This window comes from Panicum virgatum, chromosome 1K (assembly GCF_016808335.1).
Source record: "Panicum virgatum strain AP13 chromosome 1K, P.virgatum_v5, whole genome shotgun sequence".
Classification (NCBI taxonomy): Eukaryota; Viridiplantae; Streptophyta; class Magnoliopsida; order Poales; family Poaceae; genus Panicum; species Panicum virgatum.
Genome location: NC_053136.1, coordinates 44,257,845 through 44,328,189, shown reverse-complemented (window position 1 = coordinate 44,328,189; position 70,345 = coordinate 44,257,845). Strand labels below are relative to the sequence as shown.

Sequence of the window (70,345 nt, the reverse complement as noted above, 5' to 3'; positions counted from 1 at the left end):
GCCCCGACGACGCCGACGACATGGTCGTCTTCGGCGCGCTCCGGGACGCCTTCTCCCGGGGCTGGCTCCCGGACGGCTCCTTCGCCGCCGTCAAGCCCGAGCCGCCGGCGTCCCCAGACTGCCCCTACGAGTTCGGCTCCTGCCTCGGCGCGGGCGGCCTCCTCCCCGCGTCGCCCGAGGAGGAGGAGGAGGACCCCGAGACGCGGACGGCCGAGGCGGCGTCGGCCGCGACGACGCCCGGGGCCGGCGAGGAGGCCGCGGCGGTGGGCAGGGGGAAGCACTACCGCGGGGTGAGGCAGCGGCCGTGGGGCAAATTCGCCGCGGAGATCCGGGACCCGGCCAGGAACGGCGCGCGCGTGTGGCTCGGCACCTACGACAGCGCCGAGGACGCCGCCGTGGCGTACGACCGCGCCGCCTACCGCATGCGCGGGTCCCGCGCGCTCCTCAACTTCCCGCTCCGCATCGGCTCCGAGATCGCCGCCGCGACGGCGGCCGCCGCCACCGCCCCCGCCCCCGCCCCCACCGTGGGAGAGAAGCGGCCGTCCCCCGAGCCGTCCGCGAGCTCCGACTCTTCCTCCCCCTCATCGTCGTCCTCCTCGTCCGGGACTCCCAAGCGGAGGAAGAGAGGCGAGGCCGCGGCCGCGACCATGGCCATGGCCCTGGTGCCGCCCTCGCCGGCGCAGCCTCCCGTCCAGCTGACCCTCCCGGCCCACCCGTGGTTCGCTGCCGGCCCGGTCCAGCAGCTAGTGAGCTAAGTGGCGATGCACTGATGTTAGTATCAGTCGATCTTCCTCGCGAGAAAATTGGCTGCTTGATGAATCGAGCCGAGTGCAAGAACAGAGCAACATTTGACTGCTCATCCAGCACACACACACTGCTCCAAGAAATGACTGGCATGGAACCTGTCCCCCGATGGGTTTGCCCAAGTGAAACCAAGAAAAATGAAGAAAAAAAAGATGCTGCCTCGTGAGAAATTAGTGTTTCTTCTAAGAAGCTTGTAAGGTAGAATCAGGAGTGTCGTGTTGCTGCGTCATCGCATTGGAATTGGGATTGGTTGAAATCGGAAGCTTCTCCGTGAGATGCTGCTGGCCGTGGCCGTGGTGCAAATTTGCATCATCAGCACTTCTTCAACGGATACTAGTATTCTTTGTTCTTTAGTTTGGAGTATTATTCAAAGTGATTCCTATCAAAATTGTCAGATGCTACTTCACTGTCTGATTGGAACATGAGAGCGTGCGCACTGTTGTTGCATAGGAGTATAGTATACTAATGTTCAACACTACCATTTTTTGTTGGACGTTTTACCAGTACATTTTTTATTTCATTTCATCTGGCCAACTACCATGATACTAATTTGTCGTAGTCAGATACCCTTAGCAAAGGATAAGCCAGCTGCACTACCATTGTGAATGCACATTTGGCTCGCATCGAATTCACATGGGAGGAAGAATGCGCAGCCAATCTGAGGATCTGGTCAACTGAAAGAGACCTGAATTTCAAAACCAACCAGACGAGCTGCAGTAGGCGGGTCTGAATTCAGAGGCGCCGAGCTAGCACCAAAAAGCTAGCACGTGCGCGACCAGCACGCACTGCCTAGAATAAACAACAACTCGAGGCAGAAAAGAGACCGGATATACTTTAAAATCTTCATGGACTGTTAATTTACAGTGATGCGTCCATCCACTGAGCTCCGAGCGAGAAAGTAGATTTGAATAGCTGAAACTTGAAACGAAAAAAAGTTGGTTTGAATAATGATGACTCCGTGGTGGTTATCCACGAAAGAGAGATGTCATGGTTTCACACTTCCACTCGAGATCACCAGGCATTAGCTGGTGTTTTGTGCTTGACAGCTGGCTTTCAACTCCTTGGACGCGAAAAGTTTGAAACGTCTCTAGGTAGAAATCAGGGTGGGTGCGAGAGACAAGTAGACGAAGTGAAGACAGCCGAGGTTTCCATTTGCCGACTAGCGCGTTATTTTATCAGAATTGGTCACTTACCATTGAAAAACTAATTAAAGCGTTTTTTTATGTGTCTCCCGACTACCATGCCCCAAAAAAGAAAAGAAAAAGGAAATTACTAGCATGCAAATATTCGTACCTCAGGTTGTCTCCAACAACGGAGACCCAAACCAGCTACCCATTCCAAAGTTTGGGTCATGCACAGTAAAAAAGTCAGGTACTCAAATATTTTCTTCTCCAACAAGCGACGCAAAAAACAGAGGACCCATCATCCCGTCCCCTTCCTCCCGTCGCTCTCTTTCTTCCACCTCGCGCATGGCAATGTCGCCCAGCCGAGCGCCGCCAAATCTCGCAGCTGGAACCGCTGCCCCGGCCGCCGCGGGCTCGCCTCGCTGCGCCGGCCGTGCTCCGCCTCGCCGGGCCGGTCACGCGCCACCGCGGACCCGCGGGTCGTCGCGTGGGCAAGCGCCGCCGGCAGCTGCCGCGGGCCGAGGAGGTCCCCGCCGAGCTCCGACCGCCGACGTCCCCGCCGAGCGCCGAGCCGCCGAGCTCCTTCACGGGCTCGCCTCGCCCCGCCGCGGAGCCTGAAAGCGCCGGTCGCGCGCTGTCGCGGGCCCACCACTGGACAAATGCGTCGCGGTGGAGAGGGACGCAATTTTGCGTCGCCCATCGGCTGCGACGCAAAATGCGTCCGGTGTTTGCGTCGTCGGTTGGAGGAGATACCCAAATGCACTGTGCCAAATTTATTGAGTTTGGGTTCGTATTTGGGTATGCTGTTGGAGTCAGCCTCACGAGAACGATGTATTTTTTGTGTAAATAATGATGGTACCTAAGATGCACCGTACCGTTGATTCAAAATTTTGCACTTTATTAGCTGCGAAGGACCGTCAAAGAACTTAAAAAATTATTCAAAACTGAATGGAATAGTCGAAACACATGCCCTCGCCCCTCTTCCGAAGCAAGGAGATGGATGGCACATGTTCAACCTCAACCCTCCAACAGGTAAACCGCATTCATTTCTTCCAGAAAAAAAGAAAAGGGTCCGCATCGCCCCGGTCTCACTGCTGGCTCAGCGCGATGGCGACGGGAGTGGCCTGTGGGCATGTCGTTCCGACAAGTCGGCCAGCCCACACGATGTATCCGCATCGCCCCGGTCTCACTGCTGGCTCAGCGCGATGGCGACGGGAGTGGCCTGTGGGCATGTCGTTCCGACAAGTCGGCCAGCCCACACGATGTCGTGTGGGCGGATAGTGCTAATACAGTGACATGCCGGGTGCTGCTTGCTTTTTTTTTTTTTGAGAAACCGAGATTGCATTTCACATATAAAAGATATGGTTTACATTGTAACTTTTGCAAAGGCACCCTTGGAAAACAAAAAAAATTACAATACAACTCAAACAAGAGTCTCCCGGTCGTCTTCATCGCCGGCTGCCGGAGTGGCCTCCCGACGAGCCTCTGCCGCACCAAAGGTTGGAAGAGGAGCACGTCCAGGATGCAGCTTGAAGCCGAAGCCCTTCCCGACGAAGAGACAAAGCTTTTGTTTGCCTCACCAAGTAGCATGTCGAACACATCGACATGCCGTAGAAACATTGAACGCGCGAGCAGCAGAAGGTGACCACCGGCCACCTCGTCGGCGGGGAACTTGGGTTCTGATGCCACAAGCACCGCCGGCCTCCCCAAAGCACCGAACATCTGAGCAACGGAAAGGGGACACCGCACAAGCAGTTGCAAAGAAACCACTCCCCCGAGGGTGCTGCTTGCTTACTGGGCGTATCCTCCGTGGGCCTGAATGGCCGATGCAAAGCCCAACAGGTACGAACTGGAGAAGCGCGCCTTTTTTATTTTTGCATTTTTCAAAAAAAAATTTACAGAAATATATTTTTGGATTTAGGTTTTACAGATCTATAACCCTACCGCCCGGCAGGGGGGCGGCAAGGGGCCTACCGCCCGGCAGGTGGGCGGTAGGGACCTATATGTAAATAAAAATAAAATTTTTTTGCGCAGGGGTCCTTAGAGGGAGCCTGCCGCCCCCTGCCGGGCGGCAGGCCCCTGCCGCCAACGGGCGGCAGGGGGCTGCCGCCCGGCAGGGGGGCGGCAGGCTCCCTCCTCAAATATAAAACTCCAACCCTTCCCTCTGCGCCCTCATTTTCTGCCCACGAGATCCAGAGAGGGGAGAGGGAGAGAGGAGGGGTGACGGAGGTAAAAAAACCGGCGAAGCCCTGCAGGATTTTTGATCCGAACCGCAGGTAACCAATATTTCTCAACTTTGTCATTCCAGATTTTTTATATATTTAATTTTATGATTAGTATTTTTTATTATTGTAAGCACTTAGGGTTCGGATTAGTGGTTATAATTGAAGGCATAGTATATTTGTAGATATTAGATTAATTAAAATAAAGTCTTTGCACTTCCAGATATGTCGAGCAAAGTGGCATTTCAAGTTTATTACGGTGACTTCTATAGAATTACTCATGATTCCTATGGAGTAAATCTATCAGCATTGGAAAAAAGACAGTGCAGTCTAGACAAACCCCTAGAGAGGAGTTTTGAGTCCATACGGAAATGTCTTCACAAGATGTTCAATATGAATTCAAAGACCCATTTGCTTACGGTTCATACCTTGACTTCCTGGGAAGCTAATGGGGATTTCTGAGAGTTGACGCATATAAATAGTATGGAAGAATGGCAACATTACATGCACGCAGCTCTTGAAAGTGGGTGGCCTCTCGCAATGGTAATTCAGAATCACCAGAAGACCGGTGATTTAGGTGAAGGGTCAACACACACAACATCTGACTGCAATGAAGAGATGGAAGAGGATAAAGAAGAAGAGAACGTGCAAGCTCCAGAACCAGAACCAGAACCACAAGGTTTAGCAGATGAAGGCGAGCGGATACCTGGAATTGTGGAGGATATGGAGAAAGAAGACCAGGATGCACAAATAATAGAGCAATGTGGGGACTCATCGGACGATGAGGACGATGAGCGCTTCCCAGTGCTAGGTGAATGGCGTAAAGAGGGTTTTAGTAATCCAGTGGTACAAGATATTAGATGTCCGGAGTTTGAATACAGAGTGAATGAGGTCATACAAGGGGCAAAGTATCGTACCATTGAGGATGTGAAGGATGCTGTGAAGCTCTGGGCTGTATCTCTGAGGAAGGAATTCAGAGTACTGAAGTCTAGCAACAAAGAATACGAGGTGAGGTGTGCAGATAGAGACTGTACATGGCGAGTGCATGCATACAAGGGAAAGTTCAAGACACACTGGGAATGTTCAATTGTTGCACCACATACTTGTAGAATGACAGGTGTAGTGGGACATCATCGTAATTTCACATCAACTTTCGTGGCTAAGAAGATGTATGGGGTGATTCTTGACAAAATAGATTATGAGCCTGCATTGATAATTAGGGACATCGAACAGAATTTCCAGTATGTGATCAGCTATGCAAAGGCTTGGCGGGCTAAACAAAAAGTATTTGAGATGAGGTTTGGCACTTATGAAGCATCATATGACAACCTACCTCGTATGCTTGAAGCAATTGTGCAAAGAAATCCTGGAAGTGCTTTTGATACATACAGTGTACCGTGCTTGTCAGGGGGGCCAAGCATTCTGCTGCGAGCTTTCTTCTGCATTGGAGCATGTGTGAGGGCATTCATTTACTGTCTTCCTGTTCTGTGTATTGACGGCACTTTTCTGACAGGGAAATATAAGGGAACAATATTGACGGCAATCGGAATTGATTGCAACAAGCAGATAGTTCCCATCGCCTTTGCCTTTGTTGAGAATGAGAACACAGAAAGCTGGTACTGGTTTCTTGAACGTCTGAAGATTCACGTTGTTGCTGGAAGGCCTAATGTTTGTCTTATCAGTGATAGACATGCAGGTCTACTTGCAGCTATAAGGCAGCTCCAAGAAGGTAGTCAATTTTCACCTCTTATATGGCCAGATGTTGTCAATAGGTGGTGTGTGAGGCATATGGCTGCTAACTTTTATGAGCGGTTCAAGAATAAGGATCTGATGAATTTGTTCAAGCGATTGTGCACTCAGAATCAGCAGAGGAAGTTTGATGCTTTGTGGGTTATAATTGATGACATGAGTGCTGAATTGCTTAAGAGCCAGGCCTCATCATCCAGCAGGAGACGTTCTACAGATTCATTAGTTGGACATGCTAAGCCATTTTCACAGTGGATTGATGGTGCACCTAAAGAGAAGTGGTCACTTCTGTATGACACAGATGGGAGACGTTATGGGATCGAGACGACCAACCATGCTGAATGTTACAATATGGTAATGCGTCGTGCTCGTGGATTTCCTCTTGTTGGCATTGTTGAGTTCATCATGTATGGATGCATAAGGTATTTTCGGGAGCGATACACATCAGCCGCTCCCTTACTTAATGATCCAGGAGTGCATTTTTGCAGAAGGGTCAATGAGTACATGGAGAAAAAAGTTGAAAAGGCTCGATTTCACTCAGTCATATCGATGGGCACAAAGGAGCAAAGATTTGAGGTATCATGCAGGGACAGGACCGGACAGGGTGTCCGCAGACAAAGGGTAATTCAAGAAGTTTTGTTAACCATTGACGGGAGGGTGTTCTGCCGATGTCAGAAGCCAAAGGTGCATCACTTACCATGTGTAGGGTCGAGATGGCGGACTAGAGGGGGGGTGAATAGTCCTTTCTAAAACTAATTACGCCGGCTAACCGAAACTTAAGCGGAATTGAAACTATTTGCTTAGCCAAGACTTCACCCCTCTAACTATGACTCTAAGGCACCTCCAAAAAGGGATCCTATACAAAGCAAATGGAGTGCCAAGCTAGTAAGAGCTCTCCTAACAATTCTAATGCCAAGTCACACAAGCCTAAGCACTAGTACTTCACAAACCGGGGGAGCTCCTAAACAATTCTAACGAGCAAAAGCACAAAGCCAAACCTAAGCTCACTAGATGCTCAAGGACAAGGATACACAATCCAAATCCAAGTGCTCAACTTGCTTAGCTACACAATCTAAGCAAGAGCAACTAATTAAGCTACACAAGCTAACTAGTTACACTATGATCTCTATTTCTAGCTACACAAGCAAGAAGTTGATTAGCAAGCTACACAAGCTAACTAATCACTAGAGAGCAACTACACAAGCACAAGATATAGAAGAATGTAAATACAATGCTTGTGATTTGGAGAATACAAACCACCGAGAAGAGTAGACAAAGTTGACACGGTGATTTTTATCCCGAGGTTCACTTGGTTGCCACCAAGCTAATCCCCGTTGAGACAAGCTCCAAGGTTGCCGCCGATCCTCTTGCTAGTGGTGACTCTCAAGTCACACTCTCCCACGTGGAGTGCTCACACCGAGCTCTAGCACATGATCCGGCCGGACCACTTGTTGCTCTTCACGTCTCGCTCAACTAGAGTTGCTCTTCGCGGCTCCCGCGGGGTGAGCACAATACCCCTCACAATCTCTTCTCCGGAGCACCGCACAATCTTCTTGCGGGCTTCAACGGAGCCTCTTGCCACCAAGCCGTCTAGGAGGTGGCAACCTCCAAGAGTAACAAGCACACCGGCTTGCAACACGATCACCTAGTGCCACTCGATGCAATCTCTCAAAGCAATCGCACTAGAATCGCTCTCTCACTCGATCGGATGATTACTATCAAGTTAGAGTGAGTAGAGGGCTCTCAAGCACTCTCACACATGGACACTAATTCCCCAAGGTGCTCAGCCATCTCAAATGGCCGGCCACACCCTCTATTTATAGAGGGAGGCCCAAAACTAGCCGTTACACTCAAATCCCACGAAAACAGAGTTTTCGCGGACTGTCCGCCTCACAAAAACCGGACCGTCCGCCATTCAAAACCAACGGCTAGAACTGCAATTATTATGTGTCAGAGTCGACCGTTAGAGCCCTTCGCGGACTGTCCGCGCCCCTGGGGCGGACTGTCCGCGGTTCAAAACTTCGAGCCAACCGATTTGCAAACGTCTCTGACTAAATCTGGAAGTTACCGGCGGACTGTCCGCTCCCTAGGGGCGGACTGTCCGCGGTTCAAAAAGTTAGCACACACAGAACCCGCAGTGTTTCTGTCCCAGAAATTTCAGTAGGAGGCGGACCGTCCGCCCCCAAGGACCGGACGGTCCGCAGGTCATTTTGGGCACCCAAGACAGAACAACCAAGTTTCTGCGCCCGTTTCAGCTTTTAAAGGCGGACCGTCCGCCCCCATGGACCGGACGGTCCGCAGGTCATTTTGGACCACCCACAGAGCCAAAAACGGTTCTGTTTGAGCTCAACCGAGATAACGGCGGACCGTCCGCCACTCAAGGGCGGACCGTCCGCAGGTCTAGCGGACCGTCCGCAGGTCTATTTCCAGCAGAAATGTACCTCGGTAAAACGGCCATAACTCTTAGCTCCGATGTCCAAATTAGGTGATCTTGGACTCTATGGAAAGCTAATTCAGAGGGCTACACAACCCAACTGAATACTTGATCCAAAACACAATGGGTCAAAGCAGTATTCCACTCCAAGAGCCACCTAATTTCCGGAGAACACCGAAAAACCTTTCTTACTTCCCAATGTTGATCAACAACAACTCCAACTCTTTCTCCTTTGCAAATGTGCCAACACAACCACGTGAACAACACCATGTGCATGTGTGTTAGCATTTCACAATCATTTTCAAAGGATTTTCACTTGATCTCACCACGCCACTCGATCCTAGCTACATTGCAATGTTAGATCGCTCAAGTGGCACTAGATGACCGATATGCAAACAAGTTTGCCCCTCTTGATAGAACGGCCATCTATCCTAAATCCGGTCATGCACTTCTCTACACAACCTTTGACCGGTGAAATGAAATGCCCTACAAGTCATACCTTTGCCTTGCGCATTCCATTTCATCTTTCCAAATATTGATGCCACACAAGCACCAAACTCCATCAAGCCTTTTGATCATCTTCATGAGTCAACACTTGGCTTGATCTTTCTTAAATGATATGATCCACTCCATATCATCACATGACCTCTTTGGTCCATCGATCTTGACCTTGCTCGCTCTTCACCGTTGCCTCGGTCCATCGGCGCCAAATCTTGCCCAAGCTTCACCGCCTCGCGGTCCCTCGCTTCAAAGCCTTGACTTGCCCTTCTCCATTGCAACCGGTCCATCAAGCCAAGCATTGTCTTGATCTTCTCCACTTTGGTCACATGACTCCATGTCATGTCTCATATGCAATGAGCTCCTCGATCACACTATATGAGCATAGCATCAATCCCTTAGCCATTTCTCCACCATGGCACATGTTGCTCATACTAGTGTCTTTGTGTGGACTAATTTCCTGTGTATCTCAACATAAACACTTATTAGTCCACATAAGTTGTCGCTCAATTACCAAAACCAACCAAGGGCCTTTCAATCTCCCCCTTTTTGGTAATTGATGACAACTCTACAAAGATATGGAAATTAAGGATATTCCAAGCTAGCACTTCACATACGTGTAAATAGCTAACTTGGTTTGGATTTTATGTTTCTTATCCACCATTGAGACCACTTGTAAAAGATTGGATAAGCACCATAAAAATCCAACTTGGTAGTGATAACTCCCCCTACATGTGTGCTCAAGAGATTTGGTTTTAAACTCACACATGCATAAATATGAAATTTGTGGGATTGTTATCACTACTAAGTGATGCTAAGGTATATAGGATAAACCTTTGAAGCATGATACCAACTTGAGTTGCATCCTTGAAGTTCATTCCTTAGCATCAATGAGTAACTAGACATTCATCAAAAACTCAAGATACCTCATGAGATCAACAATATTAGCAAGGCTCTTGATTCACTTGTAAAAAAAAATTCTAGCTACAATCTATGCATGCTACTTATCAAATCAGCAACCAAGTTCTATGACTAGCATACATCACACACAAGCAATGCATATATAAATTTTAAAACTTATGCAAATGTAAGCAAGCACATGAATATGTACATATCAAATGCAAGCAACCAAGTTCATGAGCTTGCTCCCCCTACTTGTGTGCTCCTCTTGTCCAAGAATATTGATCCTCTTGATCCATGTCCATGATCGCACTCTCATCTCATCTCCCCTTTGTCATCCAAGGATAATTCATATCTTTGTTCATTTCTCTCCCCCTTTGTCATCAATGACCATAAAAAGGCTGAAACCACATGAAATTGGCCATGTGAAGATCAATGGCTACCACTTGAGGTTGTACCTCTTGTACTTATAGGGTTACCACTTGAACACTCCTTGTAGGCAATCATATGAAGCATTTGTGGTTTGATACAAAGAGTTGGACTTGGGTAGATGGTTGAGTCTTGAATCTTCATTTTTGATGGACACTTTCAATTTGATTGGAATTGACACCACTTGTAACAACAACATGTGGAAGCATGAAGATCACCTTGAAATGCCACATGTAGGATACTAGTAGGATCCTTGACCTTGATACTTTGTAGTGGGGCTCCTCCCCCTATGTCAAAGAGTTTTGTCAATCTACTTGAATCTTGAGCTCTTCTTGATGAGGATAGCTTTCTTGATTTGAATTGATCACTTAAAGTTGAGGATCACTTGTGGAACCACCATTGTTGTACTATATCTACTTGAATGAGTACCACTTGTATGACCATGTATATCACTTGTAGAGATACAATGATATACCTTTTGTTGAATCTAGTATCATTTGTAAAAACATGATGGATCACCTTGTTGAATTTGACATTGATAACCAATTCTTGAACTAGATTGTTTCCATGAGCTTCTTTCTTTTTGACTTGATCTAGACTACTTGCCCAAATAATTCAACTCGGTTTGAACCAATGACAAGCTTCTTCACACCTCATTCAAAGGGTTATCTTGACAATGTTGAGTTAAACACTTGAAAACTCATTTTCTAGATCAACTACTTGGGTTTACTAGCTCATGAACATGTCATATGTTACCACTAGATCATATCAACCATAGAAGCAATAGTGGCATCATAAAACATTTAAAAATATTTTATTTTTCATGAATGATCACTATATGTGACTATATGCACTAATCATGTCCTTAGCATATAATGAATGCATATGTCAAGCAATTTCACCTTGCTATGTTGGAGTAGAGGATAGTCATTAGATTCCGATTTAGTTCTCCAACTAGCATCATGAAGTCCAATTGTAATAGCTTGGTGAAGACAATGAATACCATCCTTCACCCATATGAAATGAATATCACTTAAATTTTCATGAATCTCTCTACTTTGGGTGTTTCTTGTTTTTTTTTTGATCAACTCATTTGATATTTTCAACTAAGAATCTCCAATGACTCTAGATCACCACTTCCATATTGGCCTTCCAAGCACCTTGCTTGTCAATCCCATTGTTGGGCGGCTTGGTCCCTCTCTAGGGAGAAGTGATCTCTCCAAGAACCATTCTTGACACTCATTTGAGATGAATTTAGTTGATTGATCAGACAATGGACTTGTTATGATGAGTAATTTTGGAGTCTGCTCTAAGTCCTTTTCTTTCTACTTGAGGTTAGTCTTGATTCTCAACTTGAGTACTAAAAGTGTGCCAAAAATACTTCACAATCAAATGGCCTTGTACCCAATACTCGTCATGCTTCTAGATTATTTCAAAACCAAACCTAGGTTCCTCAACCACTTGTAAAGATGATCAACTTGAGGACCTTTCAATTTAAGTGACTCAAGATTAATCCAATATTTGTCACTTTTCTGGGCAGATTCAACTTGTCTCAGGCGGACCGTCCGCGGTATACTTGGCGGACCGTCCGCGCTTGCATAGTGTACATATCATCGGTGTAACCGAAGCTTACCGGTGCATCTGGCGGACCGTCCGCGATCCATGGGCGGACTGTCCGCGATTTAATTTTCTGCTGATCAGAGCCTCTGGTAAACAAGTCTCATTAACGGCGGACCGTCCGCCTCTTACCCGCGGACTGTCCGCACTACCAAATTTCAGACAGCCCAGAATTTTTCCAAATTTCACAATTTCAACTTTGAATTGGGATCATTGCTCAAATAAAATTCCAAAAATCTCAAAACTAGCATGAACACCATCCAAAGACTCATATGAGTGAGTAAGAATGAGAAATCAAAAATAAATCAAGTAAAATCAAGGAAACTCATAAATAGCCCATAAAAGCCTCAAAAATTCAGAATTTTGTACCAAGGAGTGCACAAAAGAACCAAATGTCATAAAAACTAGTTTTCAAGCCACATTTGAGAAGTAAATGACTTTTAACTCATTTTTCAATTTGCAAAAAGATTGTTCATCCAAAAGCAAGGTTTAACACAAATAAGTTAGCAAGCCAACAAATATTTCCAATGAATTTCTCACAACTAGAAAAAGAAACTTGTATGTTGTAGCACTTGGACTTCATTGTTTTGATTTGGCATTGGGTTGTATATATGCAAAGAAAATTTGAATTCCTTGATTCAATCATAAGATCAAGAATATGAATTTTATTTGAATCAAGCCTCCAATGCCTTTGGTACCTACACACATTCATCCACGTTTTGATGGTACCCAAACTAGGTTGGGTCCTCTCAAGTTAGGAGCAACATACTTTGGCAATGCCTTAGTATGAATAGCGGGATGTTTTGCAATAGTAACAAATGAGGTAGCATTACCATCCTTTCTAAGCATAATATTTGCATCAATTGAAATAAGCTTAGAATTATTACCTAAGGGACATGAATAAGCCATGTGTCCCCTTTCCCGGCATAAGTAGCATCTTCTCTTTTGTTGAGTCTTTTCTTCCTTACTCATTTGATGCTTCTCATTGTTTGCTTGAGCCTTCTTCTCAAACTTGTTTGGGCAACCCGAAGCTAGGTGGCCTAATATTGCACAACTATAGCACTTGATGTGAGCATATGGATTCTTATCTTGAATCTTGTTCTTGCTTAACATCTTGGCATCTTGAATATGAGTTGGATGCCTTGCTCTTGCCTTGCCACCCCTTCTTGTTCTCTTTTTCATCATCTTCAAGTCATCAACTTGATCATCATGGTTGATCTTGACTTGAGGTTGGGGTGCCTTCTCTTGCTCAACTTGTGGCTTTGGTTGAGGTTCTTGTTGCTTCACCAAATGCTTGGTTGGGCACATTGAGGTGAGGTGACCCCAAGTGCGGCACTTGAAGCATTTGACATGTTTAAGCTTCTTTTCTTCCTTCTTCAACTTGAGCTTTTCTTTGTTGGGGCAACCATTTGCAAAGTGTCCCATCTCATGGCATTGAAAGCACATGAAATGAGATAGCTTCATTTCTTCTTGCTTCTTCATCTTCCTATTATATTTATCCTTGCCCCATTTCTTGTCTTTGGCTTTGCTCTTGTTGGAACCAATGCCACTCATGTCACCGAAGCTTCTTTGATTTTTGATTATGCTTTCAAGGGTGACTTTTGATTTTGTCCATCTCTCTATTTTGTTGCTCAAATACTTCACTTGACTTTGGAGCTCTTTATTTTCTTCTACAAGGTTAGTCTCATATTGCATAGTAGAAGAAGAACAAGCATCTATATGTGAAGTACATGGCATAGACAATAAATCATCACATGAGGTGGATACATGTTTTTTGCCTACATCACAAGGGTTAGCAACATTTTGCAATTGATCCTTTGACCCATGTGATGAGCTCTCACTAGTTTTAATTTCTTTATTAGAAAGCTTGCTAGTGAGTAAAGCATGATCTAGTACCAAATTTTCATGAGCAACACTAAGCTCCTCATGAGTCAATTTTAGCTCCTCATGTGAACAACTTATGACATAAAGTAGATGCTTTTGTTGTTCACATGTGTCTTTGAGAAAAGAGTTTTCTTTTTCAAATTTGATTGTTTTGGCTAACACTTCCTCAAATAATTTAGTCATGCTAGCATATCTATTCAAGAGCTCATCATATGAATTAGGATCAATCATATTGCAATTTGATACCTTTGTGTCACCTTGTGACATGAAGCAATGTGATGATGGAGATGAGCTTGAAGTATAAATATCATCCATGCATGAACCACCTTTATTAACAAGTGTGCTTGGAATAGGATCATCATTTGCAACACTTGAATTATCACCATCAATTATATCAAGTGAGCTTGTTGTAGTTAGATCATTATCATCATCATCATCTGTAAGCATCTAGGCACTCAAGGTATGTTTCGGTGATTAATGACAACCATTATTGTGACTAATGAGTTTGTGCAGCTTAATAGATCATTATCGCTCATTTGGTCATATGTCAAAAGAGGCCCCTCAATTTCGGTCATTCAAAAAGGCGATCTCGGTTTTTAACTTATATTTGTCAAGGCTAAGGATCTTTCTAGTCCTAAGTGTCACAAGATTGAGAAGGACACTTAGGTTAGTATAGGTTTTATAGTTTTATAGTGATCGCACTATTAAGAGGGGTTCATGAGTTAGTAGCTTGATCAAACTTGAGTTGGCCCTAGACATATCACACACTCACTCAAAAACAGCAAAAGATGGTCAATAGAAGTCAACACAACTCTTGGAAGAAGAAACAATCAAAGTCACATTCGAATCCAAGTCAAAACAGCTGAAAACAAAGAAAATCAGTAGCACCGGTTGAACCGGTGCACAAGCATCGGAGCATCCGATGCATGGCGGAAGGACCGATGCCCTGTCGGTCCATCTTCTCTGGATAAAGGCAGATATCAAGTAAAGCACCGGTTGAACCGATGGTCAAGAAGATAAGCACCGGTGCAATGAAAGTCCTTTGTTCCAGAGAGCATGTTTTGATGGATTCCAACCTCTTTTCAGCACCGGTTGAACCGACGCTCCGAAATCAAAGCACCGGTGCAATGAAAGTCCTTTGTTCCAGAGAGCATGTTTGATGGACTCCAACTTCTCTTCAGCACCGGTTGAACCGATGGTTCAGAAACAAAGCACCGGTGCATTGGATGTACTTTGTTCCAGAACGCTTGTTTGAGTTGATTAGCGAACCTCTTCAGCACCGGTTGAACCGATGCCCCTACGGAGCATGCACCGGTGCAATGACGCAAGCGTGGATACTGTGTCAGAACTCCAACGGCTACTTCTTTGACACAGAGAGACCGGTTGAACCGATGCCCATATTTTCTATACCGTCGGTTCTTCCGGTGGTCACGGTTTTTCTGCAGAAAACCTCCAACGGCTATGTGACCTCCTCCACTCTATATAAGGGTACCCCCTGGTTCATTTCAGTTGCCTTTGACACCTTGAAAACCTGAGGCCACCCTTGAGAAGAAGAAATAGAGCTTTGAGCAAAAGAGAGAAGATCTAGTGCTTAGTTTGTGCTTCAACCTTGAAGAACTCATCCATTGCAAGTGTAGCAAGTGTGCTTGAGCTAGGGCCAACTGAGTGTAGGTCAAGTGAAGGCTTAGGAACTTGTTACTCTTGGTGTTTGGCAGCACCTAGACGATCTTGGTGATCGAAGTATTTCTCGCGGAGCTTGCCAAGGATTGTGGGAGCCCGGAGAAGAAGATTGTACGTGGCTTGAGCTCCACCACGCCGGGATGGTGAACGGAGACTCTTAGTGAGCGCCCAAGTCTCGGTGACATGGGAGGTGACAAGACTCTTAGTGAGTGTCACAACGTGGATTAGGGGTGTGTGCCAACACATCGACACCACGGGAAAAATCCGGTTGTCTCTTGCACTCTATTTCATTTCAAGCACTTACTTTCATGCTTTCTTTCATGTGCTTGACCCTAGAGATCATAGCTTAGCTCTACCTTGCTTAGTTTCATTTCTTTGTTAGCTTGTGTAGTTTGCTTTGTTTAGCCGGTTGGTGAATTGAGCCTTACTAGCCTTGCATAGGTTAAGGTTGTTTTATTTCTTTAGAATTTTGAAAAAGGCCCAATTCACCCCCCCCCTCTTGGTCCATCGATCCTTACAATTGGTATCAGAGCCTCGTTGCTCATTTGGATCATTAGGCTTCACCGCCTAGAGCTATGGCCAAGATGGGAGGTTCGCCGCCTCACTTCGAGGGCAAGAACTTTGCCTATTGGAAAGTTCGTATGGCCGCATACCTTGATGCGATTGCCCCCGAAGTGTGGTTGGCAACAAAGACCGGGTTCACCGGAACTCCCACCACGGAGCAATTAAAATGGAATGCAAAGGCTAGAAATGCAATTTTCGAAGCCATTAGTGAGGAAGTCTTTGCTAGAGTAAATGGCATGGACTTAGCAAGTGATATATGGAAAGAGCTAATTGAAATTCATGAAGGCTCCACAAAAGTCCGAGAACAAAAATATCACTTGTTTAGAGCAAAATATGATTCTTTTAAAATGCTTGCTCATGAAAATTGCAATGATATGTATTCCCGCTTGAATGTCATTGTCAAGGACATTAATGCTCTTGAAGTTTCTAAAATTGACAGTGGCTCCATCAACCGCAAGATTCTCATGCTCCTTCCGAAGCCCAAGTACAACATTATCAATGCTATGCTTCAAAAGGAGAATCTTGATACAATGGAAGTGGGAGAGCTTGTGGGCGAAATTCGCGCTCATGAAATGAGTATCCTTGGTGTAACACCCGGTTTATAAAAGAACATAAACCGAGCAATCATATACGTGCCAGGATCAAGTCGCACGTATATACAACAGAATGAACAGTATATCATAGCACATATCACGTAAAAAGACATAATAAAGCGAATACGAATGTTATTTATTACAATAATGACAAAATGTCTGATACAGCGGAGGCGAAGTACAAAATACGATAAAGCTCTCCGAGGCTGAAGCAGGGTGCCACAGGGACGTCGACTGGGAGACGAAGCACCTAGAAGTCCTCGTAGTCCTGGTAGCGCTGGACGAACTCCCTCGAGTCGGCAGGAACTGAGCAGCAGTAGCGTAGCCAAGAGGAAAAAGTAGAGAAGAGGCAAGGGTGAGTACACAACTTGTACTCAACAAGTATAACACAAACTATGAGGCTCTAGGCTGGCTGACTCAACTGCATTAGCTTTTAAGTGTTGGCAAAATTTTATTAAAGCTATTTACTACGAGTGGATGAGTTACCATTAACCCAGTTACATAGTAATTAATCAGAATTAATTAAGAAACTACTGAGAACCAAACTGAAACCAAGCCACCAAGGTAAACCCCGAGAAGCACCTCCCTCGTCGGAAGGAGATAACTTCACTAATCAAAAGGAGGATCTGGGCCGCTCATAACCGTGAGCACGGCTAGTATACCAGTTTTACACTCTGCAGAGGTTGCACATCTTTACCCACAAGTCGTGAGCTACGCCAGTTGTTCATCACACTTCCTTAGGTGAGATGGCCAGCGACTCACTACGAGGCCTTTAAAAAGAATCTCGTTGGTAAGGCGTAACCGCGAGAGTTAGGTCGGCGACGATGGGGCCCACCTCCAGGGGTACAAGCACGTAGCACAGACCAAGCCGGAGGAGCAGGGACCATTGAAGCTTACTACTCTTGCCCCGCAGGTAAGTTACTCCAAACCAAAAAGATCTAATTATTACGCCAAGTCTATCCCATTCTAGCCTTGTGGTAGCGCTGTTGTCCCAGGTTGTCGCTCTATGAACCGGTCCTTATGGAGAGTGGCCAACCAGGCAGTAAGCACCGTGCTGGCCCCCTAAACCATGTTTCTAAAAAAAACATCTTTTAACGAGAAGTGAGCCACTCAAGCCACACAGAGTGCCACTCTCAGAATTAAGTTCAAGTAAACCATTAATCAATTTAATTAAAAAGGACCAGAGTGTGTTATAGCGCAGCAACCTAGCACAACTAACCAAAGATGCAACCCAAAGGTATATTTAAAGGATATAAACTGGCTAGGAAATCCTTAAAGGCATACAGTATTAAAATGCAGTATGAAATTGTAATTAAAGGTGATAGGTTGTTCATGTTATACTTGCCTTCCTCGTACTGCTCCTGCTACTCGAACTGCTCAGAAGATGGCTCCTGGTACTGGTACTGGGGCTCCTCAGATGGATCGACGTCTACTCACGAACACATGGCCAAAACAATGCACAATAATAAGCATACAAGCAAACACTAACAAAAACTAAGAAACAGTACATCAATACATAAAAACAGCACACTAAACTACTCTAATACTGTTCTACGCGTTACAACGATCGCGTGGACATAAAGAACGCTAAAAACGGAGCTAAAACGCATTTTCTAGGCTAAAAACAAGTTCTAGGGGCTTATTTGTAAGAAAAACTAAGTTCCAGGGGGGTTTTCTGCAAAAACCGAGGACCAAAACATAATTAAACTAAAGATCTAGGGTCCAACGTGCAAAAACTACAACTCTGGACCGCGGGTTCGATTTCTAAGAAGGCCAGGGGTTAAAACGCCAAAAACTGGGCTCACATGCAAATACTTTTGCAAGCGTTTGGACGGCGGGTTGATTTCAAAAGAAAGCAGGGACTCTTTAGCAAAACGTCCAGGCCGAACCGGTATCTACGCGCGTGGGCCGTTGGATCTTGATCTAGTGGCTCGGAGCGTAAGGAATCGGGATCTAATCTGATCCGTTGGCCACGGATCGGGTGGTTCTGGAAGAAGGGGCGCGCAGGCGGCGGCGCGAGTCGCCGGACTTGAGGTTTCCGCGGTGGCGCTCGTCGATTCCTCGCCGGACATGGCCTAACTAGCGTTCCCGGGGTTGATTCAAGTAGCAGTTTGGCCCAGAAGCATGAGTGTGACATGCGTAAACCACTGGGCGTGTCTATGCGGGTCTAAGGCGGCTCTAGCAGGGTGCGCAATGGCGGAGCGGCCATCGCGCTCCGGCGAGCAGGCGCAGAGGTGCTCGGTTGTCGAGGAGCAAGAGAAAAAGGGGCTGGGAGGTTCCTTACTACTCCATGAAGTCCATGCGGTGCTCGAAAACGGCGCAGAGAGCTCGCAGCAGCGGACCCTCCGCGGCGTGGCGGCTCGGCGATGCTCCGGTGAGCAATTCCCGTGCGGAGCTTGGAGTAGGGGCGGAGAGAGCGGCCGGCGTCGACCTCCTCCACCTTGCAATGCTCCTGCGGCGCTCGGTGGCCGGAGAGGGGCGCTGAGGAGGTGGGTCTACGGTGGCGCAGCGGCGGTTCCCGAGCGTAAGGTTCTACGGCGGCGGGGTGTTCTGCAGCTAGGGTTTGGGTGAGTTGCAGGGGCGAGGATGGGAGGGAGCGCAGGGGATTGCGGCGGTTTAAAGGAGGCAGACCGAAGATCTCGGCGTGGGAGCAAGGGAGGGCAGCGGGGATTTCGGCGAGAGGATCTCGGCGCGGATGCGGTGGAGAAGACGGGGCCGACAAGCGGGCCCCGCTGGTCAGCGGCAGAGGGGGCGGTTCACGGGGGAACGGGTGACGCGGGGCTAGCAGCTGCAGCAGCTGACGGGTGGGCCGCGCATGTCAGCGAACGGGGGGAGAACGGGTGACGCGCGCTGAGCTGCGGGACGGGCGCGGGAGCCGGGCCAAACGGCGTGGGCCGCGCGGTGCGGGAGAGGCAGGCAGGGCAGGCCGCGGCGTTGGGCTGAGCGGGAGAGAGGCGGGGCACGCGGGGAGGGGGCGTGCGGGAGGGGCTGTTGGGCCGCGGGGAAACGAACTGGGCCGGACCGGGATGGGCTGGAGCGGGGCGTGACACTGGGTCGTGCGCGAGCGGGACGAGCGTGCTGGCTGACGAGGCGGGACGTGCTGCCTGCGGAGGGAGACGCTGGCAGGTGGGGCCGGCGGGCCGGGGTGTCGACGCGAGGCGCAGCGCACGGGGTGAGCGGAGAGAGTGGGGACGGGCCGAGGCGACATGCAGTGCTGGCTGGGCCAACACGGAGGGAAAGGACAGAGCGGATCGGGCTGGGAAGCTGGGCCGCGGGGAAGGAAAGGCGGGCCGCCAGGTTTGGGGATGGGGAGAAGGGAAGTGGGCCATGGGCCGGTTTGAGTGCTGGGTTTTCTTTCCTTTTCTATTCTCTTTCCTTTTTGCTAAAACAAACTAACTCAAACAAAACAAAACTATTTGAATTCAAACAAAATTTGAATTCAATAACCTTATGCACACAAGCAATTAAAATAAATGCTCCAGCATGAATGCAGCAACAAAGTTTAACCTATGTTAAAATTTTAATTACTTGAGGAACAAAAATTAGATTAAATGCAAATCTAAACACAATAAACCTTAGAAATTTAAATAAAGCCAATTAAATTTATTAATAAACATTGAAATTTAACTTAGGGTGTTACAAATCCTACCCCCTTACAGGAATCTCGTCCCGAGATTCTGGGCTGGCTAGCAAAGAGGTCCGGATATGTCTTCATCAACTCCTCTTCCTTCTTGTAGCAAGTCCCCCGGAGAGACATCCGGGAATTCAGACACCACGCGAATACCATCCGTGGGTCTAGCCTCCATCTGATGAAGAAAACCAGAAGGCTCTGTAGCACTGACTATCACCTCTTGGCCATCAGATGCTGACAAGTGAACTGTCCGCTGAGCACAATCAATACGGACTCCCCATCTGGTAAGGATCTCCATGCCCAAAATCACATCTATCTCTGAGGAATCAATGATGATCAAACCAGTGCGGAATTCTGCTCCCCTTATGACAATACTAACTCTGGAGCATATAGAGCATGTGTGTATCTGGCCCCTAGGTGAGGTAACTACCATAGCTGACCTCAGACACGAAACTGGAATACGATGCTGCTCGGCAAATGACTTGGAAATGAAAGAATGAGTAGCACCGGTATCGAAAAGCACCGTAGCTGGATAGGAGTTGACCATGAATGTACCAATAACCACATTAGGAGCCTCAGCAGCTGATTTGGCCGTCACGTGGTTCACCTTCCCCTGTCGTGGTGCCCTGGGTTGGGCTGGGCGCCCCTGCTGTCCTGCCTGCCGTGGAGCCTGAGGTGCTGGACAACTTTTAGCATAATGACCTTTTTGCCCGCATTTGTAGCACATGCGGTGGCGGTGAATGGCGCGACTTCGTTGACCTCCCTGTGAACTTATCTTCACATCTTGCATTATTTCTGCTGCTTGCTCTTTGGACTCCTTGCGACCGCGTGGCTGGATCACATTCATAGTGATAGTCAACCCATCAACATAATCATGGAGAGCTTGATTCTCGACCTGTGTATCTCTAGAGCACTTAGGATCCTTTCTCTTTGGCATGGTCTGTAGCTCTCCGACCGATGGACCGTCAAGGAAAAGGGAATCCTCCGCTAGCTGCCCTTGATGAGACCTCTTTCTCTTTGTACCGGAGAACAACCTCTGGTTCCTTTTAGTTGTGGCTTCATCTTCAGTCGCACGAACTTGACGACAAGGAACACCATAGAATTGGCAACACTGGCAAGTTTTCTCACCATCACCCATTGCACCGTCTCCAAGGTCCTTTTGTTCTGCCGACATCTGTGCTGGGGCAAAAGGAAACACAGATGGGTAAGGTCAAGGAAGAGAGAAAAACTCCATTATTTAAGGTTCTATCCTATTTAGATAACACTGCTCAGGCATTACTGCTGATAACTCCAGATAAATGTCACATAAATCTGGGAAAAAGGAACTAGAGCATAACTCTTCTGTTTCATCTGAGAGATTTTCAACTTCTCTTGTACTAAATATAGGCCGGGGTGTCACATCCCTACCCCCTTACAGAAACCGACGTCCTCGTCGGTGACGTCCTTGTCGGTGATCTCTGGATATCACATCCTCTTCGCACTATCCTTCTTCTCAACAAGTAAGACAGAAGAAACCCAAGGCAGGATAAGGTAGAGAGGATAGAGTGGATGGTTTTACCCCCAACGATCTAACTCATTTTATTAATTAGTTAACTTTAACATAAATGTGATTTTCTTTAAACAAATTTAAACTACTATACTATGCAATCATTCAAAACTCCAAATCAAACATGTACCCTAATAACAAGCAGACAATTTTCACGACTTAGCCGAGTTTAGCAATAGACTCGACTAACACAACGCGTCGCAGAACGTGCTATCGTTTTATTATAAAGGGTCACCTAGCTAACTCATGGTGGTCAGATGACTGATTCAGGCCAAATCTACGTAGCTATTCTTCAGAGAGAGAAATCAAGGCAAGAAGGGTAAAAGTCAAAGAAGTCAAGGGGTATAATAGTAAAATAGTTTCAGCAGGCAAGGATTGGTGAGAAGAAGTCCTAAAACTCGACCAGTTCTATCTAGGCTTCGTCCTACAGTCGATATGGCTCTGATACCACTCTGTAACACCCGGTTTATAAAAGAACATAAACCGAGCAATCATATACGTGCCAGGATCAAGTCGCACGTATATACAACAGAATGAACAGTATATCATAGCACATATCACGTAAAAAGACATAATAAAGCGAATACGAATGTTATTTATTACAATAATGACAAAATGTCTGATACAGCGGAGGCGAAGTACAAAATACGATAAAGCTCTCCGAGGCTGAAGCAGGGCGCCACAGGGACGTCGACTGGGAGACGAAGCACCTAGAAGTCCTCGTAGTCCTGGTAGCGCTGGACGAACTCCCTCGAGTCGGCAGGAACTGAGCAGCAGTAGCGTAGCCAAGAGGAAAAAGTAGAGAAGAGGCAAGGGTGAGTACACAACTTGTACTCAACAAGTATAACACAAACTATGAGGCTCTAGGCTGGCTGACTCAACTGCATTAGCTTTTAAGTGTTGGCAAAATTTTATTAAAGCTATTTACTACGAGTGGATGAGTTACCATTAACCCAGTTACATAGTAATTAATCAGAATTAATTAAGAAACTACTGAGAACCAAACTGAAACCAAGCCACCAAGGTAAACCCCGAGAAGCACCTCCCTCGTCGGAAGGAGATAACTTCACTAATCAAAAGGAGGATCTGGGCCGCTCATAACCGTGAGCACGGCTAGTATACCAGTTTTACACTCTGCAGAGGTTGCACATCTTTACCCACAAGTCGTGAGCTACGCCAGTTGTTCATCACACTTCCTTAGGTGAGATGGCCAGCGACTCACTACGAGGCCTTTAAAAAGAATCTCGTTGGTAAGGCGTAACCGCGAGAGTTAGGTCGGCGACGATGGGGCCCACCTCCAGGGGTACAAGCACGTAGCACAGACCAAGCCGGAGGAGCAGGGACCATTGAAGCTTACTACTCTTGCCCCGCAGGTAAGTTACTCCAAACCAAAAAGATCTAATTATTACGCCAAGTCTATCCCATTCTAGCCTTGTGGTAGCGCTGTTGTCCCAGGTTGTCGCTCTATGAACCGGTCCTTATGGAGAGTGGCCAACCAGGCAGTAAGCACCGTGCTGGCCCCCTAAACCATGTTTCTAAAAAAAACATCTTTTAACGAGAAGTGAGCCACTCAAGCCACACAGAGTGCCACTCTCAGAATTAAGTTCAAGTAAACCATTAATCAATTTAATTAAAAAGGACCAGAGTGTGTTATAGCGCAGCAACCTAGCACAACTAACCAAAGATGCAACCCAAAGGTATATTTAAAGGATATAAACTGGCTAGGAAATCCTTAAAGGCATACAGTATTAAAATGCAGTATGAAATTGTAATTAAAGGTGATAGGTTGTTCATGTTATACTTGCCTTCCTCGTACTGCTCCTGCTACTCGAACTGCTCAGAAGATGGCTCCTGGTACTGGTACTGGGGCTCCTCAGATGGATCGACGTCTACTCACGAACACATGGCCAAAACAATGCACAATAATAAGCATACAAGCAAACACTAACAAAAACTAAGAAACAGTACATCAATACATAAAAACAGCACACTAAACTACTCTAATACTGTTCTACGCGTTACAACGATCGCGTGGACATAAAGAACGCTAAAAACGGAGCTAAAACGCATTTTCTAGGCTAAAAACAAGTTCTAGGGGCTTATTTGTAAGAAAAACTAAGTTCCAGGGGGGTTTTCTGCAAAAACCGAGGACCAAAACATAATTAAACTAAAGATCTAGGGTCCAACGTGCAAAAACTACAACTCTGGACCGCGGGTTCGATTTCTAAGAAGGCCAGGGGTTAAAACGCCAAAAACTGGGCTCACATGCAAATACTTTTGCAAGCGTTTGGACGGCGGGTTGATTTCAAAAGAAAGCAGGGACTCTTTAGCAAAACGTCCAGGCCGAACCGGTATCTACGCGCGTGGGCCGTTGGATCTTGATCTAGTGGCTCGGAGCGTAAGGAATCGGGATCTAATCTGATCCGTTGGCCACGGATCGGGTGGTTCTGGAAGAAGGGGCGCGCAGGCGGCGGCGCGAGTCGCCGGACTTGAGGTTTCCGCGGCGGCGCTCGTCGATTCCTCGCCGGACATGGCCTAACTAGCGTTCCCGGGGTTGATTCAAGTAGCAGTTTGGCCCAGAAGCATGAGTGTGACATGCGTAAACCACTGGGCGTGTCTATGCGGGTCTAAGGCGGCTCTAGCAGGGTGCGCAATGGCGGAGCGGCCATCGCGCTCCGGCGAGCAGGCGCAGAGGTGCTCGGTTGTCGAGGAGCAAGAGAAAAAGGGGCTGGGAGGTTCCTTACTACTCCATGAAGTCCATGCGGTGCTCGAAAACGGCGCAGAGAGCTCGCAGCAGCGGACCCTCCGCGGCGTGGCGGCTCGGCGATGCTCCGGTGAGCAATTCCCGTGCGGAGCTTGGAGTAGGGGCGGAGAGAGCGGCCGGCGTCGACCTCCTCCACCTTGCAATGCTCCTGCGGCGCTCGGTGGCCGGAGAGGGGCGCTGAGGAGGTGGGTCTACGGTGGCGCAGCGGCGGTTCCCGAGCGTAAGGTTCTACGGCGGCGGGGTGTTCTGCAGCTAGGGTTTGGGTGAGTTGCAGGGGCGAGGATGGGAGGGAGCGCAGGGGATTGCGGCGGTTTAAAGGAGGCAGACCGAAGATCTCGGCGTGGGAGCAAGGGAGGGCAGCGGGGATTTCGGCGAGAGGATCTCGGCGCGGATGCGGTGGAGAAGACGGGGCCGACAAGCGGGCCCCGCTGGTCAGCGGCAGAGGGGGCGGTTCACGGGGGAACGGGTGACGCGGGGCTAGCAGCTGCAGCAGCTGACGGGTGGGCCGCGCATGTCAGCGAACGGGGGGAGAACGGGTGACGCGCGCTGAGCTGCGGGACGGGCGCGGGAGCCGGGCCAAACGGCGTGGGCCGCGCGGTGCGGGAGAGGCAGGCAGGGCAGGCCGCGGCGTTGGGCTGAGCGGGAGAGAGGCGGGGCACGCGGGGAGGGGGCGTGCGGGAGGGGCTGTTGGGCCGCGGGGAAACGAACTGGGCCGGACCGGGATGGGCTGGAGCGGGGCGTGACACTGGGTCGTGCGCGAGCGGGACGAGCGTGCTGGCTGACGAGGCGGGACGTGCTGCCTGCGGAGGGAGACGCTGGCAGGTGGGGCCGGCGGGCCGGGGTGTCGACGCGAGGCGCAGCGCACGGGGTGAGCGGAGAGAGTGGGGACGGGCCGAGGCGACATGCAGTGCTGGCTGGGCCAACACGGAGGGAAAGGACAGAGCGGATCGGGCTGGGAAGCTGGGCCGCGGGGAAGGAAAGGTGGGCCGCCAGGTTTGGGGATGGGGAGAAGGGAAGTGGGCCATGGGCCGGTTTGAGTGCTGGGTTTTCTTTCCTTTTCTATTCTCTTTCCTTTTTGCTAAAACAAACTAACTCAAACAAAACAAAACTATTTGAATTCAAACAAAATTTGAATTCAATAACCTTATGCACACAAGCAATTAAAATAAATGCTCCAGCATGAATGCAGCAACAAAGTTTAACCTATGTTAAAATTTTAATTACTTGAGGAACAAAAATTAGATTAAATGCAAATCTAAACACAATAAACCTTAGAAATTTAAATAAAGCCAATTAAATTTATTAATAAACATTGAAATTTAACTTAGGGTGTTACACTTGGTATGACCGAAGAGCCAACAACAAGCAAGTCAATTGCTCTCAAAACCAAGGCTAACAAATCCCGCAAGATCAAGATTGTCAAGCAAGAATCTAGCTCAAGCAATGAAGAAGAAGATCATCATGAAAGCTCATCCGATGATGAAGAAGATGGGGAACTTGCTCTCATGATGAGAAAGTTCACACGCTTGAGCGACAAGATAAAAAAGAAGGGTTACAACTTTGACCCCAAAAGAAGGATGTTCCGGTATAGGGAAGATGTCAAGTACAAAACATGCTACAATTGTGGGGAAAAAGGACACATCTCTCCCGATTGCCCCAAACCGGACAAGAGAAAGAAGGATAACAAAGGCAAACATCGCCATGATTCAAGCGATGATGAAGAAGATGAGAAGAAAAACAAGAACAAGAAGCTTGAGAAGAAGAAGAGCCATGACAAGAAGACCAAGCTCTTCCCAAAGAAGAAAGGGCACACCAAGAGAAGCTTCTTGGTGGAAAAACAAGAATGGGTGACCGATGTCTCATCAAGCGAAGATTCAAGTGATGAAGAAGACATAGTCACCATCGCCCTCACAAATGAAGAACCATCACTACCTCCACCTCCAATGTGCCTCATGGCAAAAGGTAACACCAAGGTATGTGAGGTAGATAGTGAAGATGAAAGTGATGAAGAGCTTGATCCTTATAAATTCACTAATCTCATTAATGAGTACACATCCGTCATCAAGAGGGAAAAGGGCAAAGTCAAGATTCTTGAGAGCACTCATGCCAAGTTAGAGCTTGCCCACTCCGACTTGCTTGGCAAGTACAATGACTTGCTCAAAAAGCACAATGAGTCACTTGTACTTGCTAAGCAAGTTGAAGAGAGCCACAAAAAGCTTAAACAAGAGCAAAGGGAGTTGGCTCACAAATATCAAGAACTTGAATTTGCCTATGAAGCAATTGACCCAAGTCTTGAGAACTTTGCTCATGAAACTATTGAGAAGGTCAATGCTTCTACTTCATGTGATGACCTACTTATTAATGCAAATGCCACTAATGCTTTGCCCAAGCTTGTACCTTCTAGGAAAAAGGAATTGATGGATCAAGTGGCAAGCCTCAAGAGTAGTGTGGAGAAGCTCTCAAGAGGAGAATACATCCACAAGGAAATTCTCTTCAACAATGCACGTGACTATGGCAAGAGAGGTCTTGGTTCATTTCCGGAGCCAAATCAAGGCACTACTCCTTCTCCGGAGATCAAGATTAGCTTCATCAAGGAAGTTGGATCATATTGCCAACATTGCCAAGTCACCGGGCACCACACTAGGGAGTGCACTTTACCATCACGTCCTCTTCCTAATTTACCCAAGAATTACTCTTCAATGTTTCAAAATAATCATTTTCTCTTGAGTAAAGTGAAGGGCAAGGTGAAGGCCAAGTTTATTGGCAAACTCACTAAGGAGTCAAAGAAAAAGCTCCCCAAGCAACTTTGGGTCCCAAAAGCTCTTATCACACATGTGCAAGGCCCAAAGCTTGTTTGGGTTCCCAAAACTCAAAAGTGAATTCTCATGTGTGTAGGTGAACTACAAAGCCGGTGGAAAACATTGGGTACTTGATAGCGGTTGCTCTCAACACATGACCGGCAATGATAGCATGTTCACCTCTCTTGAAGACCCCGGCGATCATGAACATGTCACCTATGGTGATAACTCAAGGGGGAAAGTCTTAGGTTTGGGTAGAATAGCTATCTCTAAAGATTTATCTATTTCAAATGTTTTGTTTGTAGAATCACTTAGTTTTAATCTTATTTCTATTGCTCAATTGTGTGATCTTGGACTAACGTGTACCTTTGACAAGAATGGTGTTGTAGTAACTCTTGAAGAAGACAAGTCAATGGTATTCACGGGGTTTAGGCATGGCAACATCTATTTAGTGGACTTCTCTTCAAAGCAAACAAGTACCATGACATGCCTCTTCACCAAGTCTTCTCTTGGGTGGCTTTGGCATAGAAGAATTGCTCATATTGGCATGAGCAACCTCAAGAAAGCCCACAAGAGAGGGATGATCACCGGCTTGAAGGATGTCACGTTTGACAAGAACAAGCTATGTAAAGCATGTCAAGCCGGGAAGCAAGTTGCAACACATCATCCCATCAAGACGATGTTGTCTACCTCCAAGCCGCTCGAGCTACTTCACATGGATCTCTTTGGTCCAACTACATACAAGAGCATTGGTGGTAACCTCTATTGCCTAGTAATTGTTGATGATTTTTCACGTTACACTTGGGTTATGTTTCTAGGCGATAAGGGTGAAACTCCGGAAATCTTCAAGACCTTTGCAAGAAGAGCTCAAAGGGAGTACAACTCCCCAATTGTGAAGATCCGGAGTGACAACGGCACCGAGTTCAAGAACATGAAGATTGAAGAATGGTGCGATGAAGAGGGCATCAAGCATGAGTTTTCCGCCACCTACACGCCTCAACAAAATGGAGTGGTGGAAAGAAAGAACAAGACTCTCATCACCCTAGCTAGAGCAATGTTGGATGATTATGGCACGTCCGAGAAGTTTTGGGCGGAAGCAATCAACACGGCGTGTCATGCATCCAACCGAGTATATCCTCACCGACTCCTCAAGAAAACTCCATATGAGCTCATCACCGGGAAGAAACCAAATATATCATACTTTCGAGTCTTTGGTTGCAAATGCTTCATCTATAAGAGGAAAAGACTCGGTAAGTTTGAAAGTAGATGTGATGAAGGTTTCTTTCTTGGTTATGCATCAAACTCCAAAGCATATAGAGTATTCAATCAAACCTCCGGGTTAGTTGAAGAAACATGTGATGTAGAGTTTGATGAATCTAATGGCTCCCAAGAGGAGGTTGTTGGCTATGAGAATGTAGGTGATGAGGAGATTGATGAAGCTTTGAAGAATATGTCCATTGGGGATATCAAGCCGGAAGAGGTGCATGAAGACAATAATCAAGGGGGAGGACCTTCCTCATCTACACCAAGCACCTCCACGGCGCCCCAAGTGGATGAAGATCAAGAAAAAGATGATACACAACCTCAAAAAGATGTGCCAACGCCAACACCCCAAGTTCAAGAACAAGAAGAGCAAAGTGTTCCACCACAAGCACAAGTCACTCATGATCCACCCCAACAAGCATCAACGCAAGTACCGCTAGTGAAGCATGGTCGGATCTCCAAGGATCATCCAATTGGTCAAATCATTGGTAGTCCTTCCAAGGGAGTAAGAACTCGCTCTAAACATGCTTCATTTTGCGAACATCACTCGTTTGTTTCTTGTATTGAACCCACTAGCATAGAGGAAGCACTTGAGGACTCGGATTGGGTGATGGCCATGCAAGAAGAGTTGAACAACTTCACCCGTAATGAAGTTTGGGTCCTCGAAGCTCCTCCGAAAGACAAGAACATCATCGGCACCAAGTGGGTCTTTCGAAACAAGCAAGATGAACATGGGGTGGTGATACGCAACAAAGCAAGACTTGTGGCAAAAGGGTTCTCTCAAGTCGAAGGTTTGGATTTTGGTGAAACTTTTGCTCCGGTCGCAAGACTTGAAGCTATCCGTATCCTTCTTGCTTACTCTTCACATCATAACATTAAGTTGTATCAAATGGATGTGAAAAGTGCATTCTTAAATGGCGTTATTAACGAACTTGTTTATGTTGAGCAACCTCCCGGGTTTGAAGATCCGAGGAATCCTAACCATGTTTATAGGTTGCACAAGGCACTCTATGGGCTCAAACAAGCTCCAAGGGCTTGGTATGAGAGGCTTCGTGACTTCCTAATCATGCAAGGCTTCAAGATCGGGAGGGTGGACACCACGTTGTTCACAAAAGACGTCAACGGGGATCTTTTCATTTGTCAAATTTATGTTGACGATATTATCTTTGGCTCAACTAATGATTTACTAAGCCATGAGTTTGCTACCATGATGTCTAGGGAATTCGAGATGTCCATGATTGGCGAATTGACCTTCTTCCTTGGTTTTCAAGTCAAACAAATGAAGGAAGGGACATTCATCCATCAAGAAAAATATACTAAAGATATCTTGAAGAAGTTCAAGATGGATGAGTGCAAGCCAATCAAGACACCCATGGCAACCAATGGGCATCTCGACTTGGATGTGGACGGTAAACCGGTTGATCAATCCCTCTATCGTTCAATGATAGGGTCTTTGCTTTACCTTACCGCATCTAGGCCCGATATAATGTTTAGTGTGTGCTTGTGTGCCCGCTTTCAAGCTAACCCAAAGGAGTCACACCTTTCGGCTGTGAATAGGATCCTTCGGTATCTCAAGCACACCCCTAGCATAGGCTTGTGGTACCCCAAAGGCGCTAGTTTAGATCTCTTGGGATACTCGGATTCGGATTTTGCCGGAAGCCGTGTGGATCGCAAGAATACCTCCGGGGGTTGCCACTTGCTTGGGCGTTCTCTAGTTTCTTGGTCGAGTAAGAAGCAAAATTCCGTGGCTTTGTCCACCGCGGAAGCGGAATATATAGCGGCCGGTGCATGTTATGCCCAAATCCTATATATGAAGCAAACCCTTTTGGACTTTGGTGTGAAACTAGATAGGATCCCGCTCCTTTGTGATAATGAAAGTGCCGTAAAAATTGCCAAAAATCCGGTTCAACACTCTCGCACAAAGCACATTGATATTCGCCATCACTTCTTGCGTGATCACGAAGCCAAAGGAGATATATCTCTTCAAGGTGTGAGATCCGAGGAGCAATTGGCGGATATTTTCACAAAACCTCTAGACGAGAGTACTTTTGTTAGGCTAAGGAGTGAGCTTAACGTTCTAGATGCTTCTAACGTCATATAATTGCCTTGTCATATAGATGCATTTCATATGTACATGTGCTAGGGGCTTGTCTAACCTTGTCAAGATAGTGATGAACATGGGTCTTGCATGAGCCGGTGGTCTAGGTTTTGCTCATGGCATGAAGAATGGTTCATCATGAAGAAGCTTGACGAGGGTTCAAACTTGACAAGATAGATTTAAATTTTGCAATGCATGTGCTTGTCATATAGAATGCATCCATGTTTAATTTCACGCTTTGCATTGGCATTGCATCACGTTAGTAGCATCACAAGGGAGAAAATCACACTTCGAGAAAGATATTCATGCTAAATATGATATATCATCTCCACAAGAGTGATAAGATCAATGTTGTGCTTTCATGCCTATTGGGTCACGTCCTATCGAACTTAAAGTTTAAATCTCTAAGTTCATAGGCAAAGTGGCTCATACATTTGGTTTTTGTGTTTAAACCTCGCTTGGTTCTTAATTTGCCTAAGTTAATATAAAAGCTTGCGAGCATTTAGTTTGAGTATTTGAGGGGTGAGGTTGTCTCTCGAAAATGATCCAAAACTGAGTGTTTATGGCTTTGGCTTTGAGTTTTTGGATCAGAAGTAGAGTTTGTAGTTCAGCAGAAAATTTCTTTAACCACCGGTTAAACCGACGCCGTGTTTTTCATCTCATCGGTACAACCGGTGCTTAAGTCCTCGTGGCTAGGTTTCTGCAACGCCTCTGGAACAACCTCCGGTAGTTACTCCGATGGATCACCGGTGCTTCCGATGTATGGCGGATGAACCGACGCTTCATCATCGGTTCAACCGGTGCTACTGCGTGGAGTAAATGGGCCTTGCATAGCCTCTGGACCTTACTCCTGCAGATACACCGACGCCCATCGGATGTTCCGGTGCCTCAGTGGCGGATCTTTCGGTGCCCTTCTAACCACGTTTCAATCTCGTTCAGATCTGGTCAAACTTACACCGGTGATTACACCGACGGTCTTTTCTCTGCACCATCGGACCTTCCGGTGCTTAGGGTTGGCGGGCCCGCTCGTTATGTTTTCACTTAATCTTTCCGCGGGCCCATGCGTCAGTCTCAGTCCTGTTTCTCTTCCTCCTCGCAAAACCGCCGCCTGCACCCACGCCCGTACACCGTGCCGCCGCCGCTCACGCGCCGCCTGCTCGCCACTCCACGCTGCCGCCGCGCCCGAAGCTCTCCACTGCGCCGCCGCCCGCGCGCGACCCCACCTCTTCCGCGCTGCTGCTCCGCAGTCACTCGTGCGCCCGCGCCGTGCCTGCACCACCTGTGCGCCGCTAACCACCAGGCCGCCGCCATCCAAGTTCTGCGCCGCCGCCTGCAGCGCCAGCACGCACACTCCAACACACGTGCAGCCTCCCCTGCTCCGATTAAGCCTCCCACGCTCAAGCATTCAAGATTGATTTGATCCATCCACCCTTTGCTTAGGCGCTCTCAAGGTGCTCGAGGAATTTCCTCTTAGGTTCTTTCTTCGTTTTCTTCCCTGATTTGCAAGGGTATGACCTTTACATCTTGTAGCAAAGTGAAATTCCTTTGTATATCATCCTTTGCACATGTGTTTACATATATCATTCCCTTGATCACACACATAAGAATCCTGTCACCTATCTTTGCACATGCTCACATAGTTAAATCTTTTAGCATGTCATCGATATCAAGGCTGTTATCCACTAGATTTCACGTCATAGGCTCAAATCAAATCTTTGTTTTGACTCTATGTCAGATGGCCGGTGACAAGAAGGGCAAGAGCAAGATGGTTGTGCAGAAAAAGAAGAAGCGTACCCGTGAGGACCGCGAGCGAGAGCAGGCCGAGGCAGTGGCAGATGCAGCTGACAGGCAGGGCTCACTCAGGATCAGAGAGCCTCAGGCTCAGGGGGAGCCACAGCAGCAGTTACGTCGCTCAGGACGTACTCAGACAGCTCAGGCCACACCTGAGTCCCGCTCACGTCCACGGACTCGAGGTGGTGGCACTCAGAGGGGAGCAGGTCATGCACCGCAGCAGCACACCGACAGTCAGACTCAGACAGGTGGTCAGGACAGTGGTGAGGAGCTGCCCGAGGTTGAATTGTTCGATCTCAGGGGTATTCCAGGACCTAGGGTCAAGAGATTGCGTTATGTGACCCCAGAGCAGTGGTTTCCCGAGCAGAGGGATGTCGGAGTTGATCGTCGTTTTTACACTCTGCTTCAGGAGTCTTTTTACCACACCTACTGCCAGTTGGACATCAAGATTAGTGAGCACAAGATGCTCCACTGGGTAGCTATGCGTGTAGCAGCAGGTGGGACTCCAGTGCTTCCTCTCTTTGAGAGATATGTTGGATTGCCTGCTCTACTCAGTGAGAGGTCCAGGTATATTCGAGAGTGGGTTCGAGTCTTCTACGCCACTCTGTTTATTGAGGAGGACCGGCAGTTTATAGACTTCATGTTCCAGGAAAGGCACTATCGCTTGACCCGAGCACGACTGGCTACCTATCTTGGAGTTCAGATTGCCGAGGAGCCACACTTCATACACTATCAGGCTTATGGCAGCACGGTACCTCCTCGACGTCCTCACGAGTCTCACGTTCCATCTGATGAGGAGATCAGTGTTCTATTTCAGCAGCCTTTCCTGCCTGGCACACCGAGGACTCCGGACAGGCTGACTCCCATGGCACACACTATCCATCTAGCCTTGAGGAAGAGCTTGTTGTTTCGGATTGGATACAACGAGGGGATCACAGCTCTGCAGCAGTGGCTTCTACTTTATATCATGACAGGTCGTGACTTTGACCCAGTCGACTTCTTCATCTGCGAGCTAGAGGATGTGATTCTGGATGGCATGACAGTTCACCGTCGGCATCCGTTTGCTCATTGGATCTGTTGGATTCTGGCTCAGCTAAGTCAGAATGAGCATATGGATGAGCTGGAGCACTCGAGGACACAGTTCAGTTTTTACTCACCAGCTACTCCTCGAGACGGTCGTCGTGGCTCGAGAGGCCAGCGCCGAGCACAGCGGGTTCTGGATGAGCGTTTCTTGGCTGAGGGCAGAGTTGCAGATGATCCGACAGCAGCCGAGGACGCTTCACTAGCAGCTGCAGAGGCCCAGCTCCCACACTACCTGATCACTGACTCAGAGGACTCGGAGGATGACGAGGACTTCATTCCCACTGTTACCGTCCCTCGAGGAGCTCATGATGATGAGGCAGGATCTTCTGGTGCAGCACGAGCCCCCGCTCCTCCAGTCTCCACCGCTCAGGTCACTCAGCCAGATGCACTCGCTGCTATTCTTACTCGGCTCTCAGATCAGCAGGACAGATTTGCAGCAGCTCAGCTGAGCATGCAGGCCGAGCAGGCTCGCCAGCAGGAGGCCCAGACTCTGGTGCTTGAGGGGATTCGGCAGCAGCAGGAGGCCATGAGGTTACAGCTTCAGCAGCAGTCCCAGATCCAGCAGCAGATGTTTACCTTCTTCTCGGGTTGCTTCGGTCAGCTGTACCGACACACTGGACTGCCTGAGCCTCAGCTCCCTACACCCCAGCAGCTCCAGTTCGACCCCACTGCTCCTCCTCCACCAGCTGGCGGTTTCATGCAGACACCCTTGTCATCTTTCCCGGTGTCACCACTTCTACCGACCGGGTTGTTTGCCAGTCCTGTTCCTACTGCTGCCCCGGCTCCTGCTCCACAGCCTAGTGTCTGGACAGCCGAGCAGCGTGCAGAGTTTCTTAGACAGCAGCAGATCCTACACCAGCTCCAGCACCCCTCGGCTCAGTCACTCACGTTCGACTCTCCCTCTCAGCCCGAGGTGCTCCGTCCGTCCGTCGTGCGCCCCACTCAGCCAGACCTGACTCCCGTCACGTCTGCTCCTCCGACGGACTCCACGATCGTCGCCGCGCCAGCTCCTACCGCTACTCCAGCTACTTCTGCTGCTCCGACGACTCCGGTCGAGCAGAAGTCTTCTTCGGTCGACGACGACTGGACAGACGACGACGCCGACGACTCCGCTGCTCAGTTCTCCACCGTACCCAGCCGGAAGACCCCGCCTTCTCCTGCTCAGGATTAGATCGCCTTCCTTTTTGGTGCTTTGTTGCCAAAGGGGGAGAGGTGTTAGGGGGAGGGTAGAGAGTTAGGGGGAGGGTAGAGCTAGAGAGAGCTCGTAGTTATCAGGACTTTGATTCTTTGTATCACTTTTGGTGTTAGTTCATGGATATGTACATTTGTCGCTTGAGTATGCTGTGCTTTGAGACATATCTATGAATTTCGTTTGAGCCGTTGAGCTCTTTGGTCCTTCTTTTCGAGTTCGCTTGTGTTTATCTTGCTTTATTTTTCTCGCTCTCTCGTTATTTATGGTTGTGTTGTCATCAATCACCAAAAAGGGGGAGATTGTAAGCATCTAGGCACTCAAGGTATGTTTCGGTGATTAATGACAACCATTATTGTGACTAATGAGTTTGTGCAGCTTAATAGATCATTATCGCTCATTTGGTCATATGTCAAAAGAGGCCCCTCAATTTCGGTCATTCAAAAAGGCGATCTCGGTTTTTAACTTATATTTGTCAAGGCTAAGGATCTTTCTAGTCCTAAGTGTCACAAGATTGAGAAGGACACTTAGGTTAGTATAGGTTTTATAGTTTTGTAGTGATCGCACTATTAAGAGGGGTTCATGAGTTAGTAGCTTGATCAAACTTGAGTTGGCCCTAGACATATCACACACTCACTCAAAAACAGCAAAAGATGGTCAATAGAAGTCAACACAACTCTTGGAAGAAGAAACAATCAAAGTCACATTCGAATCCAAGTCAAAACAGCTGAAAACAAAGAAAATCAGTAGCACCGGTTGAACCGGTGCACAAGCATCGGAGCATCCGATGCATGGCGGAAGGACCGATGCCCTGTCGGTCCATCTTCTCTGGATAAAGGCAGATATCAAGTAAAGCACCGGTTGAACCGATGGTCAAGAAGATAAGCACCGGTGCAATGAAAGTCCTTTGTTCCAGAGAGCATGTTTTGATGGATTCCAACCTCTTTTCAGCACCGGTTGAACCGACGCTCCGAAATCAAAGCACCGGTGCAATGAAAGTCCTTTGTTCCAGAGAGCATGTTTGATGGACTCCAACTTCTCTTCAGCACCGGTTGAACCGATGGTTCAGAAACAAAGCACCGGTGCATTGGATGTACTTTGTTCCAGAACGCTTGTTTGAGTTGATTAGCGAACCTCTTCAGCACCGGTTGAACCGATGCCCCTACGGAGCATGCACCGGTGCAATGACGCAAGCGTGGATACTGTGTCAGAACTCCAACGGCTACTTCTTTGACACAGAGAGACCGGTTGAACCGATGCCCATATTTTCTATACCGTCGGTTCTTCCGGTGGTCACGGTTTTTCTGCAGAAAACCTCCAACGGCTATGTGACCTCCTCCACTCTATATAAGGGTACCCCCTGGTTCATTTCAGTTGCCTTTGACACCTTGAAAACCTGAGGCCACCCTTGAGAAGAAGAAATAGAGCTTTGAGCAAAAGAGAGAAGATCTAGTGCTTAGTTTGTGCTTCAACCTTGAAGAACTCATCCATTGCAAGTGTAGCAAGTGTGCTTGAGCTAGGGCCAACTGAGTGTAGGTCAAGTGAAGGCTTAGGAACTTGTTACTCTTGGTGTTTGGCAGCACCTAGACGATCTTGGTGATCGAAGTATTTCTCGCGGAGCTTGCCAAGGATTGTGGGAGCCCGGAGAAGAAGATTGTACGTGGCTTGAGCTCCACCACGCCGGGATGGTGAACGGAGACTCTTAGTGAGCGCCCAAGTCTCGGTGACATGGGAGGTGACAAGACTCTTAGTGAGTGTCACAACGTGGATTAGGGGTGTGTGCCAACACATCGACACCACGGGAAAAATCCGGTTGTCTCTTGCACTCTCTTTCATTTCAAGCACTTACTTTCATGCTTTCTTTCATGTGCTTGACCCTAGAGATCATAGCTTAGCTCTACCTTGCTTAGTTTCATATCTTTGTTAGCTTGTGTAGTTTGCTTTGTTTAGCCGGTTGGTGAATTGAGCCTTACTAGCCTTGCATAGGTTAAGGTTGTTTTATTGCTTTAGAATTTTGAAAAAGGCCCAATTCACCCCCCCTCTTGGTCCATCGATCCTTACATCATCATCACTTGACCATGAGGTGGAGCAATCTTCCACAAGTACCATGTCGTGAATATGCTCACCATCCTTATGCACTTCCTCCTTGGCCTTAAAATCATCATCATCATTGGAGGCCGCCCCATATTTCTTATTGAGATAACTCCAAATCTCGTGGGCGGTTTTCATATCCATGATCTCACCAAGTATACAATTATGCAAAGATCTAAATAAAATGTTAGTAGCTTGGATATCTAGATCTAGGCATTTCTCTTGTGTTGGAGTTAGATTTCCTTCATCTAACACATGAGAAAATCCTACATCCACCATCCACCACATTTGAGGGCAAATAAATTCAAAATTGCATATCATCCAAGTTTTCCACCGTGTAAAGCGTGTGCCATCAAAAATGTGTGGACACTCAACATCTAACCCATAAGTCGCCATCCTCTCGGGTCGGTAAGGACCACAAATGAGAGACCTCGGCTCTGATACCACTTGTAGGGTCGAGATGGCGGACTAGAGGGAGGGTGAATAGTCCTTTCTAAAACTAATTACGCCGGCTAACCGAAACTTAAGCGGAATTGAAACTATTTGCTTAGCCAAGACTTCACCCCTCTAACTATGACTCTAAGTCACCTCCAAAAAGGGATCCTACACAAAGCAAATGGAGTGCCAAGCTAGTAAGAGCTCTCCTAACAATTCTAATGCCAAGTCACACAAGCCTAAGCACTAGTACTTCACAAACCGGGGGAGCTCCTAAACAATTCTAACGAGCAAAAGCACAAAGCCAAACCTAAGCTCACTAGATGCTCAAGGACAAGGATACACAATCCAAATCCAAGTGCTCAACTTGCTTAGCTACACAATCTAAGCAAGAGCAACTAATTAAGCTACACAAGCTAACTAGTTACACTATGATCTCTATTTCTAGCTACACAAGCAAGAAGTTGATTAGCAAGCTACACAAGCTAACTAATCACTAGAGAGCAACTACACAAGCACAAGATATAGAAGAATGTAAATACAATGCTTGTGATTTGGAGAATACAAACCACCGAGAAGAGTAGACAAAGTTGACACGGTGATTTTTATCCCGAGGTTCACTTGGTTGCCACCAAGCTAATCCCCGTTGAGACAAGCTCCAAGGTTGCCGCCGATCCTCTTGCTAGTGGTGACTCTCAAGTCACACTCTCCCACGTGGAGTGCTCACACCGAGCTCTAGCACATGATCCGGCCGGACCACTTGTTGCTCTTCACGTCTCGCTCAACTAGAGTTGCTCTTCGCGGCTCCCGCGGGGTGAGCACAATACCCCTCACAATCTCTTCTCCGGAGCACCGCACAATCTTCTTGCGGGCTTCAACGGAGCCTCTTGCCACCAAGCCGTCTAGGAGGTGGCAACCTCCAAGAGTAACAAGCACACCGGCTTGCAACACGATCACCTAGTGCCACTCGATGCAATCTCTCAAAGCAATCGCACTAGAATCGCTCTCTCACTCGATCGGATGACTACTATCAAGTTAGAGTGAGTAGAGGGCTCTCAAGCACTCTCACACATGGACACTAAGTCCCCAAGGTGCTCAGCCATCTCAAATGGCCGGCCACACCCTCTATTTATAGAGGGAGGCCCAAAACTAGCCGTTACACTCAAATCCCACGAAAACAGAGTTTTCGCGGACTGTCCGCCTCACAAAAACCGGACCGTCCGCCATTCAAAACCAACGGCTAGAACTGCAATTATTATGTGTCAGAGTCGACCGTTAGAGCCCTTCGCGGACTGTCCGCGCCCCTGGGGCGGACTGTCCGCGGTTCAAAACTTCGAGCCAACTGATTTGCAAACGTCTCTGACTAAATCTGGAAGTTACCGGCGGACTGTCCGCTCCCTAGGGGCGGACTGTCCGCGGTTCAAAAAGTTAGCACACACAGAACCCGCAGTGTTTCTGTCCCAGAAATTTCAGTAGGAGGCGGACCGTCCGCCCCCAAGGACCGGACGGTCCGCAGGTCATTTTGGGCACCCAAGACAGAACAACCAAGTTTCTGCGCCCGTTTCAGCTTTTAAAGGCGGACCGTCCGCCCCCATGGACCGGACGGTCCGCAGGTCATTTTGGACCACCCACAGAGCCAAAAACGGTTCTGTTTGAGCTCAACCGAGATAACGGCGGACCGTCCGCCACTCAAGGGCGGACCGTCCGCAGGTCTAGCGGACCGTCCGCAGGTCTATTTCCAGCAGAAATGTACCTCGGTAAAACGGCCATAACTCTTAGCTCCGATGTCCAAATTAGGTGATCTTGGACTCTATGGAAAGCTAATTCAGAGGGCTACACAACCCAACTGAATACTTGATCCAAAACACAATGGGTCAAAGCAGTATTCCACTCCAAGAGCCACCTAATTTCCGGAGAACACCGAAAAACCTTTCTTACTTCCCAATGTTGATCAACAACAACTCCAACTCTTTCTCCTTTGCAAATGTGCCAACACAACCACGTGAACAACACCATGTGCATGTGTGTTAGCATTTCACAATCATTTTCAAAGGATTTTCACTTGATCTCACCACGCCACTCGATCCTAGCTACATTGCAATGTTAGATCGCTCAAGTGGCACTAGATGACCGATATGCAAACAAGTTTGCCCCTCTTGATAGAACGGCCATCTATCCTAAATCCGGTCATGCACTTCTCTACACAACCTTTGACCGGTGAAATGAAATGCCCTACAAGTCATACCTTTGCCTTGCGCATTCCATTTCATCTTTCCAAATATTGATGCCACACAAGCACCAAACTCCATCAAGCCTTTTGATCATCTTCATGAGTCAACACTTGGCTTGATCTTTCTTAAATGATATGATCCACTCCATATCATCACATGACCTCTTTGGTCCATCGATCTTGACCTTGCTCGCTCTTCACCGTTGCCTCGGTCCATCGGCGCCAAATCTTGCCCAAGCTTCACCGCCTCGCGGTCCCTCGCTTCAAAGCCTTGACTTGCCCTTCTCCATTGCAACCGGTCCATCAAGCCAAGCATTGTCTTGATCTTCTCCACTTTGGTCACATGACTCCATGTCATGTCTCATATGCAATGAGCTCCTCGATCACACTATATGAGCATAGCATCAATCCCTTAGCCATTTCTCCACCATGGCACATGTTGCTCATACTAGTGTCTTTGTGTGGACTAATTTCCTGTGTATCTCAACATAAACACTTATTAGTCCACATAAGTTGTCGCTCAATTACCAAAACCAACCAAGGGCCTTTCACCATGCTCCCATGTCATCGTGGCTTGTTCTGTATCTGGGTTAGATGCTGCGTCATATGTTTCTCAATATTTCACAAAAGAAGCCGCAGCACAGACTTGGTGTCATGAGATATACGGCATTGGTAGTCTAGGCCCATTCACTCAAAAAAATCTCCATCCAATTCTCATCCCTGATGCAACTACGAAGCGGGGCATAGGCCGAAGACAGACACGTCGTATCCGGAACGGAATGGACGAGGCCGAGGCTGGAAAGAAGAAAAAACATTGCAACTTGTGTGGAGCGGACGGTCACACTTACAAGAAGTGCCCACAGCTATCAGTACCCAATGCTGCTGCCGAGGCTGGACCTTCCGGGAATCCGACGGATGGATCGGCTCCACCTACAAGAATTCGCCGCATCTAGTTGTGCATTTATTTGTGTGTACGAAATTAAGTATATTGTGTATGTACTATGTCTAAATGTCTTGTTTAACTAGTTGGCAGTGCGTATTTCTATAGAATTTGGTTGTAATGAACGTAACCTTTAATGTAATATCTTATGTGGTATCTTGTTTAACGTTATATTTATATATCATTTATTGTATCAAATTGGCTAGCCCCAAATGCTTGGACACATAATGTGACACATAGAAGATAGCTAAATGAGTACACATCCATGATACAATTTGCTTCACAATCTAGACCGATGAACAATATATGTTACACATTATTTCATGAAATCATCTAGGTAGTCACGCACAGGGGGAGGAACATCATCTCTTGGAGGCCATGGTTTGAGGGGCATGAAATCATCTAAGTCGTGATCCCAGTTAACAGAACTTGGTGCTGGAGGTGGTGCAGTTTGACTTGACGAACCTCTTGACTTTCCCTTTCTGTCTTTTATGGTTCTACTTTCATGTACAGGGGGAGGAACATCAGGTGTTCGATGCCACGATTTGGGGGGCATAAAGTCATCCATATCGTCATCCCAGTTAACACAACTAGGTGCTCGAGGTGGTGCAGCACGACTTGACGAACCTCCGGTCACGTGTTCTTGCGGAGGCCGAGAACTATGACCCGAAGATCTTTTCCACCTCCTTCGTCTAGTTTGCGGCATAACTCCACCGAAGATACATACCAATTTTTTGAAATTTGGTATCGATTTGTTAATCAACTCCGTGTCCTCGGGGTAATCCTAGCAGGAAGGCAGACATTGCCTTATGCTGCAATAACATTAAGGTACTGTCATACTAAGTTTATTATTCTATATTTCACTATCCAAAATCTAAATCTATTCTAATTCATGATTATTTTAGAAACAAGTCTATAATAGTTGAGAAATATTGGTTACCTGCGATTCGGATCAAAAATTCTGCAGGGCTTCGCCGGTTTTTTTACCTCACTCACCCCTCCTCTCTCCCTCTCCCCTCTCTGGATCTCGTGGTCAGAAAATGAGGGCGCAGAGGGAAGGGTTGGAGTTTTATATTTGAGGAGGGAGCCTGCCGCCCCCCTGTCGGGCGACAGGCCCCCTGCCGCCCCACCAGTTGGCGGCAGGGGGCCTGCCGCCCGGCAGGGGGGCGGCAGGCTCCCTCCAAGGACCCCTCCTAAATCAAAAAAATATATTTCTGTAAATTTTTTTTTGAAAAATGCAAAAATAAAAAAGGCGCCTGGAGAAGCAGAGAATACGATGGGTCCGCATCCGCCTCAACCTCCTCCACCGTCATCGTCATCCGCCTTAAACTGCATGCACCAGGGCAAGGCCAGGGCAAGGCGCGCTTTCCGGCTCGTACACGCCAATCAGTCACCAATCATTCATCCATTCTTCAAACGGGGGCCGCTCGGTCGGTCGCCTTTGAGCAAAAAAAAAAACGCGAAAGCAAGGCGCACCGAGCGCGAAAGATGAGGGAGGGCAAAGCAGCGGGGGGAACAGTGGGGGGTGACGAACGGACGATGGCTCTGGAGGCCTAGCTAGATCAGCTACGCGTGTATCCGCGCCTCCGCGGCCGGGCGGGTTGGGTTCGGCGGCCTCCTTTTCTTAGCCGTGAATATTTCCATCATATATTCATATCCCTGCTGCTCAGAAAGATACCCCTCTCTCCTGCATGTTTTCGAAAAGATGGATCCTTCGTGCGTGTACTCTACTGCTCTCGATCTTATCCCTTTCCTTCCTTCCTTTCGAGCCGACAGCCCACGATCCGAATTTTTTAACGCGTGTGCGAGGGATTAAGAAAAGCACACATGCTTCAGTCGTCGGTCCTCGTAGGATAAAGATTAGGATGATGATGCCCGGCTTCGTGCTGGTGTCGTTGCTGTGCCGCATGCAACGAGAATTTTTGAAGAACTCGCCTAGTGCTACTGTGCTAGCAGCACAGGTGCAGAAAATGTGTTCACCGCGGGTGAACATGTGTGTATTGTGTTCGGCATACATTCATTTCGAATACGATGGCACCGGCGCGCTTCGATCCTCGCCGTCCAGAGTCGCTTGGATTGGAAGTCGGATTTCACAATCATGCTACTCTGGAATGCGGCGACCCTGTTTCAAATGTTCCATACAGCTTTTGATTCCTTTGATCGATTTCATAGGTAGTAGATAGAGGATCGAGTAGCTGCTAGAGGACCTGCGTGTGCCGACACGTATAGCGGTAACACGGGGCACACTTCACACTCGGCTACGCTGAATCAATCAGCAAAGCAGCAGAGGTACGTGGATCCTGTCCGGGGCACCAACCCAAGACCCAACCCTAGAAGCGCACTCGATACGCGTAAGCTCCATCTGAAGAGTGAAGAGGCGCGACCGACCGATGCTCCCTCCTTTTCCCACCACCTTCCTGTCATCCCTGATCCTGATCCCCGTCGTCGCCTTTCTCCTGTTCGATCCCCACCCACCTTTCTGCTAGCCGCGCGTTCGTAACCGGCGAGCCATCCACCTCGATCGTCGACGCCGATAAGTACACTCCCTCCAACGCCACCCGCTAAACCCTCCTAAACCTGCTCGCCTGCTTAGCTTCTTCACCGTTCGCCTCACGGAATCGCGCGCGCGCGCTACCACCGGGCGATCGAGCTCCGGCCGCCGGTAACACAGCTGCAAGCGCGCCCACACGGTTGCCGCGCGCGGCCTGCCTCGGGGCGAGAGTAATGGGAGCCGCGGCGTCGAGGGAGGGGGACGCGGCCCGGGCGGCGGCGCGCGAGCACACGAAGCGGTGCCGGGAGCGGCGGCGCCTCATGCGGGAGGCCGTGCGGCAGCGGCGCCTCCTCGCGGCCTCGCACGCCGCGTACCTCAGGTCGCTCGGCGTCGTCGCGTCCACGCTCACGCGGTTCGCGGTCGGCGAGCCGCTCCCGGTGTCGGACCACACCCCGCCCGCCGTGATCGTGCACCGGGCCGTCGCCCCCTCCTCGCCGCCGCCGCTGCTCCGCGCAATCGACCAGCCGCAGCGCGAGGCGCAGCAGCAGCAGCAAGAGGGCGGCGGCGTTTTTGTTGACGTCAGCCCGGTGGCGGCGGCGGCGGCGGCCACGCGGACCGAAGGCGGCGGCGGCGTCGGGGCCGAGGAGGAGCTCAGGATGGTGGTCAGGCACCGCAGCCTCGCGGAGGTCGCGGCGGGCCTCGAAGAGTACTTCGTCAAGGCCAGCGTCGCCGGCGACGCGGTGTCGGCCCTGCTCGAGGCCACCACCACCGAGTACAAGGGTATGCCGCCGCCGCGCCACAGCCACTGACTTCCCAATGGGAAGACGCGTGTGTGGGGAGTGTCAGTGTGTCACTGACTGACTGGCTACCTAAATTTTCCTGCAGGTGGCTCGCACAGCTTCCTGGGCGCGCTCTGCTGCCTGTCAGCGCCGGCGGTCGACCGCATCGACAGCATGAGCGGCCGCCAGAGGCACAGCGCCACCTTGCAGCAGCTCCTGGCATGGGAGAAGAAGCTCTACAAGGATGTCAAGGTAAACAAAAATATTACTGACAGCAACATATCGAACAAATCGCATCCTGCATTGGCAGCATTGTTATTGCTAGAAGTCACGATGGCAGATTGTCTCTTATCACCGCTGGAACGATGTGATCTTGCAATGCAATGCAGGCGAGGGAGCGGCTGCAGATCAGGCACGACAAGAAGCTCGCGGCGCTGCGCGACCAGGAGTACAGCCGGAAGATCGGCGTGGACATCCAGAAGCTCAAGGCGGCGTGGGACAGGGCGCGCGCGCAGCTGGAGGCCGCCTCCGGGTCCGTGGACACGAGCGCGCCCGCCATCGCGGAGCTCCGGGACACCCACCTCGCGCGCCAGGTCCTGGGGCTCTGCCACGCCACGCTCGACATGTGGAGGGCGATGCGGCAGCACCACGAGGTGCAGGGCCTGATCGCGCAGCAGCTGCGCGGGCTGAGCAGCCGCACGTCCATGGAGCCCACGACGGAGATCCACCACAAGGCGACGCGGGCGCTCGAGGCCGCCATGAACGCCTGGTGCGCCGCCACGGCCGCCGTGGCGAGGCACCAGCGGGACTACGTCCACGCCGTCGGCGGCTGGCTGAAGCTGACGCTGGCGCCGGTCAACGGCGCCGGCGCGGAGGAGGCCTCCCCGGTGGCCGCGGAGCTCGCCGCGTTCGCCGACCGGTGGGGGAAGGTGCTCGACCGCGCGCACTGCGTGGACGTGCTCAAGTCGATCAAGGGCTTCGCGGCCGCCGCGCGCGCCGTCCACGCGCTCCAGGGCGGCGAGCTCCGGGTGGCGCGGCGCATGCGGCGGCACACGCGGGAGCTGGACCGCAAGTCCCGGATGCTGCGGCAGGTGGAGAAGAGCTACTACGACTCGTACCTGCCCGGGAGCATGTCGCTGTGGCACTGGTGGAGGCCGATGGGGAGGGAGGACCACCTGCAGGCGCGGGACGCGCGCAACGAGGTGGCGCAGCGGAGGGACGAGATCGCGGCGTGCCGGAAGATGGTGGAGGACGAGATGCGGAGGCACGCCAAGGCCATCGACGCGACCAGGACGGCCACGGTCACCAGCGTGCAGGAGAAGCTGCCCGCCGTGTTCCAGGCCATGGCCGCGTACTCGGCGTCGCTTGCGGATTCGCTAGAGGCAGTGTGCAGGGCTCCGCAGCAAAACACCCACACGCAGCAGTAGCTACATACGTTTATTCTTTTTTTGCGTTTCCATTTTCTGTTTCTTGCATGTATACAAAGATGACACAAATATATAGAGAGAAACACGAAAGACACTCCGTAAGACTACCGTTTTGCCTGTGCGCCCTTAATTTTTGTACCTGCATACAATCCCTGTATAATGTTGCTATAAAAAAATTCTCGTATAATGTTTTCTTTGGTTAGCCAGAGTTGATCCATCTATACCAATTAATCACGGAAACATATTAGGTACAAACCAACATCCCAACATCTCTGTGCAAGCGCAGAGAGATAGGAGGGAGAATTTGCAAAAATATGATTACCCAATCCAAAGGCAGATTCAGATTGTAAAATTATTCAATCCCCCGTACCCTTAAATGTTGATCTGATGGTTCAGATTGAAGTTTCCATAGTTTGCACGAAGAAATTACCTGATACGTTCCCATTAATTCACAAGCCACGTAACCGCAGAAAATTGAATATGCACCTTTACTACCATCTGCGGGATATAAATGCTAGTTTCACTGAATCAATTTGCAAAGCGCCAGAGAGACAGGAACGAGAAAAATGCCTGCCAGGAGTAAAAAATCAAACAAACAAACAAGTCTGCATTCGATATAGGCAGGTAAGAAGTGAAATCGTGAACAATTTCTATCTCCATGAACAAGGCACGAGAGCATATCAACTAAACATCTCATGTCATATGATCGAAAATCTGTGCAACGAGCACAGCTTCTTGCTTTTGGTAACAGTGTTTTCCATTGTTTTTCCCCTATGCAAACCTTTTCTATTCGGGGCAAGTGCCCAGCACAACTGAAAGGAGAACGGGTGCCATCTTCTGCCAAAGACCTTATCCACAAGTTTACTTCACTGCTTTGAAAGAGCCATGACATTGAAGTTCATTGAATCTGGGTTCTCTGCAATTCTGGCTTCGATGACCTTTGCAGCATCCTGTGCAGGTTTGAAGCAGAAAATCAGATCACGCCTCTATTACGGAGGAACAACAAAAGAACTGAAAAAATACTAAACATACATCGATGTATAAAGGCAAAATAGGCACTTTGGTCCTTCAACTTTGCTCCAAGGGTTTGGTCCCTCAACTTTTGTTTTTAGATCAAATTTGTCCATATGCTGATGTAATGCTCCAAAGTACTATGAGACTAATGCTAAAAAGTCATCTTTATCCTTGGCTATTTTCTCTCCTTCACAATTTGCATGTTTAGCAGTGGTGCAACAAATTAATCAAACATATGCATGATATTCTTATATGATCTTAGACTAAATTAAATACGAAAGGGCATTTCAACAAATACGAGAGACATCAAACCAGAGGACAGAATAATAGATCTATTGTGACCTATTATTGATTAATTACAACTATACAATAATGGAAATTGAGTATGAGAAGGAGCTAAGGGTAAAAATGACTTTTCACATCTATCTCATGGTATTGTGGAGCATCACATCAGTATATGGACAAATTTGACCTAAAAACAAAAATTGAGGGACCAAATTAGTCTTTTTGAAAGTTAAGGGACCAACTTAACCCTTGGAGCAAAGTTGAAGGACCAAAGTGGCTATTTTGCCATGTATAAATAAACCACAACCAGTACATATGTTGCATCAGGCTAGCTGAGAAAGATACTTAAAGCTCAATGCAAATACACTTTATCATGCACCCTCAAGCACATCTCCAGACTTATGTACTTTTATTCACAAAAAGGGACAACAGCACCAAACTTTCCATATTTATGAACCTTTTATTCAGAAAAAGGAACAATAGCACCAACTTTTTGGTAAAAGAAACAGCCAACATGATAAGTGGCGGAAATCAGCATATTTTAAATAAGAAAAAAGAAACACAGAAAATATAAAGCAAACAAAAATCAAGGAAATATTTTACCTGCAGCAAGGTTTCTGGTGATGAAGGGCCATGGGATATGGGTTGCGATTTTCGTCCATCAAGCTCATAAAGTTCACCTGATGCATGCCAGAGGGAAAAAAAAATTATATAAGCAGCTTACCAACAGAATCATGTGTGCTGCTAACAATAAGATGAAGCATTAAACTAGGAACCATAGTGGCACCACCTACCATCGACACAGGAGAAACATACAAAATGTTCATTCACATCAACATTGGCCTGCACAGGAACGCAAGAAAATTGTAAGATGTATAGAGTAGAAGAAAATTTAGTGTAATAAAGGACCACTATTATCAAGCCAACATTTATTTATCTATCTTCTCAAATCCCAACAGTACAACAAGCTTTAGTATTATTGAACATCCCTTCAAGAAGCATATTATTACAGTGCCCTTTTGTTAAAGACTATTTACAAGTCCCAGGTTACCAGCTCTTATAGTAAATGGAAGCACATAAAATACAAAGTGCGGCTCTTATAGAATGCCATACTGTCAGTAACATGACTTGATTCAGAGCTAACAATATCAGTCATGATAGCAATGCAAAAGTAAACCTGGTTGTGAACTCCAAAGAATAATGTTTAACAATGCATCACAATAATAATCATATCAGAATAAACTGCTTTGATGCGCTTACATCAGTGTCACCAGCAGATGCAGCAACAGAATGAGCATCCTCCATCTCATCGTCCTCCTCAAGAAAGGCAGCACGCTGATGATAGGAAATATTTCGCACATGAGAATAACACAAGACTTGATTATGAAGTGTACAGGAAATTAAGTTCTGTATGCAAAAATTAACCTGGACTGGATCCATGTCAGCTGTTTTCTTATAGAACCTCTCAAAATAGGACCCCTCAACTGCAAATAAGACAAAGCACCCATTAAGACATGCTACAAGTCAAACTGAATTCCAACTCAAACTACTCTATGAAAGGCATGTGTCAAGCAAACAAACTAAATAAGTTGAAAACTTACAGAAAAAAAGAGTTGAGCACATAGAATCGACAATTGAGACAGGTCACAGGTTGTTAAAACGTGCTTTAAGAAAACATGAACAACGCTTACCAATATTATGTGTTAGAAAGCCTGATCATGATATGAACTTTCCTTGTCCATGTTATCAAGGAAACAGGCCTGGTCAGGCAAAAGTATCAAGATAATTTTCTCCTACTTATGCTAATTGACGTCTCAAGCACATCATAAAATAGTAACTTCTGGTGGATAGTCCTGAACTGAATGTCTACTGGTTACTGTAAGGGTAACTAAGTGAACCAGAACAATATCACTCAAATGGCCTTTTCCTAGATATTAGGTTATCTCCATCTGCAAACTTTTTATCCATTGTTAAAGGCACTTTTTAGCCTTTCATGTTAGGTCCTACCATCCTAGAGATATTGTGACTCAAAGCAGCAGGCTGTAGACTCTGGAGTCTAGACAGTACACAGGTAGCTAATAAATCCAAACTTCTAAAATTACCTAGCTTGATTTGAGATGTGGCGTTCCCTATTGCATGAATAACACCAACTGTTCCACATGCATTACCAACAGTCTGCTTTGTAAAGTATACCTTCTTGCTTAGATCCTGCATCATGAAGTTCTGGGATTAAAAAAAAAATACAAAGAAGCCAACATCCACCTCAACAATATTGTCAAGGTAAAAACAGTTTCAAGTAACTCAACATTTGTCCAAATTGGAAGTCAGTAAACCAAGATTTGATGTCCATTAGGAAATTATGCATGAGATAAGTGAAAAAAGGAAGCAGGTATCAACAACTAGAATATCACATGCTTGTTTATTATAAAACTGAAGTGAGCCAGAGGAGAATACATCAATATTTCATTTTAAAAATGAAGTTACTTGTTTATTGTAAAACTGAAGTGAGAAAATATGAAACAAAGGCTGTATATCATGTATAACACAAACATGATTCATAGACTGTCCGACGTTATATTTGCCCAATAAAAGCTCTGATGCACCACATAAAAAAATACAGTGCAAGCCATTTATGGTTTATAAGACAAATGTTCCATGAACATGATCAAGTAAATTAGTCGCAGAAAATGCATCTTAGTAGCATTTTTTTTTTTGCAATTCTGCATCCATTCCACAGGAGGTTTATTTTTATGGAGCCAACTTGAATATATCATTTAGTAATACCCTAGATAGTTTAGTTCTTGGTCTTGAAGGCTCATTGATCAACCACCCAAAAACAGTACTATACTTGATTCAAGTAGTACACTGCGCTGCAGTAACATCAGAATATAGCGTGGATAGAGCAATACTGATTCAAAACGAGTTCATGCACAACTCCTTATCTGGTAAGATATGACACTTATGGCGTGTTTGGTTTGAGGAATGAGGTGACACATCACCTTCTCACTCATCAAATTTTTGTTTTCTTTGAGAAATGGAATGGGTTGATCTATCAGACCATCACTACCTCATTCCTCAAAAGCACATGGTTAACTTAATAATTCGGAATGGGTCCATCCCATCAAAGTTCATGGGATGACTCCATGATGGACCACTGCTCCTAGATGGGGTGACTCCTCAAACCAAACAACCTATCAGTTACTGTGTTTTCCAATTGCAGGCATCTACACCTATAAACTGAAAAGATGTGCAGATGTGATCACAACATGACATCATGGTCTATCGCAAAAGTTCATACATCAATTCAAGGACCAAGGGACTATCTCAAACTAAAAGAAATTTTCACCAGCAAATTCAAATTGCACTCCTGACAAATATATTGATTGCCACAATAGTCTCCCACTTAGGAAAACTTGGTGTACAGTTTCAGACCAAAATTTATATTACCTACTTTAGCACACCCATCTATACAACAGAACATAACCAAAGTAGCATTGTGTCTAACACATTGAATGCAGGGGACAGCAAAAACAGAACAGGAGGATGTAAACCGTACCTTGTCCTCTGCGGTCGACGCATCAGAAGCGCCTGATTCTTCCTTCTCCTCGTCCTGCTCAACGAATGGCAACGGACCCATCAATGCCTTGGGATCACACAACCAAAAGCGGAATCGGAGCGGACCACCCAACGGGGGCTCTTACCAGGGAGGTGAGCGGGTAGAGGAAGAGGACGGCGAGCACGGGCTGGGGCACCATGGCGAGCAGCTCGTCGTCGAGGCCGTAGACGTCGCAGAACTGCACGTCCCCCTCGGGGACCCCCAGTCCCCACATGAACTGCACGCGCCGCCCCCCGCGTGGCATCAGTCAGCGAGAGCGGCCTGAAACAACGGGGAGGAAACGAAACCCTAGCCGGCACCGGCTGCGGAGGCGGGGGGCGCGAGGATCACCTGGTTCATGACGTCCGGGTTGGCCTCCAGCGGGATCCACCGCTTCCCCATCTTCTCGGCGCGCGGCGGGGGAAGAGCAAAGCGGGTGGCGAGAGAACGGGAAGGTTGGAGAGGCGAGGCAGCGGGGAATCGAATGAAGACGGGTGTGGCCATGTGGGGGCTGCCGTGTTGGGGTTTTTCTAGATGCTCCGGCGGGCGGCGTATGCTGCACGCCCCCTGTGCGGAACACCAAACATGGGCCTGATGGCTGGCAGCCGTGGGCTGTTGTTTGATGGTTGGGCCGTAGATGCAGTCCTGTGCCCGAGAATCCTACACATCTTCCACAAGATTTTTTCTCCTCTATCTTCCACTGTTTGAGATTTGTGAAAACTATTTGATCCGTTAGATATCGTCAACCCTAACCTTCTTCTTCCTCACCTTGCTGCTCCCTCACCATGCTCCCGCCGCCGCCCTGAGCCCAGGCTCCGCCTCCTGCGCCGCCGCCCCGCTCGCCGCAGCTGCAGCGCGCACGCCGCGGAGCCTGCTGGGCGCCGCCTGCTGCTGCCTGCTGGCTGCGCCTGCTGCGCCTGCCGCTGCGGCAGCGCAGCGCCGCTGCCCCTGCTGCTGCTGCCCGCTGCCCGCCGCCTGCTGCTGTTGCTGCACGCCGCCTGCCGCGCCTGCTGCTGTTTGCGCGCTGCGCCTGCCACCGCTGCTGCGCGCCACCGCCGCACACGCCGCCACGCCACCGCCGGAGAAAGAAAATTTTCAACATTTTCATTTTAATATTTTCAACATTCTTCATTTCTAATTTCAACAATTCATCTCTACAGTTTCAACATTTTAAAAGTCAAATGTTGAATATGTTTAACAAAATGTTGAATATATTTGTAGCAGATAATTAGATCAAAGTGGACTTTAAAGATGAATAACTTATTTATCTTCCAGAAAATAGATAGTAACGCCCGTCCTGTGCCTGCTGCACGTCGTCTTTGAAGCTTTTTTTTTCTTTCTGATGAAACTGACCTCCACAACCATTTAAAGACTGGGTAAGTCGTCTTTGAAAGTTGCAGCGATTTCGTTGGCTCGTCGTTGTTTCATAGTACTAGCGGAGATGTACGTGTCGGCACGTATTTAATTTTTCTCCATCAAGCAATAATGTTATTTATTTTCCTTCCAAAAATAATATATATTTTTCTTTTCCTTTCAAAAACAATGATGTCAATTATTGTCATTCTAAAATAAACAATGACACGAATTATGGGTGAATGCATGTGGAAAGAAAAGTAAAAGTATGGGCTAAAGAAAAATAATACGCGGGTATAAGAGGTGAGTATAGAAAATTGCTAGTGTAAAAAGTATTAAGATTTTGGTGGGAAACATCGAGGAAATCAATCTCTCCCTCTCTTTCGTCAAATCTTTTGGACTGACAAGTGGGGGCCTCCGTGAGGAGTACGGCGGGCCCAATCTAGGTGAGAAAGAGTTTCAATTGTTTCAACTTTTTATAGATTGATGACTAGCAGAGATCTACGTACCACAGGCACGTATTTAATTTTTCTTCCATCAAGTAACGATGTTATTTATTTTCCTTTCAAAAATAATACACATCTTTTTTTCCTTTCATAAACAATGATGTCAATTATTATCCTTCCAAAACAAATAACGACGCGAACTATGCGTGAATCATGTGCAAAGGAAAGTAAAATGTGTGCTAAAGGAAAGTAATGCGCGGGTACAAGAGATGGGTATAAAAAATCGCTGGTGTAAAAAATATTAGAATTTTGGTGGAAAATATTGACGAAACCAATCTCCCTCTCCCTTTCGTCCAACCTTTTGGCCTGACAAGTGGGGCCTCCGTAAGTGGTATGGTAGGTCCAATTTTGGTGAGAAAGAGTTTCAATTGTTTCAACTTTTTATAAATAGAGAAAACGAAAAATTAAACTAGAGTATGTAGGGGGAGGATTGGAGAAACTATATTGCAGACTTATAAGCAACTAACTCGATGGTATTTGGAAAACTTCACGGCAGGGTTTTAGGCTTGTTTTAGAGCACTGGACCCAAATCCAGTTCCCTCCGGATACGTAGGAAAAATGGACTGGATTCCATATCACTATCACTATCACTATCAGATATCCATCTATCTAAAGTCCAATGCTGAAGCCAAATTCATTTCGAAACAGTCAGCATGACGGATGATGAGATGCGTCTTTATTATTTTTTTTTCTGAAATTTGCAGACATGAATGTGGACGCATCATGCTCATGCCACTACTATTTGAGATGACATGTTAGTTTGACTTCATTAATATGAATCTAAGATCATCTACACGACCAAATCCCTACTTTCCGGTGTATACAGGTTTCCTTTTCTCCGCAAATGCAGCTAGGCCTTCAAGACGATCCTGAGTCTGCAGGACTTGCTCGTAGCATTCTTCTTCAATAGCCAATGCCGAGGTCATGTCTACCTCTGCCCCTTGATTGATGGCCTTCTTGGCCATTTTTATCGCTAACGGGCCCTGAAACAAAAGACTAAATGCTTAGAACTTCAAGAAGGATGGGGCAATGATCTATCAGGAATTAATTCAAACAAACTACTCAACGCAAGTAGATAACTGAGTACTGTATCTGTATTGCTGGGAATTCTCAGATAGCAAAATTGATCTATTTTGGTCAATTGAAGCACATAATTATTCCAGTGGGACCTTACTTTCTGATTTATCTCCTGTGCAAGTTCAAGTGCTTTTTGATAAGCTTCGCCAGCAGGAACACAGTAGTTTACTACTCCTGCCATGTAAATACACATGTCAGAGCTTGATTTTTCCAAAAAGCAAGAATGATTAAAGCCTATCCCTAGAAACAAGAACTCAATGCACAGGACGAAAGTCAAAGCAACTGGATTTACCCATAGTTACAGCTTCCGCTGCATCGAATCTACGACCAGTGAATATTAGCTCCTTTGCTTTGGACCTTCCAACAATTCTAGGAAGGCGCTGTGTACCCCCAGCTCTACATTTGAAGCAAATGGATGCTAACAGATGAAGCATAATATTCATTTACAACTGGACCTCCAAAAGAGCTCTGAAAGTGCATTCGATAAATTCTCCCCATATGGCCATGCAATTGCAATGTTTCAAGTACAATGAGGAACACAACAGACTTTTCCTTTTAATAAAATAATTACATTTCGCAATGTTTCAACTTTTTTAGATGAAGAAATTTTTCAGCTTTGAATTCTTGACAAGAAGAGGTTTGGCTAGCTAGTACTGCTAGTTAAATTCAATTCACCAGGCTATAACTACTCCAGCACCATATAAAACAAATATCAACAAAATATATAGATTTGCTTACAACTGTGAAGTGCCATTTACCCAGGAATAATAGCGAGGCCAGTCTCTGGCAAGCTGAATTTTGCGTCCTTCCCTGGTAAGATTTTGGAAAAAAGAAATGCATTCATATGTGCTTGAAAGAAAGGAAGAAAGCCTTGCTTCCTTAATGTAGATGAAATTTTATCGCTGCTGAGTAAAAGCATTACCACATATACGAAGATCGCATGAAAGAGCCAATTCTAAACCGCCGCCGAAAGCAGCTCCTTCGACAACAGCAATTGTAGGAATTGACAATGCCTGCTTATACATTTTTCAAGGTGTAACGTTCTAATCATACTAGACAAAGAATTAACATCTATGTGGAGGATTCATATACTATTTTTTCTAAAACTGAGAGCTACAGCATATAGAAGAACATACTATTGTTATGCAACAAACCTCAATGGATGAAAATGTAGATCTTAAGGAATTAACAAAGTCCCAAACTTCAGCAGGGCCCATTAACCTCCTTTCCTGTCAACATTAAGGAGAGGCGGTAAAATCATTTGCTTCCATCATTTTTTGTACAAGGGATGCATGTTTTCAGTTCTGTAATTATGTTGGTCAAATATATGCAAGTCAAGAAAAATTGCTTCCTGAAGCAAACTTGTAAATGGTGCGCGAAGAAGCAAATACAGTTACATTACTTGTAATGTACCGTTCTGTGACTGTATAGTTCATAGCGTCAATCATCCTACTGAAGTACCTAATAGAACATAGAGTATGACCCTCCCCTGCTCTTGACTCTGTTTTTTGCCCCTAAATTTATCACTAACTGACATTATTTTGAAAACGAACTCCTCTATATGCTCTCACTACTCAACCAGCCATAGTTTTCCCCCTAGGATCACAACTCAGCTTCTCGCAACATTGAATTGTTCCCCAAATTTGTTTTTGTCACTATGGCAAAATAAAGCAGCTCTCCGACAAATAAACATTCAAGGAGCACCGCGTATGTGCTACAGCATTTTAACAAACAGTAAGCAATTGCTGCCACCGAAAGATACTCCGTCCCAGCACAAATCACAAAACGAAGAGTACTAACAAGCAAACTCGAGCCTGCAGATGCAACTGGTACCTTGAGATCGGCGCCCGCGCAGAAAACCTTGGGCACGGAGCTGGCCACCAAGACGACTTTGGCCGTGGCGTCGGCCTCCACCTCCTCGATGGCGCTCCGCAGCCCCTGGAGCATCCCCTTCCCAATGGCGTTCTTGGCCTCCGGCCGCTCCAGCCTCAGCTCCACAATCCCTGCAGCCCACTAACCACAGCTGGGAAACACGATCCCCACAAGGAAACGCAAAAAATTTCTCGGGATGGGGGGTCAGCACACGCGGACACGGACCAGCGTCGGGCGCCGAGAGCTTGTGGATGCGGACGGGGCCCGGCTGGGCGAGGATTTGGAGGGCGCGGACGAAGAAGGCGCTGTGGGAGGAGGCCGCGGAGGCGGGGGAGACCGCCGGCGCGCGGCAGCCGCTCAGGTGGCCGGAGACGGCGAGGAGGCGCCGGAGGCCGAGCATGCTGGAGTGGAGGTGGAGCGGCGGCCGGCGGGTGAGGAGGAAGAGCCGTGGGAGACTCTGATGACTGGGTGAAGACGAGGTGTCACGGACTCACGGGAGATGGGCAGAGAGAGAGAGAGAGACGCGACGGGCATCGTTCATCGTCGGATATGGATCAAGCGGCACGGATCGAATATTATAATAATCGGACAGGAGGTTCTGCTGAGGAACCTGCTGCATTTTACGTCGTGCTCGGCTCGGCTGCTTTAGGCAGGAGGTTCTCTCATCTCCGGTCGGCGGTCACGGATGAGAAAACGTGGCGCCGCGCGGTCATCGCTGGGCATGCGGTTGCGGCTGTCGAGGAGTAATAGACCACGGAGAGGCATGCCCCGATGCTCGCATGGTGGAGACCACGGCCATCTCCGAGATCGTCGGGACCGGACGAACCATGGCCATCAGGCCATGAGCCATGGCATGGGCGGAGCTACGTTGGTGCCTGGGTATTCCCAGGAATATCCAACTTTTTTCTTCAAAAATCACTTGTACATTAAGTATACATATATGTATATGTTATGTTGAATCTATTTTTTTTATTTTCTCAGCCAAAACTCAGCCTAATGACACCTCTAATACGAGTAAATGAGCCAGGCCAACAGTCCAATCCCCACTCCCACCTCCTGTTGTTGTGAGGTTAGTCCCCTCGCGCGCATTTTGTAGCTCCCGGCTGCTGTGAGGTTGCAAGCAGGCGGCCATGGAAATTAGCAAGCTGACTAGGTGGCCAACAATAGCGCACATAGGAAGTACCCAGCAGTTTAGTCCTACGATCCAAGAACTACCCAGCAGGGGTGCCGCTGTGCTAGCGATGAACTGCAGGTGCACAGTTCTGCTAATCTGCTTCTCTCTGAATACTAGTAATTATAGGTGCATGTGATGTGCTTACAAAGTATGTTACAAAGGAGGTTCGGTTGGCAACGTGGAGTGCTTACGGGCGTGGAAATGTGGAATGGATTGCTTGCCCCCCATGCAAGAATTTTAATTTGTAACTGCAAGTGTTTTGCTACTGATTAAAGAAATTTGAGATTTCATGGCATTACAAGTGGAACTATAACCTACCCCATGTTATGATGGCGTGGCTCAGGGTCAGCAATCTCCGACGAGGGTAGCGGGTGTTGTGTGATTATCAGCGGCGGAGCCAGCGCGGGGGGCTCTCCAGCCCCCCTACTGGCCGGCTGCACATGGAGCCTACATGCTTCATCACCTTGTCTAGCATTCAAATAACAGTGTTTAGCCCCCTAAACACAATCTCACGTTGGCTCAACCCCCTCTAATCCTTCAGCCTGGCTCCGCCCCTGGCGATTATAGTGTGGCTGTACAACAAAGCTTCTATAGCGGTTATGGGAAAATGATGATCGTGGACTCGTTTAGAAAATGGGAATACCCAACTTCTAAATCCTGGCTCCACCAAGCAGTCAAACAAGCGGGCGTGCCATTCCATAACGACGGACTTGTCGACGCCCGGCCCGGGCAAATGTGTCGAGGAAGGCCAGCACACCGCGGAGCCTGTGGCCGGTGACGACTGACGGAGACACCGTCGGCGGCTGCGGGGGGACACGCGGCCAACGCGTGTACGGTGTGCGTGCGGGACTACAGGGACGGCTGGTTCTGTGACTGACTGCCACGGTGGTTCCTCCTTCACGGCTTCACCTGAGCCGATTCCTCAACTCGCGACGCATTCGCGGCTGCGCCTACGAGGCCGAGTGCAACGGGTAGTAGCTAGCCCTTCCGCTCCCGGCGCGCCATGGGACCTCGGCTTCAGCCATGGTCGCACCGCCGCAGCAGCGAGCCGAGCCCGCGCTCCCGGCGTTCATGCATGCATCATGCCCAAAGAGCTCCGGTGCGCTGATTACGACGGAGAGGAGGTGGCCGTCGGCGCGTCGCCCTCATAGGACGGGAAGGGTGGTCATGAGCGCGGGCGCGCGCGGCGGACTGCGGCTGCGGCTGCGGCGCGCCTGGCGAAGGATCGACCTGCGTACGGCCGGGTCGGCAGATGAATACAACGTCCAGGGGTTGCGTACGGTGAATGAAGAAATACCGTCCACCCCTGGAGTCCCTCGGGCCGTTGGATCGAATTCGTGTGGCTACGATTTGCATTATTCACCGCTGCAGCGGCACCGCCGAGCACGAGCGCCCTAGCGTTCGCCACGTCCAGGGGCACCTCCATCATCGTGAGTCCGTGATGCCGCGACCCGTTCCCTGCCGCGCGTCCGCGCCATACCTCCAGCTTCCCACGACCACCAGACGCGTGGCCACTGCTCTGTTCCATGGCTGCAGCCTGTATGTAGGCTTCACGATTCGCAAGCGTCGCGTGTTCTTCTTGCACGTGGCACGGGGCCACGGTCCACGGAGGAACATTGATGGCATGTGCTTGATCGTTGTCGGTATCTGCGCATAGATGGACACCACGGTCGCGGGCACGCAGCAAACTGCCACGCGTAGGTGTGGCAGCCAAGATCTCCAAACCCGATCTAGAGCAGGTTGGTCGTGAGCCTGAACTCCTTGATGGTGATGGCGCACGACGATGGCCGCGCAGCCCTCGGCGGTCGGCGCTGGCGACGCCCGTGACGACGAGCGCCCTGGCGAGCTCGTCCATGCCGACCAGCTAGCGCGCCCGGCTGCCCCCAGCGGCCTCGAGCGCGGGCAGCGCCGACGGCAGCTTCGCGCCGAGCGCGTCCAGCCCGAGCTCCCCGGCGTTCATCCAGTCCAGGCGCGCGTCGCCTTCATCAGACGGGAGGGGTGGTCATGAGCGCGGGCACGGTGGACTGCAGCGACGGCGCACCTGGCGAGGCACCGACCATGTCTATGTCTGGGTCAGCAAACGAAATAACGTCCGGGGGTGGACGGTAAATGAAATACCGTCCACCCCTCGGATCCCTCGGGGCCGTTCGATCAGATTTGTGCGGTCAAGACATACATATGCGCCGTTACAAGGGGATAATCTGAGGAAGTTATTGACCGTTTTCAACTGAGGAAGTTATTGACCGTTTTCAACTATCGGGGAACTGTGGGGCCCGGCGGCAACCTCGAGCTGTGGAGCGCCGTGACGGCAGGCTCCACCGCTCTGGCGACGATGGCCACGCAGTCCTCGGCGCTGGCGATGCCCACGACGCCGAGTGCCCCGGCGAGCTCGTCCGCGCCGACCGGACCACCGCGCCCCCAGCGGTGGCCTCAAGCGCGGGCAGCACCGCGCCCAGCCTGAGCTCCCCGGCGTTCATCACGTCCAGCAGCTCCTCGACGCTGCGCCGGCCGTCGCGGTCGACGTCGGCGCGACACGGCCAGCTCATGCAGATGCACAGGCCATCTGGCATCTAGCCTCCATATACAATCCAGGGCCCGTTCAACGTTTCTCCCTATCTTACAGTTCATACACACACTCCGTCCACCAGGACAGGAGCCCCAACGGTCTAACAGCAACATGACATGACACTACTTTACTTTCCCTTGTAGACAGGCTTCCTTTTCTCCGAAAACGCAACCAGGGCCTCAAGGCGATCCTGCGTGTGCAGCAGCTGCTCGTAGCACTCCCCCTTCAACAGCCAATGCCGAGGACATGTCGGCGACCTCCATCCCCTGGTTTATAGCCTTCTTCGCCATTCTTATCCCCAGGGGACCCTGCAAGGAAGACAACCAAACTCAGAGTGGTTACAGTGCAGGGCGCTGGATAACTGATCCCAATCAAATTACTACTGCAGTTTTTCATTTACTGTGTTTTTGATGAATTCGTTCACGCAAGTGTCTACTCCCTCCATCCTAGAATATAGCTAGGATTTAGACTTTTCTAAAGTCAAACGTTTTCTGTTCATAGATTTATCGTGATACCAACAATTATAACATGTAACCTCTTCTGTTCCAAATAATTTATTTTTAGTGATATTGTTGGTCAAAACTAAAAAAGTTTGACTATGAAAAAGTCTAAATGTAGCTATATTCTGGGGTGGAGGGTGTAATATATAGTGAGCCAAGTAAATGCTTATTCCGAACTTCAGAAGTGTGAACTGAAGAACTTCCTGTGTTCAGACTTTAGAAGTCACAATAAGACTGATTCTTATTTTTTGAGTTTGACTTCAGTAGTCACTATAAGATTGATTCTTACCTTTTGAGTTATCTCGCGGGCAATATCAAGAGCTTTTTGATAAGCCTCTCCTGCTGGAACACAATAGTTTGCAAGTCCTGCAATGCAAACACATTTAAGAATCGTTCCAATAAGTAAGCAGGCTAAAAAAAAAGGTAGCTAAGCTAGCCTTACCCATCATTACAGCTTCAGCTGCATCACATCTACGGCCAGTTAATATCAGTTCCTTTGCCCTCGACCTCCCCACAATCCTAGGAAGGCGCTGTGTGCCTCCAGCTCTGATTGTTCAGCAAATGGAGGTTATTTTCACCAAGATGATTTATTTGGTCGTGTTAGAAAGGTTTTGTACACTTTTTAACATTATATAATAAGAAATGCATGTACACTTGCTAAGTCAAAACATGCAGTGGGCAAGTTCCATCATGACAGAGAAACCACTATCCATTTTGGTTATAGGAAAATAAATACAGCATGCGAAGTCATGCTTGTCGGTGTCACCTTTTCTACATCAATGTATCAAATTGATTATTTGCAATACAATTACATGGATGTAGATGCCTACTTCTGCAAGTTACTTATTTCCTCATCTTTTGTGTTAAATTTTTTTGTCAACCATGTTGAAGAATAGCCTATGTTAGCAACAAGGCCAGTCATCATGTATAATGGTGACCTAGTCATCCTCAGCAATTACATTCCATTGCAGGATAGGAAGCGGTCAGTTGCCTCCATATGAGCACAGCAGTTCATTTTTGATAAAACAACATTCACTGATGGGGTTAAATTTGCTACTTCACGAGCAAGCATAAAAAACTGGGAATCCCAAAGTCAGTGCATTTTGTTTCAGAACATCTTGCTAGGTTCTTCAACCATTTGTTTTAGAAAGTAATGCTCTATGTAGGTTACATAATTACGTACCCAGGTATAATGGCAAGGCCTGTTTCTGGCATTCCAAGTACTGCATTTTCCCCTGCACATAAGAGTGTAGGTATGCATTTAAATATTCAAAACACTAGGAAATAGTTATCCCACAAGAAGGTCGAAATTTGGTAATGCTCCAGATAAAGGCAACACCACATATGCGGAGATCGCATGAAAGAGCCAACTCTAGGCCACCACCCAAAGCAGCTCCTTCAATAACAGCAATTGTTGGAATAGGGAGTGCCTGCTCAAACAAAATGTAATTTGTAAGCCCTGTAAGAACAGCATATAAATATCGAATAAGTATGCCAATGATAAGAAAAATAATAGATCCTGTGCGGAATGTGTATAAATATGTATCATACGATTAACATCGCTCATTTTGCCGATTTAATGTTATAGATGCAAAAGGGCATGTCAAACTTCAGTTCCTCATACAAACCTCAAAAGACGAGAATATAGACCTCAGGGATCTAGCATACTCTCCAACTTCAGAAGAGCTCATTAGCTTCCTTTCCTGTTAACAATAGTATTGCTCTGAGCACATGATTTCATTATTCAACTATACATGATAGTGATTTCCTTTTAATTCTTGAACTGAGCTAAAGGTCAAAAACAAGGGATAGGGGCAAGGAGGCAAGTATTCCTTTATTAATTATGATGTCAAACAAAATGGTTGAGAAATTAATGTCATCGCAGTATATGTAAACATGATGTTTTAACAGCATTCTGATGTCTATTACATTATAAAGGCTTATGGCAATTATTTTATAGCTGCTATGAGGAAAGAAAAATATAGTAGAAATTCTTAAAGAAACAAAAGCATACAGCCTTTGTTTTGAGGGGACAAAGTTATGGTTAAATTGTCATAATTGGATTTTACCAAAAAAAATGATTCAGAAAATAAGAAATAATCTAAAAACTTAGAAACAGATAACAGCCACTTAAAGTTAAGAGTAGCTTGAAACATAGGGAGCTATCAAATAAACAAAATATTGAAAAGAGGGAGCAGACAATGAAAAAATATCAAGATTAGTTTTCACAGTATCATGATATGAATTTATTGTATTTGATACATACTAAAATTATACAGAATCATATCTCAAGCAATGGCATAATCATTTGTGCAATGATAGTAGTTCAACTTCTAAATAAATTCATGAATCTTCTAATCATCCATCTGATGATTTATATGTATTCGTCTTTAAACCACACTCTGTATTCTTCTTTACTAAGAACTATAGACCCCAGAGTTTCTAGAATTGTCATTCAACACATTCTTTTTGGAAAGTTGTCTTTAAGAACACTCAACTGCTTTGTCTGTCTCATATAGTTAGATGCTAATCAAGAAACCGACTCCCCTATATGCTATTTAGCCATGAGTCTCTCTTTCCCCACTCCCCTCCAGCCATTCCTTTTCTTTTTAACAATTAATCTAGCAACTCACACAATTATTTCTAAACATCAATGTCAAATGTCAACAGCATAACGCAAAGCTCACCTGTCAAATCTGCCGACAGCATTTTACAACCACTCTTTAATCATGTATAACTCGCACATGCACCTACACCACTTGTCTTCTATTCTAACAGAAACTCCTGTTCAAATTGTGTTCCAGTGTCTAAAAGATTAAACCCAGCTCACCGAGGAACTCCAGACCTTGAGATCGGCGCCTGCGCAGAAAGCCCCTGGGACTGAGCTCGCAACCAGGGCAACCTTCGCCATCGAGTCGGCCTGAATCTTCTCTATGGCACTCCGCAGCCTCCTCATCACATCCCGATTGATGGCGTTCTTGACCTCCGGCCGCTCAAGCCTGAGCTCTAGGATCCCTGATCCGGGACACGGGTCAAGATTCAAGAATAATCAAAGGAAGGAATTTTATAACAACTCTGAAAAATAGGCGGAGCTTTTAGGGGGAGACGGTGACAGATTAGGTCCAGGTCACAGACCGGAGTCGGGTGCCGAGAGCTCCTGGAGGCGGACGGGCTCCGGCTGGGCTAGGATTTGGAAGGTGCGGGCAAAGAAGAGGGAGTGGTGGCCGGCAATGGATACGGAGGCCGCCGGAGCATGGCGGCCGGCAAGGTAGCCGGAGATGGCGAGGAGGCCCCGCGGGCTGCGCATTCTGGAAGTGGGGACAATTGAGGCGTGTTTGGTGCAAGCAGTGTGATGTGGGAAAAGTTAAAAATGCAAATACTGCTCGTGACTGCAACTAGCCAACTACCGCTAGTCTTCTAGTAGTACTCAACGTCATCTGGTCGCATAGGTCCAATAAGACACGTGGGAATCTAGCTCCCAGGATAAGAACTTGCTCGATCAACTTTTACTGTCTAGTTTAAAAAAAAAACTTTTACTGTCAAAGCCAAGTACTAGTACTGAAAGACCGCAACAGCTTTGCTCAATGAGCAGGAGCGTTGCAACTAGCAACTAGAGACGCGTGAATTACCGGATAGTAGCAGCTCGATGGTCAGAACTTGCACAAGCATGATGCATCAGAGGATTTTAAAACATTTTGACCTTGCTGATGCTCTGATGTTGATATTAACCGTAAGTTTTCACACGCCGTCTACGGGTTGAAAATTTCCAAGTTACCTACGACTTGCCTTCGGGTACAGAGGAGAGGAGAGCCAGTCTCTCTCAGAAAGAAAAACTGAACCAATGAGAAATTAACATCGGTAAGAGGCAAAGAAAAACATCAAGGTCACGTTTTCACTGGATTGATTTATCTGCGCACTTGCGCTTGCTTAGTCTTTCCTGTACATGCATGGTAATTGGTAATCTAGTTGGTAATCGGAGAAAAGAGAGCGGAAATGAGAGATATTTCCCTTGACGCAACCGCCACTAACGAAAGAATTCTTCTTCCTCCTACAAAATTTACAAGATGGCCCGACGGTAATTTGATCCGGTCACGAGGAGGGGCTCGCGACGGCGCAGCTGCCGTACACCACGCTCCGGCCGACGTCCGCCGGCGCGGAGGGGTCGACGCCGAGCTCGCGCGCGCGGTTCACGTACTCCTTCTTGACGTTCCCCCTCTGCATCTGCAGCAGCCGGATGACGCTGCGGCGGGCGTCGTGCCGGAAGGGCCGCCCCGTCCCCGTGAACCCGTCGATGAGGTGCAGGTACGCCTCCAGGTCGTGCCGGCAGGCGGGCCCCGCGTCCGGGCGGAGGCACGGCGAGTTCTTGCTGTCGATCCGGAGCTCCGCGCCGACGTGCTGGTACTGCCCCTTGTTGTGCGGCAGCCGCGGCGCCACGCCGGGCACCTTGGTGACCACGTCGCCGGCGTTCACGATGCGCAGGACGTTGACCTTGCCGCTGCTGCCGAGCCTGTCCACGAACGCGGCGTTGCCCACCTTGGGCCCGCCGAAGGAGACCACAGCGACGGGCGGCGCGTCGGGGATGGAGGTGGCGACCTCGTCGGCGACGAGGAGCGCCAGGGCGGCGCCGAGGCTGTGGCCGACGACCGTGATGCTGAGCTCCTCGCCCTTGTACTTGTCCATAAGGCGGCGCACCTCGTCCATGACCTCCTCGGACAGGCTCTTGACCTTCTCCCCGGCCGTCTTGTAGAGGCTGAGGAAGCCCCGCGCCACCTTGGGCTCCTCCTCTCCGGCGTCCGCGCCGTCGCTGCTGTTGCCGTCGAGGGGCACCAGCGAGGCGCGGAGGTTCTCCGCCCACTCGAGGCAGGTGGCGGTGCCGCGCAGCACGATGGCGATGTCGCGGCGGCCCATGCGGGCGACCTCCCGCTCCGACTCGCACACGGCGACATAGCCGATCCAGTTGGACTGCTGCGTGAGCCACTCGGGCGTGTTGGGGCGCTTGGCCCACGGCGGCATGGATAGCGCGGAGGTGGCGAAGAGGCTGCGCGTGGGGCGGTAGGAGCGGTCGGGGAGCATGAGCCCGCGGTGCCTCGCCGACGCCGTGGGCAGCGAGTGGAAGGCCTGGTAGGCCGCCTGCACGAAGTCGCCGTAGCGGAGGAGCTCGCGGCGGAGGTCGGAGTCGAGCGGGTCGAGGAGCCCCGCCCAGCCGCCTTCCCCGTGGAGGCTGCGCCAGCGCGGCGCGATGGTGGAGCGCGGGGACGCGCGCGGGGAGTCGGCGGAGAGCAGCTGCTGCATGTGCATGAGGCTGCGCGGCGACATGTGCTCGTCGGCGGCCGTGCGCGCCCGCATCCCGGGCATGGGCACGAAGAAGGAGAGGTTCAGCGCGTTGAGCAGGCCGTGGCGGACGCTGAGTGGCTCCTGCTCGCCGTCCTGCTCCTGCTGCTCCTGCCTGGCCGCCGCGTGGCTCGCGGGCCTCGGCGGCTTCCCGAGCACCTTGTCGAGGTTGGCGATGTGGGCCCTGGCTCCGTCCGCCGCCGCCGAGGACGAGGGGGGCGCGGAGCTCGCCGAGCGGAGCGCCTGCGCCGGCGTGTTCGGGTTCAGCGGCGACGGGTCCCGGCGCGGCGGCGCGCGCGGCTGGACCGCGGGCGCAGCGTGGCGCGGCGCGACGTGCACTGGCGCCGTCGTGGGCGCGGTCACCGCCGCTGCGATTGTCATCGGGTCCGGCTGCCTCCCTCCGAGATCCTCCTAATCGATGCGCTGCGATGTGCTAGGATGGATACAGGTCGCCTCGTCCCCCGAGCTCTGCTAGCTAGCTACCGAAATGTGAGGTGACACGGTGGGCGACGGGGTTTTATAAGCGCGGGGGCGGCAGCGGCCGGGGAGGGCGGGGCGGGGGGAGAATTGTTATTGCCACTTGCGACTCCGATCCGAGCGACGTCGCGATTCCGTAGCCCCGAGGACGCGACAAAGTCAGCCGCGGGCGGGCGCGTACGCGCCCTGCTGTGCAGGCTGGTGCGGGGACGGGGGCGGACTGACCGCCGATCCGATTTGCCACCGCGCGCGGCAACTGCCGCCGAGCCGAGCCGAGCCGAGTGCCTGCCGACTAGTCCACGCTCGGGACAGCGTCGCCACGCCAGCCGCGCGCCGCTGCGTACGTTGGACCTCGCTGCCTCCGCCTTGACCCGGCGAGTCGCTGTCTGCCTGTCGGCTCCTCCGAGCGCCCCGGCGGCATCGCTGGGCGACGTCGTGTCGTGGCGCGTTCCTGGTTTGGTCCGGTCCTCGTCTTCGGCAAATCGCCGAGGAGCGAGCGCGTGCCACGCATGTTTGGTTCCATCCCGAATTTTTTTTAAAAAAAAAAAGACGAATGTATGTATGGAGTACTAAACGAAGTTTATTTGTAAAATTTTTTTACGGATGGGTGTAACTTTTCGAGATGAATCTAATGAGTCAAGTTCCACTATGATTGACTACAGTGATGTTACGGTAACCGCCTCTAATCATCTTCTAATTATACGGTCAAAAGCCTTATTAGCTACAGCACATGTTACAGTACTATGATTGTGGAATTTGTTTTGTAATTAGATTTTATTTAATATCTCTAATTAGTGGTCAAAAGATCAAAAAAAATTCATAAAAACTTTTAGACCCCAAACTAAACAAGGCCAAAATGTTCCGATGGCAGGGCGAGGGCGAGCAGCACGCGACCGCGCGTGGGGCCTGCTGGATTCTCATACGGTACGGCCCGGCCGCGGTGACGCAGCGCTCGCCGACGCAAGCCGGTGTTGACTGTCGAATTGCAGAAACAGACGCCAGCTAACGATCTTTGCAGTTGTGTTGGAGGGTTTCAGAAAAAAGAAAGAAACAGGTTTGGTTTGTCGGGTCAAACACCGTGTTGGCACCCCGGGTCTCTGCTGGAATTCAACTCTTGCCTCCCGTTGTGTCGCTGGACACGATGGCCCGATGCGATCCAGCTCGGCCAGCAGCAGACATGTTCGGCGATGTTTAAGCGTCGATGCCGATCATTTTGAAGATTAAACAAAACCGTGTTCGTGACAGCTCGCCCATAGAGGAATGTCAAAGGTTGCAAAAAGGGGTCGGTCCGAACTTTTCCTCCCATATGAACGTACGGGTACGGACTGGAGACTGAAGTCGTTGGCCGAAAAATGTTTGAAACGCAACCGAATTTTGAAGTGGAACAAGCCAACAAGGGTGGTCAGATTCAAGACGGGCTCGCTAATCATTCCGTAATGCGCATGTGGGGACCCGCTCTGATGGTTTGTCTGATCGTCACCTCCGGTTTGGTCTCTGCGTTCCGTTCCGTCGACAGGGGCAATGCCCATGCACCCCTACAGTGTACAGGATCCTTTCGTCCAACATCCGTTCACCCGGTCACAGCAGGCTCCATTTCTCTATCTACAGCGGCTGCTTTCCTTGTCCTCCCGACGCTGCTAGTGAAAGCCGTTTTCTCAAATCTTTTCGGAAAAAAAAGCTGTTTCCTGACGAAAGTCCTTTTTCATGTTATTTTCGCTTCTTTAACCCTTTTCCTCTTCTTTTTGCAAAAGTACCCTTTGTTTAAACAAAAGCTCTTCGAAGTTAGGCGACATATCAACACCGTGCCCCCGAACAAGATCAGCTAGGAAAACACCCGAATTACGTTCATCTTAAAAACCGCCAGGATGACTGGATGAGCGCACGCCGCCGGGGACAAGTTGATGCACGCCCAAATCTCAGTGGACGGAAACTCCATTAGAAGAGAGCAGAGATCTCAGTGCTCGAGAGTCGAGACCCCTTTTCAGGTGTGCCGGAATGGTTCCGGTGGCCAATCCACAAGCGGGATGGTGGATTATTAGTCCGGTCGTGGAAGATCATGGTGGACGGAGACGAGCGAGAGGCGCGGGGGGGAGCGATAAAAAGAAGAGGATAATTGTCAATTCGCGGCGTGAACAATGCAGCTTTGACGTGCGGAACGTGACGGAAAGGGATGGCGCCTCCCGTCCCGGGACCGGGAGATGAAAGCGCGGGTGAGTTGGCCACGTACGCTTCCCACCACACGGAGGGGGACTGGTGGGCGTCGCGTTCGTCCTCGGGCCAAGTTGTTTAGTTGGGGCCCCCACTGGCTTGGCCACTAAATTATGATGATGGCTTCTTGCTTGAGGAGCTGGGGAACGGCGGTGTACTTGCGGGTAGCTTTTAGTATGCCAGGACCAGCTTGCGCACAAAAAGAAGGAACTGCTGCTTCTCCGTCCAGTTTTTTTTTAATTATTTCATGAAAAAATCCTTATATGGGCGTTGACAAAGTGCCTATTACTGAAGCATGGTGTAAAGTGTTTTGAGTTTTTTTTAAAAAGACAACAAATTAATTTTTCCGTGCAAATCATAAAAACTTCAATCTGAGTCATTGAATCAATATCCAAGGGGTATAGAGGATTGGGTAATTTTACAATTTGGACCTGTTCTTGAATTGGATAATCACACTTTTGCAAATTCCACCTCCCACCTCTCCGCGTTCCTTCCTTTGGATGTTGATCTGATGGTCCAGATTGAAGTTTCCATAATTTACACGAAGAGTTTGATTTGCACTGTTTTTTTTAAATCACTTCGGATCATGGAGCTTCTCGGATCCAAGAAAAAAAAATTAAAAACTCCATCTGGCCAGACAAATCGGTGTACCACACGGGTACATTGACACATGGTGCAGCTCGGCAGTCCAAAGCTTGGTGGTTCTTGCGCCGTGCCGTCTTCTTCTGCACCCACGCCGGTCCGATCACGCTGCTTTTGTCTCCTTCCCGCAATCGAAGGAATGCTCATCAGGCCACGCCCCCGCGGGAGCAGCAGCCACGAAGTCCGGATTAGGCCCTAGTCCGGATCCTGTTTCCGAACCCCCCCCCCCCCCCCCCCCACCCCCCTCTCCCGCGTGCAGAAACCCGCGCCACCGTGCGTGATCCGCGTGCTCAATTCGTAGCGCCGCTGAGAGCGCGCCGGGCTTTTCCGGGCGAATCTTGCGCGGGGTGGCGCCGGCGAGATGGGCACGGCCACTAGGCGCCTTTCCGTAAAGTGGGCGCAACGGGGAATCGCCACGTTGTCGCGCGCGGCGCTGGTTTGTGGCTTCACGCCAAGAACAAGATCTCGCAGACGGACGCGCTCCCTCGTGGTGGCTCTGGTTCTGGAGCGGCAGCGCCGGCGGTGCATCCGTGACCGTGATCCGTGGGGACAGGGCGGGGTGCATCGGGGAGCACCACGGCTCGTCGTGGTTCATCCAGGTCCCAGCCTCACAGGACGTGATAGGAGACGGCATGTCAATGTTGCTCCGTTGGGGATGGGGCCACGGGTAGACCTCCGAAAGAGACCTCAACAATGGCACTATGGCAGAGCGTAAACTCTTCAACCATTTTCTTAATACAGTGATGCAGTGCTGTAAACTCGTCAGGCGCCTTCATTTTTTTTGAAAGACCAAGCATCATCATATAATACCATGATTTTGTTAGAGTAATGGGCTTGGCCCATTTATTCTAAAGCATTAAAAGAATTTAAAGCCCACTATTAATGCTAGGGAATCAATGTTTAATTCCGTACCGGGAATTGAGGAGGATCTCAACCGACTTAAAAGGTGGACTTCTTGTACACCACTTGTGAAGCCGGTAAGAGGAGGACGGTGAACCACACGCGCGCGCGCTCGCTCGCCTCGCCGGGCCGGGCCGGGCCGTGGCCGTGGCCGAGGCGCGGTGTGATGGCTATTTTGCCGTTGACAGCAATTAATCGTGCGATTAAACGTGCAATTAAATCTGTAATTAATGGCCATAACCGCATCACCTAAATGACTCTGATGAACCTGAGCACCTGAGTCACTATATAAGGAGTGCCATGCCCCTCATCCATCCTGCACCAGAGCACTGAGGCAACTCGGCTCCTCTCTTCTCCCTCTCCAGTTGCAACAACTGAGTTCCCCAACGCTAATTTCTGCGCGCACAGAATTAGCGTGAGCAGGCCTCCGAAACCTTGCTCGCCTTGAGATCCTGCACGGGATAGGCGGGCAATCAGGTTTTTGGGTAACGCTTTAGCGTGACTGCTCAAAAATACTAAGGCTTTGCCCGATTGTACGACTACTTTCTGGTGGACGAGCCGAACGACTACGTCGACTACATTCTGGTGGCCGAACGACTACGTCGACTACATCTTGGTGACCGTTCGTGGGACTGCACTGCGAACTTCTTCCTGCACCGATTTAGTTCGACTACTTCGACTGAGGCCAACCGAGTAGATGTCTACTCCAGTTGGTAACAGCGCAGCCAATGCCTCCGGCAACGGCCCCGCTTTAGGGTACTCCCTGAAACTTTGGTTATTTATATTGTTTATGCTTATATGTGTGATAAGTATAAACATGTTCACATGTTTTATTTTACTCCTTAAAGTCATAGAAATATTGCTAGTTTATACATTTAATTTTGGAATTAAAATATACCGAAAATTGCCTAGATTTCTAACAATCCAAAAACCTGATTATGTTAATAGGCTTTCGGTATCTAGCTTTGCTGCATCAATCAAACCATCACCTTTTGATGGTTCAAATTACAAACGTTGGCAAGAGCGGCTTATACTGTGGTTAATATTATCGAGAGTGATCCATGTGAAAGAGGGTAAGCCTGAACAATTCTCTCCAGAGGAAGGGAGTGCGTTCGATGAGGCTGATATCCTCTTTCGAGGCTTGATCATTAGTGTTCTCGGTGATAACCTGGTGGATTCTTATATCCGGCTGCCAACTGGCAAAGCTTTGTGGGATGCTCTTGAGGCTCAATATGGAGTATCTGACGCCGGGAGTGAGTTGTATATCATGGAGCAGTTCCTTGAGTACAGGATGGTCGAAGACCGTTCTGTAGTGGAACAGGCTCATGAAATACATACTCTGGCAAAAGATCTCAAAAATTGCAGCAAAGAGTCCCCATGTGTGTTACCCAATAAGTTTGTGGCTGGAGGTATAATCTCTAAGCTGCCACCTTCTTGGAGGGACTTTGCTACTTCTCTAAAACATAAGAGACATGAGTTCACAATAGATGGACTCATAGGGACTCTTGATGTTGAGGAGAAGACGAGAGCAAAGGACATACGTGGGAAAGGAGTTGTTGGTGCTTCAAGTGACAATCTTGTTCAGAAGAACAACTCCAACAAGAACAAGAAAAAGCCACCGCAGAACCAACCAAAGACTAAGAAGACAACCACTTTTAAGAAGAAGAAGAAGACGGGAGCTTGCTATGTGTGCGCTAGTACGGATCACTTTGCTGCAAAGTGTCTGAACCGCAAAGGCAACAACTCCGCCAACATGGTTATTAGCGAGCCTGGAGGAACTTCGGGGTACGGTAA

General features: G+C 48.6%; 5 protein-coding genes and 1 pseudogene across 6 annotated transcripts in view; 2 read left to right on the top strand and 4 right to left on the bottom strand.

Moving 5' to 3' along the window:
• The window catches only part of LOC120711396 (ethylene-responsive transcription factor 2-like), a 1,505-nt gene extending 223 nt beyond the window's left edge, over positions 1-1,282 (top strand). The window contains exon 1 of the mRNA XM_039996900.1: positions 1-1,282. This exon is cut by the window's left edge and continues 223 nt beyond it. Within this exon, the coding sequence (XP_039852834.1) occupies positions 1-755 (755 nt within the window). The 3' untranslated portion in view covers positions 756-1,282.
• A 41,419-nt stretch (positions 1,283-42,701) lies between these two features.
• On the top strand, positions 42,702-45,160 carry LOC120711388 (protein ROLLING AND ERECT LEAF 2-like). The gene is made up of 3 exons (XM_039996886.1): positions 42,702-43,625; positions 43,731-43,876; positions 44,014-45,160. The coding sequence occupies exons 1-3, from the start codon at positions 43,079-43,081 to the stop codon at positions 45,049-45,051; spliced, it is 1,731 nt and encodes a 576-aa protein (XP_039852820.1). The 5' UTR covers positions 42,702-43,078; the 3' UTR covers positions 45,052-45,160.
• A 471-nt stretch (positions 45,161-45,631) lies between these two features.
• On the bottom strand, positions 45,632-50,464 carry LOC120711381 (ubiquitin carboxyl-terminal hydrolase 3-like). Its single transcript, XM_039996875.1, has 9 exons — positions 50,297-50,464; positions 50,052-50,183; positions 49,907-49,960; positions 48,453-48,558; positions 47,776-47,834; positions 47,611-47,685; positions 47,145-47,193; positions 46,954-47,030; positions 45,632-46,001 (listed from the first exon to the last, which is right to left on the bottom strand). The coding sequence occupies exons 1-9, from the start codon at positions 50,447-50,449 to the stop codon at positions 45,918-45,920; spliced, it is 789 nt and encodes a 262-aa protein (XP_039852809.1). The 5' UTR covers positions 50,450-50,464; the 3' UTR covers positions 45,632-45,917.
• Positions 50,465-52,458: 1,994 nt separating this feature from the next.
• On the bottom strand, positions 52,459-55,239 carry LOC120711377 (probable enoyl-CoA hydratase 2, mitochondrial). The gene is made up of 8 exons (XM_039996871.1): positions 54,979-55,239; positions 54,715-54,884; positions 54,036-54,110; positions 53,804-53,894; positions 53,640-53,691; positions 53,174-53,277; positions 52,979-53,055; positions 52,459-52,787 (listed from the first exon to the last, which is right to left on the bottom strand). The coding sequence occupies exons 1-8, from the start codon at positions 55,151-55,153 to the stop codon at positions 52,611-52,613; spliced, it is 921 nt and encodes a 306-aa protein (XP_039852805.1). The 5' UTR covers positions 55,154-55,239; the 3' UTR covers positions 52,459-52,610.
• Positions 55,240-58,472: 3,233 nt separating this feature from the next.
• LOC120711368 lies at positions 58,473-62,373 on the bottom strand (annotated as a pseudogene). The gene is made up of 8 exons (XR_005690247.1): positions 62,129-62,373; positions 61,839-62,008; positions 60,622-60,696; positions 60,333-60,423; positions 60,177-60,228; positions 59,436-59,539; positions 59,283-59,359; positions 58,473-58,801 (listed from the first exon to the last, which is right to left on the bottom strand). The product of XR_005690247.1 is annotated as a probable enoyl-CoA hydratase 2, mitochondrial (transcript).
• Positions 62,374-62,864: 491 nt separating this feature from the next.
• On the bottom strand, positions 62,865-64,822 carry LOC120711356 (phospholipase A1-Ibeta2, chloroplastic-like). The gene has a single exon (XM_039996851.1). The coding sequence runs from the start codon at positions 64,703-64,705 to the stop codon at positions 63,083-63,085; it is 1,623 nt and encodes a 540-aa protein (XP_039852785.1). The 5' UTR covers positions 64,706-64,822; the 3' UTR covers positions 62,865-63,082.
• Between the last annotated feature and the right edge of the window lie 5,523 nt (positions 64,823-70,345).

Coding starts and splice junctions, on each gene's coding strand:
- LOC120711388 (XM_039996886.1), top strand. CDS start 43,079: ATGGGAGCCGCGGCGTCGAGGGAGGGGGACGCGGCCCGGGCGGCGGCG. Junction 43,626..43,730: donor CACCACCACCGAGTACAAGG/GTATGCCGCCGC, acceptor ATTTTCCTGCAG/GTGGCTCGCACAGCTTCCTG. Junction 43,877..44,013: donor AGCTCTACAAGGATGTCAAG/GTAAACAAAAAT, acceptor AATGCAATGCAG/GCGAGGGAGCGGCTGCAGAT.
- LOC120711377 (XM_039996871.1), bottom strand. CDS start 55,153: ATGCTCGGCCTCCGGCGCCTCCTCGCCGTCTCCGGCCACCTGAGCGGC. Junction 53,895..54,035: donor CTACATTTTCATCCATTGAG/GTTTGTTGCATA, acceptor ATGTATAAGCAG/GCATTGTCAATTCCTACAAT. Junction 53,692..53,803: donor ATGCGATCTTCGTATATGTG/GTAATGCTTTTA, acceptor AAATCTTACCAG/GGAAGGACGCAAAATTCAGC.
- LOC120711381 (XM_039996875.1), bottom strand. CDS start 50,449: ATGGCCACACCCGTCTTCATTCGATTCCCCGCTGCCTCGCCTCTCCAA. Junction 47,194..47,610: donor CATCTGCTGGTGACACTGAT/GTAAGCGCATCA, acceptor GTTCCTGTGCAG/GCCAATGTTGATGTGAATGA. Junction 47,031..47,144: donor ATGTTTCTCCTGTGTCGATG/GTAGGTGGTGCC, acceptor GGCATGCATCAG/GTGAACTTTATGAGCTTGAT.
- LOC120711356 (XM_039996851.1), bottom strand. CDS start 64,705: ATGACAATCGCAGCGGCGGTGACCGCGCCCACGACGGCGCCAGTGCAC.